The following is a 72,089-nucleotide window of genomic DNA, read 5'->3' on the forward strand; positions in this document are numbered from 1 at the left end:
CATACAAGGTTCTCCAATCGAAGCCCAGACCAAGGTAACTCCTGAGACCATGAAGAGAGGAAAAAAGCTTCTCTTTAACGAAGAGACAAAATCTCAGCCACATAGTGATGTAAGCCAAAAGAAACTTGTCGCCGCTACTGGAGGCGAAGACCTTCCTGACCGAGATCTAACGGACAAGGAATGGTGTATGCAATATGTCGACTCAAAGAAAAAAGTCGTATTGTATACAACAAAGAAGAAGGGTGAGGGGCAGCTAGGAAAAGAAACTCCATTTATGTATGGCCGAATTCTACGATTTGACTACGAAGATGCAGATTCGGCCAACATACTGGTAATGATAGAGTGCTCCAAGGGGGTACGCAAAGTGTTCCTTTCAGAAGACCTTTTAGTAAAGGAATCTTGTGGGCCTGAAGTGTTCAAAAAAGCACTTGATAACTCACAAAACCTGATTGTTACCTTGAGGCCTTATATACAAGGCCATATAACTCTAAGAGATGAAGAGCCCTCCCACTTGAAGGCCACAAAAAAGGTATCCAAAGTCCAGTCAAGACCAGCCAAGAAGAAGACAACGAAAATGTCGGATACGGATTCGACAAGTGAAAATGAAGAAGAGGATAATAAGGGGACGCCAGGAGCCGAGCTAGCCTCGGGTGTCTTGTCATCCGAGCAGAATAAAATAAGGAGAGAGTTAATGCAACGGAAGCTGGTCAGGAAAGGGCAAGTATTTAATTTGCCTATAACACACATCCATCGGCCCCCTATTGATGAAAAAACAGGTCGAAGACCACTTGAGATTAGAGAGCCTCATCGCATGCATGTTCAAAATCTCAAGAAAAAAATGAAAATTAATCCTCATGCCACAGTGGTGCCTTTTATTGTTATGGTGGATCCTGAAGAATGTGAAACCATTGAAGATTTTGATATCAGAAAGCATGATCAATATAATTATTTTGTCATTGGTGGATCGCATTCAGCAGAGGCACGTCGGCAACTTGTGAGAGAACATCCAACCACTTTCTTCTTCAAGTATGCCAAGTGCAAAATTTATGTTGGGCTCACAACCGAAGAGGCTAAGCTGTTGGCATGGGACCATAATAATGATAATGACTATAGGCAGAAAATGTCGTCTATTGAGCGTATACGGTTCTTCCACCACGAGTATTTAGATGTGAAACAAAAGTTTGGTGTGAAGTTACATCCAGGCCTTCGACGTCAATGTCTGCATGAAGTCGGCATTGTGGTAGATGATAATGTTAGGTCCGATGGTCTTCGAAAGTATGAGTCTTGGTTTCAATTGGCGTTTAGAGATGGAGAAGTATGGGACCTCCAAGATCAAATATTCTCAATGTGGGAGAATAAGGAGGTAAAGGGTCAACGACAAAAGAAATGTAGGGTTGACCCTCAACTAGAATTAAAGTCACAAGCCGCCAAGAAAATTGACTTGACAATTGAAGAAGCGGCAGACGACATGAAGCTGTCTCTATGGAGAGCGATGCAAGGTATTAAGGACGAGCAACTTCTTGTGTCGGTTTTGTCAAGGGTTGTGGCGAAAGATTTAAGCCTTGAAGAAATGGTCACTGAGTTCAATAAGTAAGTCTTTCAAATACTGAAATTGTAGTCTATCTGGTGTAATTCAAAGTTCTAATCTTGATTTCTAATTTTACAGTCATAAGGTGTACATGAAGATCCAAGAAGTAATGATGAAACAACTTGGATGTATAACTTGGGAACAAGTGACCGAGGATTATCCTCTAACGTCTTCGTATAAGGCGTTATCAGAGTATTTTATTGCATTCAAGGATTGGGTTAGTATTGATGTTTTTTCATTACCCTTTCATCATATGTAGAGCTTGTATAATAATACCTGATGTCCTATTGCTTCTATTAGAAACCGTGTCGAGGCAAGAAACAAGGAGAAGTTAAGGATATACACGATTTCCCTACATCCTTCCTTGCACATCTCGAGCGAGCCAGAAAAGAAAAGGATCGTCGCTTAGTCAAGGCGTACGAAATGGAGGAAGATGGCTCGTTTAAAAAATTTAGCCACAAAAAAGATATTACGAGAGATCTTTACTACAATGTGGTTTGCGGTGATGTCATCGACTTGATCCAGAAGGTGCCAAAGAAGGAATATACGCTAATGATTGCGGATATTCCTTACGGATTTCGAATGGCTGGGTCATCATACGACGATGAACCGTTTAGGTTTAAACAATTGGAGAAGATGGTCAAGGATTTCGCTGAGCTAACGACCGCATCCTTGTGGCGAATAATTGTCTTTCATAGTATGGACCAAGGGTACTCGGTAGCTCAAGCTTTGAGATCTCGTTGCCATGGCATCGAGAACCTTGCATGGTAAGGATTATTTATAGGTGTCTTTCATTATATTGCAATTCTTAAGGTTGTTGAATCTATTCTTAACTCGATGAATTATTTTTTATAGGATCAAGACCAATGTAAATAGAGGGCCAACTTTTCGGTTCGTTAATGCCATTGAATACATAACGGTTGGCTACTTCGATGAAATTAAAAAACAGAGAATCAAAGAGCATTCTAATGTTGTGGGAGGTTCAAATCTGTTGGTATATCCAGCAGTGACTCGGAAATTGCGACATGTCACCACGATAGAACGGGGACTTGTCAACCCATACCAAAAACCTCAACGACTTATGATGCGCTTGATCGAGATGTTTTCTGTCGAAGGAGACTGGATATTAGATCTCTTTTCTGGCACAGGTATTCCTCGAACTAGGGTAACGATCTTGAGATAACCAATCACTTTTTTTCGTTTGACAACTAAATCTTCTTGTTACTTACATCATAGGAACTACGTCAGCATGTGCATTGAAGCTGTTTAGAAATACAGTTGCATTGGAGAAGGACGAGGACCAAGTTATATTTATTAATATGCGGATTAAGGCTTTGTGGGAGTGCCCAGACCAGGATGAGGAGGTCGGTGCAAAGAACCTCGCCAATACAGAAAGGTTTCAACCTGCTTCGCGAGAGCCTATTCCTCCGTTAGCCGGCGAACCGGGGGAGCTAATAGAGCTTGATGATGAGCTTATAGAAGATATTTCGTTGGCTCGGTTAACAGGGGAAACCAATGCAAGTATAGCCGAAGACAGTTCTACACAAGATGATGAAGAAAATGACGTTGATGAATTGATTGCTATGTAATAGACTCTATAAAGAATATGACACTGACGATTTGTTAAGATTTCACATTATTAATACAGATTTTGGGTTTTACCTAGTGGATTCTATTCTTTATAATCATCTATATGTTTCAATTTTATTTTTATATACTTGATTAGTAGATTTATGATATTGGTTTCACCGCGTGCATAGCTGACTACCAAACTTATGGAGAAACATGAACTAGCTTAAATGGAGGCTGATTTTGGTCCAAGCTAACCTTAACAGAACATGGCCCTATAATTATTGCCATGACTGTCCATGTTGTTATTATGGATCTTTGTCTTATATTGTTAAAACTATTATGTTTCTATTCCATTGCTGCTTAGATTGTGTAGTGTGTTGATAATGGTTCCAGTTGCGTTATCGTTCGGAGTTTGATCTTGTGTGAATCACCTAAGCAATAGAGTAGATCAATTTTAAATACAGGTATGAAAGCCTAATAGGTTTGTTATTTCCACGACATTATCCTAAAGTTCACTGCCTTACATTGTGCACAATTATATACACATATGGTTTGATCCCATATGAACAAACTGAGGAATAGATTAGATCAACTTTTAATATAAGTATTGAATACTTTAATAAGTTAGTTATTCCAATCACTTATCCTAATGTGCACTATCCTACATTTTCGACAATTACATACATGCACGTATGGGTCAAAGTATAAATTATATCTCATTTTATTAGTATGGATACAAGTACACCTCATATTTTTGTAAAACCTACCTAATTAATTTAAGTCTTTAAGTTAGTGTTTCCCTTGTCGCACAATAGTGCCATATTGAGCCATAGTTGAACTTTATTTAGATACATTAACTTATCAACATGTCTAAACTTGCATGATTTCTAATGATCTCCACTCGTAGATCTATCATGTATTTTTATATTTGCAAATTCTTATCAAGTTGAGGAACATGTGATACTATTGCATCCAATTATTGTAGAGAGGGTGTATTTTCTTCGTTTTAAGAAGATTCTACAAGTGGAATGCGCAATCCTTCCACTTGTGAACGTGAACGTGTTTGTCTACCTAATGAACCGGTGCACAACATCTGGCGTGCACGAGGTCACTCCGCACGAAAGATTCTTCGGAAAGAAGCCGAACCTATCACATGTTCGGATATTCGGCTCCATTGCGTACGTTGTCCTGAAGAAAACCGTCCCTTAGCGCAATCGGTGCATAGCGCGCGTGAACCGGCTCTTCACGCGTGCGCGCCCTTAATGTATATAATAGGGAATTAGGTACATAGGTATATCCTAGGTAGTTAGATTCGGTAGGTAGGAAGTAAATGAGGGAGACGGCTCCCTTCTTGACGCTATAAAGGAGAGGGAGACGCAGGGAGAAGGGATCGCGCATTGAGGAGGACGAAGTGCTGTCGGACCGTAACCGAACGCTTCTCCTCTGTTTGTTCTCTATTGCTCTTCTTTGCAGGTTTTCGGGAGGCTCGCGCTGCTTCGAAGAACGCCCGTGTGCTTCCGGCAGCACCTCCATCCTATCCCCTTTCGTGCGCAGACGACCAGGCATCGACATCTGTTCGCCGGCCTGTTCGGTTGTAACCGCTCGCGTGCTCTGTTGTTTTTGTGTCACTTGTTAATATACAAACATTCGTGTCTCTCTGTCTCTGTGTCCATTCGTCTCTTCTGCGTTGACGGGTCGTGTCCCTGTGTTTCTTTGCTCATACGTAATCGGTCGTTTCTCTCTTTCTCTTTCCCTTCCTATCACCTGCGCTTCGGTTCAAGACCCCGGTGGTCCCGCCTCGTTTCTCCACGCACGCGCGTAATAACACGACATATTTGGTGAACCCAACGTGAAACAGGCGGTAGAGGAGCAGAAGATGAGGGGGTCGGATCTTGCAGAGGCCATGGCTTCGGCCGTGGACTGGATAGTGAGCGTGCGTGAGGGCACCGGCGCCCTTGACAGGGCTATTGAGGCGATCGTCGGTATGATCGGCCGGTTCAGTGGAAAGGATGCCACGAGTTATTTGGCGTCCTACCGGGCAGAGATGTTGATGAGGGATATTCCGGAAGAGAGGCGTCTTGCCGGATTCCCTCGAGTGGCGATGCCGGGCATCCATGCAGAGGCCTTCGCCGGAAGGTCGATCTACTCGGTCGGTGATCTGTACTCGGGGTACGATCAATTCCAACTAGCTGTAGAGAGCAGAGACATTACGACGATGCGGACTCCTCTCGGCCTAGTGCGGATGTGTACCCTGCCACAAGGAGGGACGAACTCGGTGGCCCACATGGTGAATGCGATGAACAACGTGCTAAGGGATTGTATCCCGGACATCACCATGCCGTTCTTGGACGATATCTCGATCAAGGGATGTCCGGTGGAAGACAAGGACGAAACGATCGGACCAGACAGATGCCGGAAATTCGTGGCGACACACGTTGACGACTGCGAGAGGGTGCTGCAGAGGCTAGAGGACGCGAGGCTCACCTTCTCCGGGGAGAAATCGGCCTTCGGGCAATCAGAGATCATGGTCGTCGGACATCTATGCGGACCGTATGGCCGGAAACCGTCTCCGGCTAAGGTGGAAGCCATCTCCACAATGGAGCCGAGGACCGGATCGGTTGGGACCGATTGGTTAGGCCGAGTGCGTAAACCGGGAGGCTGTTAGGAAAGATATTCCGTGAGGAATATATTTGGGAGTTAGTGTAGGAGCTCTTGATGAGCATTGAAGTATTGTCAGTACTTCGGTCAGTCCTTCCAAGACTTGTATAAAAGTGTTCACTGAGCACGTCTTATGTACAGACTGAGTATTATTATTGAATATAGTTTTTCGTGTTTCTCTCTCTGTCTCTCCTGCGTATACTGTGTAAGCCCAAGCTCTCCATTGAACCTGAGTTTCCTTCCTCTGTTTTGTCTTCATACTTGCTTCCGCACGCTACTTTCTACACTTCCATAGTTGGAAGGCAGTCCAACACGATTGCACCGTAAAGTACACGGACTCCGATAGGTGCATTCGAATAGTGGTTCGAACAATTCTGTCGAGCTTCTCCTATTCAAGCAGCTTGTATCCTTCTGGAGCATTTTCGTTTTCGATGGGGTCAATTTGCCCCTTGACTATTAAATAATCTTTCATCTACTCCTTCTAGAAGTTGAAGTTCGAGCCGTCAAACTTCCTTAGACTCATCTCTGATGAGTCGGATGTTGATGTCATTTGTGTCGATTTTGGGAGGCTTTGATCGGGGTTGGCTACGAACAGTGGTTGGGTGCAGCAGACTAGCTCCCCTGAATTTGTTCTAGTCGAGTTTGAACACAAGCTGAATCTTATTCAAAATTCGGGAGACTCGATCCGAAGTGACTACAGCTGACCAGCCTAGTCGAGTTGGACCCGAGTATGTCGATTCAATTTTGAATGTCGATTTCTAAACATAGAGTATGTGTCGATTATCCAAGCTGATCCTGCTTCGGGTGACTACGACAATGAGAAGAATAGATTCAGCTAAGCTTTTCGAATGTTGTCTAGCCGTCTCCACAATGAAGCCGACTGTAACTCGGTCACAGAGGTATGGAGGTTCTTGGGAGCATGCGCGTTCTACCACATATGGATCCCGCACTACGCCCATGTTGCCGAGCCGCTATACGGGTTTCTAAAAAAGGGGCGAAAATTCGAGTGGCGAGACGAGCATACGGAGTCGGTCCGAAAGATGAAGGAGGCTCTTGCTGCAAGTCCGGCGCTCTGGAAGGCTGTCTACGAGAAAGTTACTCCCATCTACTTAACGGTAGATACAAGTCCGACCGGGATGGGATGGGTCGTCAACCAAGAAGATGAGGACGGCATTCGGTTCCCAATCCGGTTCAACACGAAGGTCCTCAGCGAGCGACAGCGAGGATACGCCCAGGTTAAATGCGAACTCTGGGGTATCGTTTTGGCGGTAAAGGCCGATAAGGACTATCTGATCGGGACAGAGGTGATTATCGAGACGGACTGCCTGCCGATTCTCGGCATGGTTTCCGGATGCGCAACCCCGGACCTGGCAATGCTCAGGTGGATAGCGTACATCAAGTCCCTGGATCCGGAAATACGACACATTTCCGGGAAAGACAATGCCATGGCCGACATGATTTCGAGGGCGTGATTCGACGACGAGGGTGGCATGGTTTCGGAGGACGAGGAAGTCGGCGTGGACTTCTTCGAGGCGGCTTACGTAACAGCCGAGGGGGGGGGCACTCCGGCGCTTAACAATTTTAACGAGAGCAAGTACAATGGGGAGTGGCTGCAAATTGGGGGATTCTTAAGGACGATGACGCCGGACGCGTCATGGAAGAAGGACGAGGCCAACCGGATCCGGAAGAAAGCATACCGATTCTTTCTCCGGGACGGATACTTGTGGAAGCACCCGAAGAAGAGAAACGGCATCCCGCTCCGAGTGGTGGCGATGAAAGAGGAACAGGAGGAGTTGCTGAAGGCCTACCATGACAGCCCCTGGGCTAAACACCGTGGGACGTGGGCCACGTTCGAGAAACTAAAGGGGAAGTACTGGTGGTCGGGGCTGTACCGGGACGTGCATCGGTTCGTGACAACTTGTAAGAGCTGTCAGATGCACTCCATAGTCCGGCATCGGGACAAGCTTCACCCTACTTACCCTCCGGCCATCCATTTCAAATGGATGGTAGATTTGGTGACGATGTCGATGGGCGTAGGGCAGATGCGATATCTGGTGTTGGCCCGGGAGGACCTGACGAACCAGGTGGAAGGCCGAGCCCTGCAGAACAAAACGACCGCGGCCGTGTGTCAGTTCTTGATCGAGGACGTGATATGCCGGTACGGGTGCGTCGGGAAGATCGTGGCTGACCGCGGGGAGTTGGACGCCGAAGAGGCCGAGGAGCTGTTCGACCGGCTAGGGGTCAAGCTCTCGCTCACCACAACATACAATCCGGAGGCGAACGGGAAGGTGGAGCGCGGACACGGACCGATCGTCAAAGCGCTAGTCCGGGCGTGCGAAGGCCAGGTCGAGAACTGGCCACGACTGTTACCCTATGCCTTGTGGGTGGACCGGACAACGCACAGTTCGGTAACCGGGGTCACGCCGTCAGAGCTCATGTTCGGACAGAAGCCGATCATGCCGATGGAACGGACGATCTCCTCTTGGGCGACAGTAGACTGGAGAGACGAGATGAGTCGGGAAGAACTGCTAGCGGCGCGTATACGGCAGCTCGAGCGGAGGCCAGAGGACGTGGAACAAGCGGCGGAGAGACTTCGGACGGCGAGGAAAGCCCGGTTCGATTGAACGCACCGGCTCCAACCGAAGAAAATCGAGGAAGGCGACTGGGTGCTAGTCTACGACAGCAGCCTCGACAACCAGCACCGAGCAACACGGAAGTTTGCAAAGCGGTGGTTCGGGCCTTACGTGATAACGAGCGCCAACAACAACGGGACGTATCACCTGGCGGAACTCGACGGTACGAGGATGGCGATACCGGTGGCAGGGAAGCGGATCAAAGCGTTCAAGAAGCGCCACGATGGCGAACCGGATCTAAGAGGCCTGGACAGCAAAGACGAACAGTCTGAAACGGAGGACGAACCGATGGGCGAGGAACCGGAACCCGGACTGGTTTTCTCCAACCAGAACCCAATTTTGGCGCATACCGGTGGATGCGCGGTTAGGTGGGGGCGGATGTCGTGAAGAAAACCGTCCCTTAGCGCAATCGGTGCATAGCGCGCGTGAACCGGCTCTTCATGTGTGTGCGCCCTTAATGTATATAATAGGGAATTAGGTACATAGGTATATCCTAGGTAGTTAGATTCGGTAGGTAGGAAGTAAATGAGGGAGACGGCTCCCTTCTTGACGCTATAAAGGAGAGGGAGACGCAGGGAGAAGGGATCGCGCATTGAGGAGGACGAAGTGTTGTCGGACCGTAACCGAACGCTTCTCCTCTGTTTGTTCTCTATTGCTCTTCTTTGCAGGTTTTCGGGAGGCTCGCGCTGCTTCGAGGAATGCCTGTGTGCTTCCGGAAGCACCTCCATCCTATCCCCTTTCGTGCGCAAACGAGCAGGCATCGGCATCTGTTCGCCGACCTGTTCGGTTGTAACCGCTCACGTGCTCTGTTGTTTTTGTGTCACTTGTTAATATACAAACATTCGTGTCTCTCTGTCTCTCTGTCCATTCGTGTCTTCTGCGTTGACGGGTCGTGTCCCTGTGTTTCTTTGCTCATACGTAACCAGTCGTTTCTCTCTTTCTCTTTCCCCTCCTATCACCTGCTCTTCGGTTCAAGACCCCGGTGGTCCCGCCTCGTTTCTCCACGCACGCGCGTAACAACGCGACATATTTGGTCTCCAAATATGTCGCGTTGCTACGCGCGTGCGTGGAGAAGGGCGGGACCACGGGGGTCTTGGACTAAGGAGTAGAGGAGAAGGAATCGGACATGGAATGGAAGCTTTGCTCAAGAAGAAGAAGAATGAACAAGAGATTAGATCGAACAAGATGTATTAAAACGAAATGAACGATTACAAAATGGTGGCCACATAGGCCGCACCAAATGACTACTCAAAACACTAACCGACGAAGATGAAGATAAAGGTAAAGAAACCCTAACCCTAACCCTAACGCTCGACCTACGTGGTATACCTCGCACACTCAAAATAGGCAACCCCCACAATGGTGCCTTCCCTCTCCTTTTATAGCACAAGGAGGGAAGACCGTTCACAAAAATGAGACTAAAATATCCCCTTTCATTCAAAGGGGATATTTGCCTTGATTTGGGGAAGGGTGAGATTGATGGCCCCTTAACTCCCACCTCCTCACAAACAACTAGGTACCTATGTACTGCATAGTACCTCTCTCTCTCTCTCGCGTGGATGTGCGCACAAGACCACATCGCCTTTATACCTTAGGGATCTTATGGGCATTTCCCTTTTCCCCTATTATTATTACAAATACATTATGTACGTGTGCAACTTTGCACATCGCTCTTTGGCTCTCGTTGCTCGGGTTTCCGCTCATGGACGAAAATCTTCACGACAACGTGCACATCCCCGACGAGAAGCGTCAAAAGCTCGACCCGAAATCGGAGAAATGTATCCTCGTAGGATACTCATTGGAGCAAAAGGGGTACAAGTGCTACAACCCCTCAACTCGAAAATCTTGGGTAAGTCGAGACGTCGTCTTTGACGAATCCGCATCCTGGTACGCACCAAAGACAACTTCAACTCCGACCCTGCTCGACCCGGAATCCACCGAACAAGAGGTAGAGGATGAAGATCACCTTACGCGCATGTTCGAAGAAAGTCCGATCACGACCCGACTGAGCGAACCACAAGAGCCTTTGAGCGATCAAAGCACATCATGGCCTAGCCCGAAGATGGACAAAGGCAAGGCGAAAATGGCGGAATATGAAGACGATTGCTTCGACGACGATGAATCGACTCACTCATTTGACAGTGAGTTCGGCGGTTTCGAGGTACCAATTGGAGCTAAGAAAGCCCTCATCTCTGCAAATGAAAAACTCCGTCGATCCACCCGTGAAAAGAACCCCGTAAGCCGATTCGGCTACAACGATTATATGGCGTACCATTACGCCTTTATGATGAAGGTAGTGACAGTACGGGAGCCGGAAACCTTTTCGGAAGCCGCAAAGGACCCGCGATGGATCGAAGCAATGAACAAGGAGATGCAGGCACTACGGAAGAACAAGACGTGGGATCTCGTTCCCACCTCACCACACAAAAAGGCGATCGGATGCAGATGGATCTACAAGGTGAAGTATAACGCCGATGGCTCCGTAAACCACTACAAAGCTCGACTCGTAGTGAAAGGATACGCTTAGACACATGGCGTCGACTACGAAGAGACCTTTGCCCCGGTGGCAAAGATGACAACGGTGTGGACCGTAATTGCGCTTGCCGCGGCGAAAGGGTGGCACCTCCATCAAATGGACGTCAAGAATGCCTTTCTACAAGGTGAATTAGAAGAGGAGGTGTACATGATACAACCACCCGGCTTCAACTCGAGCACCCATCCAAAAGCTGTATGCCGACTCAAGAAGCCACTCTACGGCCTCAAGCAAGCACCGCGTGCTTGGCATTCCAAGATAACTTAATATCTTCATCAAATCGGCTTCCGTATGTCAAAATCGGACAACTCCCTCTACATACGAAGCGATTCCGCAAGTCCGATCGTCATCATTTTATATGTGGATGACCTAGTCATTGGAGGTGAGCATCTCGTCGAAATCAATAAGGTCAAATCCCTCCTTTCCGACAAGTTCGAGATGATGAACATGAAGGAGCTCCACTACTTCCTCGGCATCGAGGTAATTCGGACTCCGGCCGGAATCATGATCTCTCAACGACACTACATCCTCAACTTGTTATTCAAGTTCGGGATGGCTGAGTGCAAATCCGTGGCAACCCCGCTCGATCGTAATCTCAAACTGGATGCGAACTCCGGCACCAAAGCATGTGAGCCGACTCAGTATCGACAACTCATCGGGAGTCTCATCTACCTTACCATCACTCGACCCGATCTCAGTTATCCGGTCGGTCTCCTTAGCCAATTCATGCAAACACCGCGTGATACTCACTTGGATTGCGCTAAGCGAGTTCTACGGTACGTGAGCAGCACAATGGATTGCGGCATCCTCTACAAGACCACGATGCCAATACGACTCGAGGGGTACACAGACGCCGATTGGGCCGGCTACAAAGCCGATAGAAGATCAACCTCTGGATTTGTTTTCTCCCTTGGCAGCGGAGCAATATCCTGGAGTAGCACGAAGCAGCCCACCGTCGCTCTTTCGAGTACGGAGGCGGAATACAGGGGGCGCAGCCGTAGTTGCGTGTGAAGCGGTATGGCTCAAGAGGATTTTGAAGGATCTGGGCGTACCCATCAAGGATCCGACTTCCCTTTACTGCGACAACATGAGCAGTATCTATCTGGCTCGAAACCCGGTGTTCCACGCGAGGACAAAGCACATCAAAGTGCACTATCACTTCATCCAAGAGTGCGTTCTGGCTGGCGATGTCGACATACAACACATAAGCACCAATCTTCAAACGGCCGACATCTTCACTAAAGCCTTAGGAGCCGACAAGCTATGGCAATTCATGACCGATCTCGGATTGACGATCCTTGATCTGCCAAGCTTGAGGGGGAGTACTGAAGACACTACACAATAACGCGTAGATTCTGCAACCACACACCATAGCAGCAAAGAGCCGATCTACCGCGCAAAGCCGCGAAGAAAGACGCAAGCCGAAGCACAGACTTCGTAACTACGCACAACGCAAGCTAGAGCACGGATTCCGCAATTCCGCATAAAGCGAGTCGACGCGGACTCCCGAACGTGAATTGAAGCGGATTTCACATACCGTCTGAAACCAACCCAACTTGAGCTTGAGGGGGCGTGTTGAGAATCAAGCTCAACTTGGTCTAGTGTGTGAACTCACCTTGAGAGTGAAGAGACACCTCAACGGTCAAGAGTCACCATTATGTCACCGCTTTGTATTCTAGCATTTAGTATGAGTCATAGAATCATATTCTATGACACATAACTTATGAGCTTTCACATTCCCCATGCTCCATGAGCCTTGTAGTTAATGAAGAGAGAGGGTGACTACATAAAGCACCCTCCTCCCACCTTGTATAATGTTGAGTCTTTCTCCTTTGTCAATATACCTTTACCTTGCGTATTCCTTGTCTCTCTCACTCACTCACTCTGTCTCTCTCATATACACACACATAACTCATATCACTTCCGCTTCACAAGAATCAATCTCTTGATTCTTTACACGGACGCGTTCCCCTTACCCTTCACCGATAGTGTACTAGACGCGGTCGCGGGCCATGACATGTATAACTTTCTAGATGGTTTTAACGGATACAATCAGGTATGCATGCACCCTGACGACCAGGAGAAGACTGTGTTCGTCACAGATTGGGGTCTTTCCGTCGTTGTGGTCATGATGTTTGGGCTAAAGACGGCGCTTGCCACTTTCCATCAGACAATTACAGAGATTTTTGGGGAGTACATACCTGCCTTTATGCAAGTCTTTCTCGATGGTTTCGCGGTATATGGAACACGAAGTGAACATTTGGGCCATCTCCGAGTTTGTTTGGAGCGTTGTCGTACGTCACGCCTCAACCTTAATCCAGCCAAATGTGCATTCAGCGTCACCAGTGGGGCACTTCTCGGACACATCGTAAGCAAGGAAGGGATAGCTATGGATCTGAACAAAATCACAACAATCATTCAAGCAAAGATTCCTACTAATGCCAAAACCCTTAGCCACTTCCTAGGTCAAATACGTTGGCATAGCCGCATGTTACGGTACTTGGCGGATTTTGCGATCCCATTACACGTTGTCGTACATCAAACTTCCTTCAAGTGGACGACAATAGAAGAGAAAGCCTACGACACACTCAAGATAACGTTAACCCAAGCACCGGTCGTACAACCATCGGATTGGGCTAAATAAACCTTTTCACGTCTTTGTGGATGCCTCGGATATAGCAATAGGCAGCGCATTGATGCAACTCACATAGCCGAATTGGTACAAACCGGTCTATTACGCCAGTCATAAGTTATCAATTGTCGAGAGGAACTACTCCACAACCGAACGAGAAGCCTTGGGGATGGTATATAGCATCAAAAAATTCCGGCATTATTTACTAAGGCACAAATTTACATTTCACGTAGATCACGCGGCGTTATTGTATCAAGTTGATAAACATGCACTGACAGGGAAGCTGGCTAGATGGATGCTGCTGCTCTAGGAGTTCGATTTTGCAATTCAGCATCAGCCAGGCACGAAGCATGCCGTAGCTGATTTCTTAAGCAGAGTGGATAATGGAGATTACTGTGGTGAGGGACGATGACAACTTTCATGACGCTGACATTCTGAGGATCGCAACTATGGTGTCACAGGCATAAAAGAATTTTCTAGATCATTGGCTGGTGGAAATGACGTACTTTTTTACCACGGAACTACCACCTCCGCAACTAAAGACGAATGAAAAGAAACGATTGGTTGTCCGCAGTCGTAACTTTTGCATGGTCAAAGGAGTACTTTACCATAAGGGTAGCGATGGGATCTGGCGACGCAGGATACACCAGGATGAAAAAGAAGTCGTTCTACGCGTAGGTCATTGCGGTACGGTCGGGGGACATTACACGGGCGATGTTACGGCCCAAAAAATATGGCAAGCAGGTTTATGGTGGCCAACTACGCAAAAAGACATGTATCAATACTGTCGATAGTGTGATCTATGTCAACGGTTGGGGCAACCTGCGAAGCTCGCAAAGATGCCGCACCAACCGGTTCTACCGTTGGATCCATTCCAAAAATGGGGTCTGGATTTTGTCGGCCCCTTTACGTCGGCAGCAACACAGACTGGCAATAAGTACATTCTCGTAGCCATGGATTACTACACTAAGTGGGTAGAAGCAAAAGCGTTACGAGATAATACGACGGCATCCACAGTAAAAATTTCTTTATGAATACATTTGGTGTCGTTTTGGTTGCCCAATCGAGCTGATTAGTGATCATGGGAGCCACTTTCTGAATTCGGTCATCTATGAGCTAACACACCATTACGTCGTAGTTCATAAGAAGAGCACGCCATATTACCCGCAGCCGAATGGTTTAGCGGAGTCCACGAACAAGACATTACAGACCATAATGAAAAAGATCATGAATGAGAATAGAACAGACTGGGATACCAAGTTGCACAGCGCTTTGCGGGCATATCGGACGAGTTACAAAACCAACATATAGTCCACACCTTTCTGGCTAGTGTTTGGGTTAGAAGCCGTAATGCCCATCGAATTCCCGGTGCCCAATCTGAGGATTCAGGTATGAGACCGACTATTAGAAGGCAAGTCCGAGCAAATACAGCTACAACAACTTCTTGAATTAGGCGAGGCTCGGGTCCATAGTATGGCCACACTTGAGCAAGAGCAGTGACGACGTAAAGCGTTTGTGGATCGACATCGGGGCACACGGTGTCGTGAAGATTCCGAGCCACAGGTGGAATGAAGGTGAAACGCACGGGAGCACTGGTGTGCACGAGTGCACACCCCTAGTGAATTAAATAGTGTAATTACTAGGCATAGGTAGTTCAGGCATTAATAGGGATTCAGACATCGCGTAAGTAGGGAGAGTTACGAGGAGAGCGAATCAGGGGGGAGAATCTAGGAAGGGAAAGCGACAAGTCATGAATGCCTTGTAACGGTCGCTCCTTGTGCTATAAAAGGGGCAACCTTTGATAGTTAGAAGGGATGTCATTTTGGGGGAAGTAATTGAGAGAGGAGAAAGGGAACAGGGAGGAGACCAGATGAGGAGTCCTACGACAGATCACCGGAAGGCCCTTCCCCTGCTCGCATCAGACGGCCGAGTGCTCCCGACTAGCAATGCGCCCGGTTTCGGCTCAAACCGAACCGAACCGAAAAACCGTGGCTTAACGGTTTATAGGTTCAAAGATAACGAAACAGTTTGGTTTGGTTTCAAATGTTACTAATCGGTTTTGGTTCGGTTTTGAATTGACCGGTTTAGTGGTTTCTATTTATGTGGTTCGGTTTAAAGGTTTAAAGGTTAAAAAATACTCATAAATATTTTCTATAAGCTATAACTTTCAACTTTTAATTTTAAACTCTTGTTTTAACTTATTAAATTTTATATGTATTATATGTAGAGTCTCTTTTTCATTTATGATGATAAATTATGATAAGTATGATGATCAAATTTATGATTAGTATGATGACAAAAATTATGATAAGTATGATGACAAATTTTATAATAAGTATGATGACAAAATTTATGATGAATAAATTTATGATGATTTTCTCACACAAATTTATAATAAGTATAATGATTAATATCAATAAAAAATGGTTTGGTTTGGTTTTTATTTATGATAAACTAGTTTAGTTTGGTTTTAAATTTTTCGTAAACGGTTTGGTTTCTCCTATGCTTTAAATGGTTTGGTTTACTGGTTCGGCTCTAAACGGTTCGGTTTAAATGGCTTCATAAATTTTAAAACAGTTTGGTTCGGTTTTTTTTATTAATAAATGGTTTGGTTTGGTTTGGTTTCAAGGCCAAGAAACCGAACCGAACCGGGCCCATTGCTACTCCCAACCAGGGATCGACCTTCTGTGAGCCTACTCCACTTTGTGTCTGACTACTGTAGAGCCTACACTCGACCACCAACACTGATTTGGTTGTAATCACCCACAGCGCTACGCGCATATATCGATTAATAAAAACTTATCTGCCGAACGCAAGTTGTTCTTAGCTTCTCTGTCTACACCCGTGTCTACACACGATCCTCTTACACTATTATCTCTCTCGTTTCGTTAACCTTCTCTGTTTAAACCGCGGTCTCAGGGCTCACGTAAACCACAGACTCTTCCTCCTCATTTCTTGATTCCTTGGTTCAAGACCCCCGCGGTCCTGCCCAACTTCTACGCATACGCGAGGATTTTCTCGACATCTTTGGTGAACCCAACGTGAATAGGTGGCAAGGGAGAAAGAGGATGGAAGATGAAGACATCACGGAAGTAATGGTGAGGATGGTGAGGGATTTTGCAAGGCAAAGAGAGAGACGAGACGAGGCATACAAGTATGATCGATGTGAGTTCGGTCTATGGGTAGCATCGACGAAGGCTCCTTGGAGCGCAATGAAAGCATTCTGAGAGTTCGAGCATCGTTTTGCTCAACTCTCTGACCGGGATCGAAGATCGGTGGGGGTGGACAAGGTCTTACTATTTTTAAAGTCGGTCGATGAAAAGGGGAGAATGGCCATTTTATCCGAACTCGAAGACGATGAAGGGGTGTACGGCCTCACCGAGGATTGGAACGAGGTAGAGAGGGTATGCCAATGACACGAGGAGATGCAGTCGTCCGCAACACGGCCCGCAAGCGGCAGCGAAAGGAGGATGGTGAGTGACTACGTGTCACCGCCAACAGAGGAAAGCTCACCGCGGAATGGTTTGGTGGAGCTCGACATCGAAGCATTGGTACGGGAAGCGTACGAGATCGTGAAGGCACAAATCGAAGCCAAAGAAGGGTCTACTATGGAGACAAGCTGGAGACAATCGGAGGATGCGGAGGAAGAAACCTCCCTATGCGTGGACGACGGGCCCTATGTGGAGGCCGAAAGAGCGTACAACGGTGACATGGGAGAGGGTGCAGAGCGAGCCACCCTCTCGTCTTGCGGGAAAAGGACGACCACGGATAAGGCCGGGAACTACAGAGCAATGAACACCACTTCAAGAGTGGGCATAAGTTTCGGGACGCGATTGCCCGAAACATTCTACGAGGAGGTAGCAAGCATAATTGAGGCTTGCGGAATCGAGGAAGAGATAGCCACGGACCACGACGTCCAAACGAAGGTGGCTACGAACATGACATCGACGAACATGACTTTTCCCACACCTATTCTAGAGACTTCGACGGTCGGCCCCGAGAGCCCACGTGAGACCGGAGAGACGGAAGGTGGTGGCGGCAAAGTGGGCAACCAAGACGATGACGAGGAGAACGAGGAAGAGGAGGAGGCAAGCATAATTGAGGCTTGCGTAATCGGGGACGGGGTAGCCGCGGACAACGACGCCCGAACGGAGGTGGCTACAGACACAATGAGTGGTGGTGTCGGGACCTTACCCACACCGGTTCTAGCGACTCTGGCGGCCGGCCCGAGTGCCGGTGTGAGACCTAGAGTGACGGACAGTGGCGACGACAAGGTGGGTGACCAAAATGACGACGAGGAAGGTCATAACGGACGGAGGAGAGACCCCGACACCGAGACCGGAGACTACGGCGGTCGCGCTCGAGTGCGGACATAAGACTAGAGAGATGGGCGCTGGTCGTGATGAGGTGTGGCCCGGAGCGGGCACATACGAAGAGGATGCGAGGCCCAGGACGAGCATATCCAAAGGTACCGAAGAAGAGGCTGGGAGCGGCAACGAGGAGAGAGTCGGGAACCAACCCGACCGGAAGACGAATTGGTCAGTAATCCGACACGACCGGAAGACGACGCGGAAAAAGATTTTATTACTTGGTCAACTAGAGTAGAAACGAGCCTCTGGAAAATGATAGACAGAGACATATGTATGTAATAGATATACATATGTATAGTCTTCTTATAGATATGTATGTATATGTATGTATGTATGAGAGAGTGTGCAGTGCAATCGCAGGAGGCATATGTTTGTAAATTTGCTGAAGTTTAGGGTTTTGTATTTGTTTCGAGGGTTTTAGGGTTCTTTCATTTCAAAGAAGCTCTGCTGTTCTTTCGTATACGAAGAAGATGCGATGCGGGCGGCACTGTAGGTAGGCCTGACATGCCACTTTTCTTCCTTCCTTCCGCCATGGGATGTTATTATTATTGCACAGGGAATCTATGTGGGGCAATGGCGCTGCCTAATCTTCACTGTGGTGGAACCACTCTCTTTAAGCAAGCGATACTGAGTTCGAAACCCCTCCAAACCCTTAAGTTTCACAACAATTCATCGACAATTTCATCATTACCACCACAATCATCAGCTTTTTCTTCCTCCACTAATTTGCTGAGATGCCCGTTCGGTTTAGCACGGCGTCGCAGGTTCAACAGATATATCTTCTATTCTTCAGCGCACGGCTATTCTTCTTTCAGTGGTTTTCTTCTTGGGCAAAAAAAGGACGAATCTGGAAAGGTCTTGCATCTGAAGTCCAAGGTGAGGCCTTTTGCTTTCAACATACACTAGATTTCGCATTGGGTCATCAAGTTGTCAAGGTTTCACTCAATAATCAAGTCTTTAAGCCATGACTATGGACCCTCAGGTGTTACATTTACTCTATATCATGTACACACATGATTACATACTCTTTATTTTTTTGCAACAAAATGTAAATGAAAGGCAAAAATGCTCCTTTGAAGTGAAACTGGTTTTGATTTGCGTTCCCACTCTCTATTTCTTGTAGTTATTAATCTACACCTACCTAATGTTTATATGTGCAAACCTGGGCATTTCCTTGATTTCTATTGTTCTTTGATGCCAAAATTGGTTTTGTATGCCTTTCTTGAAGGAGTTATCAAAGTGTTAGCATTTAATCTCATCAATGAAATCAATGTAACATATAAACATTTTAATAGCCCTCTTTTGAGGGGTTGATTTTTTTATTGAATTGCATCAAGTGCATTTGATTAGTTATTATAATAAACATGTTCATCATGTTCCTTGAGAGAATAAGAGTACTTAATTATATCAAGTACTCCAATCAATTGACGTTATAAAACATAATAGTTGAGTTTTATGAGACGATAATGATCAAATTTGCATTGACCTATATTATGTACACTTAATGTGAATTGGGTTTCTTGAGTGTATAAGAACAAAATTTTCATTTAACTGTATAAACTATAATTAATCAATCGTCAATTAAACATGTGAATTGTGTCTTTCAGGGTTCAAGATGGATGCAACAGCCCTTCTGCTGCTCTCGATGGAGGCTATTCAATACATCTACTGATGTAATAAGTTATGGGTCATCAAAGTTGGATTCAGAGGAGAGTGGATTTGCACCATCAAGTGTGTCTGACAATAAGAAGTTTGTCGTTGTGGTTGAATCTGCGGTGAAAGCCAAGACTATTGAGAAATATTTAGGGTCTGATTTTATTGTTCTGCCTACTTATGGCCATGTTCGAGATTTAGCTGCAAGAGCAGGTTCTGTGAGACCCGATGATGAATATGCAATGGTGTGGGAGGTTCCAGAAGCAGCTCAGCCCCACGTTGCAAAGATAAAGAATGCTCTTAAAGGGTATGTGGTTGTTTCTCTCTTGGTACTTTTGCTTTTGATTTGTTGACAAAAGCTTTCCTTCGGTTCCTATGGTAATTTGCTATGTTGTTTTGAGTGTGATAATCAGCATTGGGAATTGCAGTTTGAATATGTGATAATTATGATTGGCCACTGTAGTTGGAATACGAAAATGGGCAATGTAGCTAGAACTTTTTTAGGTTTATCTTTCAATTAGTGTGCTGAATTTGATCATTGTTGTACCAAAAGGACTGGGCAATCGGGGTCAGTGTTGCTTGTTGCAGACCAAATGAACCTACAATCTGTGATGCTTTCTTGTTACTGTTTATCCACAACATCCTAGATTCTATTGTAGGGCAATACATTTATAACATCTTGGATGGTTTTAGTGGGCATACCTGATGGCCTCGGAAGATCGGGAGCGTTTATCACAGAATGAGGAGTGTTCCTTTTAAAGTCAAGAAGGAAAATTGTCAACATTATTCTCAGCTCTCAAGACGTCGAAACAATTCAAGCCATACAGAAACTCGAGTTTCCATCCTTGAGAAACTAATGACCTTTAGTGTTGCCACACTCCTCATTAGACAAGTTAAGTATTAACACCATGCAAACAAATGTTGAGTTGGTTCTTGGATAACCAATCCAAATCAAGTCCTTCATTTTGGTGCCTTGGGTAAAGTTCAAGATTAATCTAGTTTGCAATTTTCCTTACTCATTTTCAATGCTCTCCTAAGTCAATAGAAAAATCTTCCTAGAAGGGCCATTATTTCATTCATTATGTTTCATAGCACTTCAAAACAGGGATGGCCTCGTATAGTTTTATCATTGAAGTTTCCAAAGTAAATCTACCAAAACAAGGCATAATAAACAACTGCCAAAGTTATCAACAACAACACATTGCCATTACCAATGTTCTCCATATCAACTCAACTACATTAGGTTAGAGGCATCAAACCTTGCATCTTCTGTATACTGAATCATCTTAGTTGAACTTTCGTGGGGGCAAAAAGGAGTCCCAAAAGGTTCATGTAGTCTGCACTCCTCTACGTTTGGATATTCCAACCACTTATTGTTATTGTAAAGAGGATTAATATAGGGTGGTTGTGAAGAAATTTTGGTTAAATTTTAACATCAGCACCCCCTGCTTTCTCTCTCGGAAAGACTAGATTGATACAGGCATTCCACGCGGTCATCTAATACAGTTAGATGAACCTAGTTTGCAGGTTGTAAAATTCAGCTTATTGCTAGTGTGTATCCTCAATGAGAGAGCACAGAGTTGAAATGAATGCAGGCCAATTGGTAAGGGTGTCCAGTAAATATTAGAATGCCATGCTAACTTAGTGCATGCAGTTAGTGATAAAAACATGGAGCCAAGGTCTCTTGGCCAGACTAGACTGATATAGACATTCCACGTGGTCATCTAATACAAATAGTGAAATTTGAACCTGGCTTACAGGTGGTGAAATTCGGCTTATTGCTAGTGTGCATCCCCAATGAGAGAGAAGAGAGTTGAGATGGGTTCAGGCCAATTGGTAAGGGTTTCCAGCGAGTACTAGAATGTCATGCTAACTTAGTGCAGTTAGTGATGAAAACATGGAATCCAGGTGTATGGACTAATAAAAACATGGCTTACTACTCTGGAACATGCGAGTATTAGAATGTCATGCTAACTTAGTGCAGTTAGTGATGAAAACATGGAATCCAGGTGTATGGACTAATAAAAAGACTGCTTACGACTCTGGAACATCTCAATAAAAAAAATGAAAAAAATAGATAGAGAGAGAGCCCGTTTGTTGATTTTATATTTTACATAATGTAATACAATGCCCTTTACTGTATATATATAGAGAAAGAGGACATCTTATGTAGGGCGAAATCTTTGGTGCTTGCATCGGATCCTGACAGAGAAGGTGAAGCAATTGCATGGCATGTGTCAGAGCTGATGAAGGCTGAGGGTCTTTTGAAGAGCAAGAAACTCAAGGTTTCAAGGGTGACATTCAATGAGATCACACGAACTTCTGTTCTGCAGGCCATGCAACTTCCAAGAGATATATCGTTGACACTTGTGAATGCATACCTTGCACGGCGTGCTCTTGATCATCTGATAGGTTTTGCTCTTTCGCCTGTTCTATGGAGAAAGCTTCCTGGAAGCCGGTCAGCTGGTCGGGTACAATCTGCTGCACTTAGATTGGTATGTGAAAGAGAGAATGAAATCGAAGAGTTTACATCGCATGAATATTGGACGATGGAGGCTTTTGCTTGCTGTGAGGGGCAAATGGGTCTCTCCAACTTGTTTCGAATACGTCCTACTTATTATGACGGGAAAAAGATTGAACAATTTTCTCTATCTTCTGATTCTGCCAAGCTGTTATCTGATCAGCTCATGGGTGCTAAACTCAAAGTTTCGAATGTGAAAAAGAGTATAAGAAGGAGAAATCCACTTCCACCTTACATGACCTCAACACTTCAACAGGATGCACAAACCAAGTTGGGGTTTGGAGCTGTTCGGACAATGACTGTATGTGTTTTATTCCATTTATCACAAATACTTGAGCACCTTTTGACTGTTTTATCTGACATTTTACATCAATTCATTTAGAGTTTATATACCCTAGTAATTCTTTAATGGTTGTTAGGTGAACAGTTGGCCCAAAAGCTTTATGAGGGTGTCAAATTGGGCACCGAAGAGCTAACGGGATTGATAACTTACATGAGAACTGATGGGTTAGATGTATACATTTCGAAATCCTATTACATGTCTACATTTGATTCCTTCATTGATTTGATTTGTTTATCTAGTCTTTACTGCTGATTTTGTACAAACAGCTATCAAAAGAGGCAGTGCAGAATGTCCGTGCTCTTATTGCTGAAAGGTACATAATTTCTGTGTCTTTTATCAGTTCTTTTTGGTCTACAAATACTTAAGGAATAATTAACGTAAATAAATGTGATAGTATATTCTTGTAGGTACGGAGACAAGTATGTCCCTGCAGAACCTAGGAAATTCACCTCAAAAGTGAAGAATGCCCAGGAGGCTCATGAAGCAATAAGGGCAACGGACATTTACCGATTTCCTTGTATGTATCATAACATGTAGCTTCTCCAAATAATCAGTGCAATTTCTATTCTTGGCTTGAAGATTCTAATGCTATAATAAATAGCTTCTCTAAATAATCAGTGCTATTTCTATCCTTGGGTTGAAGACTTTAATGGTATTCTCAACCTATTTTCATTGTAGCAAGATTGATACATGTATTGGAAAAAGATGCTCTGTCCTTATACACATTAATCTGGAGGCGTACAATGGCATGTCAAATGGAGCAGGCTGTGTATGATGAGGTCCTTACATTCTACTTATACATATATGGATAATGAAAGAAAATCTTCTAGTTTTGGGTACAAAGGGCTTAAAAAACGGAATGATTCATTGAGCAATTTCTTACAAAGAATTGGCACAAAACTATATCTGATATATACATGTGTGTGTGTGTGTGTATCTATATATATACATACGCACATACATTTACATGCATACACATACATACATATGTATGTATGTATGTACGTATGCATGCATGTATGTATGTATGTATGTACGTATGCATGCATGTATGTATGTATGTATGTATGTATGTATGTATGTATGTATGTATGTATGTATGTATGTATGTATGCATGCATGCATGTATGTATGCATGCATGCATGCATGTATGTATGTATGTATGTATTATATGATAAATAGATAGAGATGCCAAAATTTGATATAGAAGTTTGTAATAAACAGGTTTTGGTAGACTTTATAACTGAAGATGAAGCTATATGTGCACGGGCCAGCAGCAGTTATGTTTCATTTTCTGGGTTTTTAGCAGTCATAGAGGTACACTTCCCCTCCTTCTGCGTGGATGTGTTTGTATTGAAATGTTGAGCCCTTTGTGGGTCTATTTAACTACATCTGTATGATGTAACTGATTATATGATGTCTATTTACCTGCACATCTGTCAATACACATGCATGGAAATGACCTATAAAATGTAGAACTGATACAATCTGCAATTGAAGTGTTTTGCAAAAAAGCATTGGGTTGTCTCTTGTAACCTGTTTGGGTTTCTAGATTTCACTCAACTTGCAAAGCAATTTCTTTCTATTTTAAAGGTTTGGAAAAGGATTTTGGATCTTTGGACTAGTATAGTATCACTATGATAAGAAATTCGTGTGTTTGGTGATCTATTACTTTCCAAAGGCTGTTTTTGAATGTGATAAACACTTTCATATTTCACCTTTTGTAAACCTACACTAAAACTTAGAGATCGACCTTTAGAGCACTTATTTGATTGTTGTATGCTAATTAACATTGATAAAATATCAGTAAAAGTATGTTTACAGTCGTTATCATTCCTCTTCATGTATGGTGTATATAGCTATTCAAAATGTGTCACACAAAGATACCAGGAATGATGGCTTATTCTAATCAGGGGTGCAGCATGTAGAAGATTCGACCATTCCTTACATTCCTTGCATGTGTTCAGATTGCATGCCGGAAATGATGACAACCACTAAATTATGCTGATTGCTTTCTCATTGAAAGATGGATTTATATATTATTTGTGTTACTGCAGGATAAACAATGTACTCTGGATTCTGGAGATGAACAGATGGTGGAACAGGTTGGGGATGACGATGTCACAATCAATGAGGGCAATGATTTACCCTCATTTGAGGTAATATCTGATACCCAGTCTGTTAAACTTTCTGAAATATACCCTTTTAATTGACTTTCTTAATGTTAAGTTTCATTTATGAAAAAGGGTTTAGGGTAATTTCTGATACCCAAGCAGTTAAGATGATTTGAAATATACCCTTCTAAACTACACTTTCTTAATGTTGATTTTTCAATTTCAAGAAAGGGGATGCCATAGTGGTGAAAAAGGTTGACCCACAGCAGCATTTCACTCGCCCACCTCCGCGATATTCTGAAGGACTTTTGGTGAGTCATGAACAACTGATTGCTGTTTCCTTTTAGTTGTTAATGTACTGTTTTGAATAAAATTTGAAGTTGTTGCCACAATATTTGCTATTAACTTATAGTTTCCTTGGCTAATTGCTAATCGATTTCTTATCTTTGTTCATACTATGCTCATTAAAGGTGAAGGCAATGGAGGAGCATGGTATTGGAAGACCATCCACATACGCACCCACATTGCGAACATTACAGGTGCCTGACCATGTGCTAACAGTATAATATCTTTTTGTCCTGGCTTGATTGGACTTGAAACCATTCTATGAATTTGATTCGATCTCTTCTGTTTGCAGTCGAGAAAGTATGTCAAAATTGAGCATCATCGTATCATTCCAGAATTTCGTGGTCGGATGGTAAGAGAGCTGAAACTAACTGAATATCCAATCCCTAATGGCAATTTGAGCTGATTATGCATAAATATTGAATGCAGGTTATAGCTTTCCTTTCTCACTATTTCCCTAAATTTATAGATTATTCATTCACTGCAGATCTTGAAGAGCAGGTAATGTAATTTCTTGTACATCACATATTTTGAATCTCTCAAAAATATTTTACTTTGATATGACATTAGTGTTCTAAATAAGGGATTGCGAAATCTGGAAGTAATACAATGAATATTATCTTTTTAGTTGGATGAAGTCTCTGGGGGAAATCTGGAGTGGAAGGAAGTTTTGACAGAATTTTGGCCTCCATTTCATGAGGATATTTCGACAGTGATGAAGATTCCAATTCAAACGGCAAGTGTCAATGTCTTTTTCATTTATGTTTTATAGAACTATATGAATGATATCATTTGTACTGGGTTTTTGGGCAGGTTGTTGAAATGATGCAGGAAACATTTGCTACTCAATGGTTTAAAGGACTTGGAACTAATGGATGTGTTTGTCCAAAGTAATACTTTGTTGCATCTTTGTGCCAACTATTTATATGGCCATATATCAATTTGGATTTTTACTGGAGCTTTTTGTACTTCTAGTTGTGGATTGGGAAAGCTTACTCTCAAACTGAGTCGGTATGGATCAGGTTACTTTTTTGGTTGTGACAGTTATCCAGATTGCAGGTTTATATCTCATGCTGGGGACTATGTTATCAATGTTCAAGACATTTATAAGAATGAAATGTCGAAATCTTGCTCTATTTATGTTGATCTTCATCTTGATCAAATTTGAGTCATATATTTACCTATTAATCTTCATTCTTCGTTGTTTCTTTCAGCTTCAAAGCAGAGGTTCTTTCAACTGAGGATATTGACTCAACTGAAGATCAGAGGGACACTCAGATGATCTTCAAGCAAATCGAACATGTAGATATTTTTATTGGTTTAGATCCCAGTACAAACTTGGAGGTACGTGGGTGTAATGAGGTTTTCTTGGAAAAGGATAAACATGAAGGATAAGATTAGTTGTAAGACATCAGAGTAGTTATTTGCAACAGTACCGACGAACACATCTAATATAGGAGTTATGGGCTGAAAACTATATTTATCTTAGGGTATCTTCAGTTTGAGTTCTCATCTTGAGTATTACAGATGGTGATAAACTTGTCTTGATCTTTGACGTGCAGGTTCGTGCGAAAAAAGGACCATTTGGATATTACATACAGCTTGGACAAGATGGCAAGAGAAAGCAATTCTTCAAGATTCCTGTGGTATGATAGGTTGAATCTTGTGAAACATTTACATCGTATTCTTGAATAGTGAATCTTTTTTCCCCTAAGTTAAAAGTTGTTCCTCCCTGTAAATGTGTTATGCAGGGAGTTAATCCTGCTGAGATTACACTGGAAAATGCCATTCAATTAATGAAATATCCTTTGACACTGGTATGATGAAGTGAATTCAAGTATATTATCTGGATTGATGTTAACACATTCTCTGGCTCTGAAGTGAATTCAAATATACGCTCACCTGGATTGAGTTGTATGCAGGGAAAGCACCCAGATGATGGAGATGCAGTTGTTCTTGGCATCGGAAAAAAATCATATTTCATCAGACACCGTAGTGCTACAGTTCTTGTTCCAAAGGTATTTGGTTGTCATTTCATTTCGTTACACCACATATGAATAACAATTCTTTTCATTCTTCCAATATAGTAAAATGCTTTTACAGGATGAAAATATTGAAGAAATGAATTTAGAGAAAGCTGTGGAACTGCTAAAGGGGAAGGATGTGAAACGAAGAGGTCGGAAGAGCCTGTTAGTGTTGGCAGCTGAAGAAAAGGAAAGGAAGCTTGCTCAACTTAAAAGGACTGCAAAATACTTGAAGCAGACGAATGTGGTGAAAGATAAATGTTCTGACATGTCTGATGAAAAAAATATGGCAAAAGCAAAAACTGCCATGAAGCCAGAAGCTGATACTGAAGGTTCTCTGCAGAAGGCAAAAGGTTAGATTGATAATGGTAGTATTTTAGGTCTTATTATTATTTTGATGCATTGATTATGTGTGGTTTGTGTATATCTGCATCCTATTCACAGGCACATCTAGAACATCAACAAGCCTGAAAGGTGTGAAAGTATTGAATTTGGAAGTAAATATGGAATCAGATGATATGAGATCAACACCTAAAAAGTTGAGGCCGAAAAAGGTGAAGGAACCAGATATCATAGATGCCGACAAGTCTTCAGAGATGATCGATTCAAACCCAAAGGCACAATTAAAAAGAATTGTATCACAGGAAAATAAAACATCCGAATTAGAGTCATCTGGTGAAAGTCGGATAGAAGAGTCAAAGTCCAAAACACTGAAAAAATCATCTAAGATGAAAAAAGCAGAGACTGAGTCAAATGAACATATTAAATCAGAGATACCGAAAAAATTAAGTGTGAAAAAATCAAAATCAGAGCGAGAGGAAGGTACTGGATTGGAGACACCGCAAGCATCATCAAGAGTGAAAAGGGAAAAGGTAGAGTCAGAGGAAAGTAGTATATCAGAGCCAAAAAAATTGTCAAGGGTGAAGAAGGAAAAAGCACATTCAGAGAAAACGGGTATATCAGAGACACCAAAAAAATCATCTAGGGTGAAAAAGGAAAAGGTAGAATCAGATGACAGTGGTATATTAAAGACACTGGAAAATTCATCAAAGACTAAAAAGGAAAAAGTAGGATCAACAGAAATTTGTATATCAGAGACACCAAAGAAGTCAACGGTGAAAAAGGAAAGGAAGTCAGAGGAAAGTGATGCCTGAGACACCCAAAAAACCATGAAATCAGAGGAAAGTGATGTGCTGGAGGCACTGAACAGAATATCAGGACATAAAATGACCAAGGTGGAGGATAAGGTTGTACAATGATTTCAGAACCAGTGATTATTTAGAAATGTACTGAGAAAATCTCAACATGATCAAGATGATTCTGAGAGCCAACATTAGAAAATTCTTGAACCCAGAAAACCAGCAAAGAATTGTGTTGGTACCTTGTATAGAAAAAGCTAACCCCATTTTTGTAATACATAGGTTCTTTCGTTCCAGCACGGCATTCTTGCTAATACTGAGGTTTATATATTCACAATCACAATACATTGCTGTGCTTTTGGATTTTAGGGAAATTTTCTATTTACTTGGGTTATGAGAAGATTTAAGCAAATTGTTTAAAACTCCTAACATATATCTAGAAGAGTACTACCACATGCCCCGAAGAATATGAGAAACGTAACAGTAGTGGGCATCTGTGCGAATTGTTGATGCTAGAATATAGTAGCAGCAAGACGTTTTGTATATGTTGTTATGCTTTGTTTTGCTTATATTTCAAACTGATGGAAGAAGTCCAATGTTTTCTTTGTCAAGTAGAGAATTTGTCATGTGCCATCCTGTATTATCAGTCTTGATACTAGGTTGGATTATCAGTGGCTGAATTCTCTATATGGGTGGAAGAATGCAGTGTTAATCATTATCTTGAAGTTACGCCATCTAGGTTGATGACAAAATTTGAACTGATACTAGAGATTGCCAATTTGCAATCAAGTGGCACCTTGGTTGAGATTAACATCGAGGCCCAATGATGGTCCTAGAGGAGGACGTCCAACCGGGTGTAACTGTGCAAGTATCAAATTGTTGCTTGAATGGCAGGATCTAGAATGTTAATGTAGTTTTGAGCAAAAATCTTCATGACCCTTAGCATATGTTTTTAAGAAAGAGTGATGGTTAAAAAGTTGTACATATGTAGCTAGGTATATATACAAGTTTGCATAAGATTTTGCTCCAATTTATCAATAAAACCCAAACAAGTGCGTGAGAAGGGGAGTGTGGACAAGCTAAAAAATCTAGGGAAGTAGAGCCACATGGCGATTGTAAAATCAATCGTATGGCTTTTCTTCAGCTTTGATTTGATTGATATCCTCTTAGCTCCACACCCTTCTTCTCGTAGACCTTTTTTGCAATATATTTTTCTAAATCGCAATTATAACCCTTTTCATCAACAACTTCATAGTCCACTCCTTCCATGCTTCTGTCACTAGCCTATGTGGTTAAGTGCACAATAAAGGCTTAAACACTAACCACGAGGGCAAGGGGCCCTTGTACTCCAAAACCATGGAAAGCAATAAAGCACAAAAAGGGGTAAATGATGTTGAAACTAACTCTAATATTAATAAAAGCTAACATTTTAGGTAGCATTATCTTAAAAAGACGTGACTGTTACAATTGTAACAATCACATTTCAAATGCATTTAAAGGCTAGAGCAACACATATTTCTGTATGAGTACATCTAAGCACATATGCACAAGTTCATAGTTTAATTCCAATATCCATCTAGTACCTTCTTACATGTGTCGTCATCTCCATTGAAGTTATAATCACTACATTGTATCACAACAGAGTTTCGATAAAAACTTGAGCACTATCCTCTTTAGCTAAATATCTTTGAACCTCTAGTCGTAATCCAATCAATATGACTACATCTACCAAGAAATATGTATTAGAGAATTCAGGTGTGCTCAAAGAGAAATTTGATGTGTGTATCTTGAAATTCATGTGTGCATGAAGAGAAATTCAATGTTATCTTGAAATTTCAATGTGTCCCCCCGTACAATACACTATAACAAATCTATTTTCAAGTTTGGTTATTTATTCATTGCGTTTGACATTTAAGAATGCAAATGATGCTTGGACAAAGCAAGCGCATGCCGTGGGCTATATTGCATTGTCTAGGGATACACTCGGTGGCTGATTGGCTGCGGTTGTCCGGCAATAATCGTGATCAATTATATGAAGACATGGGAAAGGTCAGAAATGGCAGAAAGATGCTTGACGTAGTCAATACAGCTGTCTCCTCGCTTCCTATTGGTAATGAGGAAGAGGGTGAATGGTCTGGACAATGTGATGGTACCGGAAATATTATCAATGTCAAGGGTCTAGGAAAGAGTGGGAAGACCGTCCTGATGGGATTATTAGATGAAAGTGCATGCTGGTACCCTATTAGAATTGTGGCAAGACATGGAAAGAAATGGAAGGTGAATCCACCAGTCGAAGAGGTCGAGGAGGATTGGATCTTGTATGTGGTTGAAGGCAAGCCTCTCGAGCGCGTAGAATGGGATCCCGCTGAATATAGGTGGAAGGGAGAACAAGCTAAATCACTAGGTTTCTTCGAATACTCGACGTGCTTGGGGAGAAAGTTAGGTTCGTATCGTGTGAAATGTGCTAGCAAGTGGACCTATGCAACTATCGATTCAGTCTTTGTGGATAGAACCAGGAGCAGGATATGGAACTCATCCCTTCCCGAGCGGATCAAAGTGTTTTTCTGGTTAATCACCCATCGGGTTGTTCCAACGGGAGAGTGGCTTGGGAATAGAGGCGGCATGAGTGGTTGCAAGGCGTGTAGTGCGAGCTTGGAGGACATTGCTCACTGTTTGTGGTGCTGCCCACGAGCGCAAGAAATCTGGCTGAGGAGCTTAAGAATCTTGGCTCGTTTTGGGGTTGAGGTTCATGTATCGAGCGCAACAATCACTTGGCTGGCCACTGAATCGGCCTCGAGGTTTCAAGGGTGGAATGGAAACAGTCCTTCTTTAATGGTGAAGCAAGGATCTGTGCAACCAGCAACGCAAGGAGGTTTATTCTTCTTACAGGAACGCTATGTGGACATATGGGTATTAGTGATCGGCCTTACGGTCTGGCAAGTGTGGGTATCTCGGTGCAAGGAGACCCTCGCAGGTAAACGAACCCCACCGGCTGAGAATTTAATGATGATCTGGTTTAATCTTATTTCTACGTTGCGAGGTGAGTTTGAAAGTCTTCAAGGGCCATCTGATGCAAGTGAAGAAGCTAGAGCTCGATTCCTTCAGAAATGGAGCGGTTCGTCGATGCTGCAGTTAATGGATGGTAAAGTGAAGTGGAATTATCAACCACCGCGGTGGCTGTTCCCTCCAAGTGTTCCTAACATCTAGATGGGTGCTACCATGAGGAGCGAATGGAGGACATCTATGCTGAATTCTGTTTTGTATGAGGCTCACGTGGAGAATATGTGTTCGAGTAATGCTATACACATAGAATGATGTGGTGTTTTGGAGTTGTTTTTTTATGTTGTTTCATCTACACATTGTTTTCCTTTGACATGCAAGATGTCTTGTAAGATATGAGTTGTAAATGATTCCTTTGTACATTCTTAACTAATGGAAGTAGATGTTTTTAGAAAAAAAAAGAATGCAAAATTTGAGCAAAAAAACATAGTTTGTGTTGAAGTTGACAATATCATCATTCAAGTGAGTGGAGACTCGAGAGTGCATGCATGTCTCTCTCACGTCTCACTTTTGTTGAAGCTTTTAATGTTGCACTCACTCAATGAGTTTTCTATTTTAGATTAACTTTCGTAAGTATAACCATTTAAAAGGTATTGTTAGTGTATATTGGCCTAATATCCATAATCTGATCATCTATGTATTCGGAGATATGTAATTCTTACCTTCCCTATGTGAATTAAGACTTATATAAATTCTTATGTAATAAGTGGTGAATTATAAATGAGTATGAGTAGTATGTATACAAATATACATTTTTAGTGATGAAAACTCAGTTTTTTCAGCCACCAATTTCTAAAACCTATTCTAGCAAGAAGTAATAGAACAAAGCAAATTATTTTTTGTGATATGATTTTCTCATATTTAGTGTAAACATTTTGGATAGTAAAACCCCTTTTGTGTAGCACATCATCTACTCAAGGTTATATTGTTCTCATCTACTAATGGGTGAACACCCAATTTGGAATACAACTTATTTGAATGCATTAGTAAATAAAAGTGTTGTTGCCTCAAAGTTGTTGATTGTATCATCATTGTTGTTTTTCTTAATATCAATGAGTTGTACAAAAAGAGTAATTTGAGATCTTATCAAAGTTTAGTTATGAAAAAAATGGTCATCTACCATTTATCCTTGGCCACGTCTAAGTAGTTGCATGAAACAATCATAAAATCATGGGTAGGGTGTCTCGAATTTTTTTATCTTCTTTTAGCATGAATAGCAACATTTCATTAGCAAATGAATGAATGATACAAGTGTGATTGGCGAGCCACCATGTCTACGTCTTTCATACATCAAAAGGATATCTACTTCGTCTCCAAAGTGAGGAATGACCACTATATCAAATCAATAAAATAAAAAAAGAACAATATTTTGAAGATCTTCAAGTACCTCATCCAAGTGACTTTACATTTTTCCATTTGGCTTTCAATATTATGTGGACAGAAGTCATTAAAATCAAAGTTAAAAATCAATTCACGCTCACATGTTGTCTCTTTCAAGGAGGGTGCTAAGTTTGAGATGGTATCAATTTACTTTTGCTTGCTAAGAATGCAAACCAATATGCACTTTATTTCCAAAAGTACAACGTGTATCTTGTTAGAGGTAAATGCTTTTGTATAAGTAATTTTTTTTTATAACTTTTTTCGACAAGTACATTGAGCAATGTAAAGTTCCTCTGTGATGGTCATGTGCCTCAAAAGCATGACGTTTATCCATCCAAATGCCTAGTTCCACCATAACTATTACATCCAAGGAATCATCAAAACTCCTATGCTTGCATGTTACATTCTTCTTATTTTTTCCAAAAAAAAACTCCTTCCATTAGTTATAAAATGTTACAAATGAGACTATTATGTACAAATCCCTAGAGGGACGCGATAGTTCCACCTTATATCTTATGTGGATGCCCATTGACTCAAGAAAGGGAGAGGACGACCATTGTTGGATGAAGGCTATTCGGTGTCTTTCAACTCCATCGGAGTCGCCCTTGAGGCCATCATATTGGCTCTTTAGAGTGGCTACAATTTCACTCCATATCTCTTGTAGTAACCTTGTTGGTTGGAGAAGACTCGTCTACACCGTTGTTTCCATAGAATCCAAAGAGTTATTGGGCTGACCAATTCCAACACAACTTGAGATTTGTCATTAAGAGGAGTTGAGTGGACATTGCCGCTGGTGGAGAAACAAACCTCTTGTGCTTTTATCACTAGAGTCATCCCCTCCTCCTGATGCTTGTATCTCCCAACCGGGGTTTGCCATGATAGCCAACATATATTTCCCCACTTGATTGAGCCTTGCACCTGGCATAATTGCAACAAGCGGCCAACCCCCCACCATATTCGATGGGACGTTGGGCAGTCCCACAGAGCGCGTCGTATTGATTCTACTGCATTTGGGCACTCTACACAATTAGGTGAACCAGCTAAGGTTCCCACGTTGTCATGCTCCCATCGGTAGTGACTTATGTATTAATTAATAGCCATTGGAACGTGGTAATTCGCCTCGCGTGTTGTTGTTTCCAGATTTTCTGCCAAAACTTGGTGATAATTGTGTGAGGAACTTGAAATGTGTGCCAAACCTTTGTAGCAGCCGGCTCTTGTCAAAACCAAGGATAAAAGATAGAGTGATGGAAGAAGGATATTAGAGAACACGAGAAGAAAGGAACGAAATACTAAGAGAAGAATGGATGTATAAGATAGAGAAAGAAAGAGAATGAATACAATATATGTAATGAGAGCTAAAGACTGGTGTTGATTCGAATTGATTTGAGAATACATGTATGCCCTTATTTATAGGTTCCTATAGAATAGCTTAGAGATTTCTAGAATGTTCTAGAGTGTTCTAGACCTAGAATGCTCTAGGACATTCTAGAATAATCTAGAGGTTTTACAATAATCAATGTAATACAAGAAGTAGCTTTTACTGTTTCATATAACAATAAGCTATCTTAATGGTTGAGGTTTTCAAGTATAGATTACAAGGTTCGAGGTTCAAGTCCGGGTGACGCCATAATGGTCATGTGTTCATGACACTATGATTCCCTCCTTCGAGAACGTCGAGTGGAAGTCGACGTTAACATTGTTGGGCTAAGCTTGTTTGGATAGTGACGATGGAAGTCATTGACCAGAGCTTCAACATTACAAACGTTATCAATGGGTTCCCAAGTGCGATCACTCGGAGGATAGCCAAGTCAATCAACTAGATAATAAAGCTTATTGCGCACAATCTTAGAATCGAGAATAGCAACTACCTCGTATTCGGGGCCGTCCACAAGTTGTACAGAAGGCGGTGGTGGCACGACACGATTAGGAATTAAAGAGGTGCGGCAAGGTTCCAAAAGAGAGCAATGAAAGATAGGGTGAAGCCGCATATGTGCAGGAAGGTTAAGACGAAATGTTGCATCATTAATCTGCGCCGTGATGACAAAAGGACCTAAGCGTTGATAGTCAAGAGTTGTTTTTATCTTGCATTTTTCCGTTATCGATCGAGGGGCATGTTTGTGTTATGTGTTCGATAGTGGCGATGTTCGAAGTTTCCATGATTGACAGAGTCTTCCAATGTGTTTGGGGGGGTAGTAGTCAGACTTTTTTCTTTCTTTTTTGGTTTACAGGGGTGGGGGCTCGACTACTCGAACTGTGGTTGGGGGGTTCTCACTTTTTGAACTAGGGGGGGGGGGGGGGGGGGAGGAGAGAGAGAGAGAGAGACCTAAATGAGCAACGTGAGGTGGTGGCGACGGGGAGGTTGTGACGACACTAACTGTGGGTTGTCTGTAGAAATGGGTAGAGAGGGGCTTCTGTGCCTCACGTTTGCAGACCTCCGCCCTGCACTGGCGCGTCGTTTCCGGTTCACCTCCTGCTCCGCTCCGTCTACTTACGCTTCCCCCGAAATATATCCTCTTTTACAATCTTGCATGTTACCTTAACAATGGAATAAAAGTGGTTTAAAAATAATAATTTCACCAATGCTCTTTTGACATATACCAAAATAGGAAATGGTGTTTTGGTCTCACAAATAAACCAATATTGACACACACAAAAAGAGAGAGAATTTAGTAAATGCTCCTCCAAAGGTACCTTTGGTATATACTGAAAGAATGTGCCTCTCTAATTCATGGCGTGAGCTAAAAGACCATAAGAAAGTATACAAATGTTTTTTTGTATCTACTAAAGCTATGAGAAGTTTTAGTCTCGTGTTAGGCATGTCATGTGACTTAATATAGATAGTAACGAGGATTATATTGTTTCTCCAAATAGTCATTCAACGTCAAGTACGGGGAAACAAAATCGTAAAATCTCTAAACCTACTAAGTTAGATATGTTACATTTTTTTTCTAAACCCATACGAATGTTCAACTATGAATGTTGGGTTACCTTCTTTTGGTCAAATTCTCATTTATAGTGTACCAAAAAGAAGGTTATCAAAATCATTTGATGTTCTATTTCCATGCTTATTGGTATCTCCAATAGTTCTCTGAAGGTAGCATTATATTGTTTGTTTTAACACATTTGTGAAGTGTAAAATGTAAAGCATGTGGATTTTATAGGGAAAGCATTGATTCAAGGACTTGAACACAAATTCCCCACATATGTATAAATATATCATACTTGTATTTTGTTCACTTAATCATCAAAGTTGCAAGAAATCAACGTCACATGTGCTAGTAGATTTACATTATTTGTAGATAGTACAAGGACATTGGAGTGGATATTGTCGATGGTGGGAAAAAGAATCTCTTGTGCTTTTATCACCAAAGTCCTCCCCTCCTGATGTTTGTACCAGTCAACTGGGGGCTTGTTATGATGACCAACATACATTTCCCCACTTGATTATGCCTTGCACCTGGCATAATTGCAATAGGCAGCCAACCCCCCCGCCATAATCGATGGGTCTCTGGCTAGTCCCACAAGGTATGTCGGATTGATTCTGATGCATTTAGGCACGCTACACAATTAGGAGTGCTAAGGGTTGCCCTTCTCCAACCAGTAGTGACTTATGTATTCATAGCCATTGGAATGTGGTAATTCACCTAGCATGTTATTGTTTCCAGAGTTTCTACCAAAAAGTAGTAATAGTTGTATGAGGAACATGATATGTGTCCATACCTTTGCAGCAATCGGCTCTAAGGCGGTTTGAGCAGCTAGAATATGGTGACCCAATCTAGTCGTGAATTGGAAGAAAGGGATGACTTTGCTTCCTTGACCCACATAAGGATCGCGCCACGCCCCTTACAAAGGGTCCCAACTGATATTACATAACCAATTTTGAATCTTTCTATCGGAGGTCATTCAACTCAAAAAAGATGTATTGCAAGGCCACATCATTTTCAATTTGCATTTCATATGAAATGAGTTTGGATGGGGGGTTTCTTCCTCATCATTACATTGTAACTATAGTATGACAAGGTGTAACAATCCTCCTCTTATAGCATTCTTTGAGGACCATGCAAAGATAGTCATACATTATTTAAGACTATGTAAAGGCAACTAAGCCCGTTGTAGTGGCTTGTAAAGAGAAAAAACAAAACATGTTGTGCTTATAGATTGATAGAGATAAATACATTATATTATCATCTTCGGATGTCAAATATGACATACGAGACAAAAAATACTACATTTAACATAATAAATGTAGAAGTGAGTAGAGACTCTCGATGTTTAAGAACTTTACCAATGGATGTTACGATCGACAATGCACATTGTGATTGGGAAAAAAAATCACGCAAGGATTGGGTTCGGCCGAATATGTGTGTAAAGCATCGTCAAATATGATCAAATGTAGAGCATTGTGTCAAAGTGTGATACTTAGACTCCCAAACTTGTTCCAGGCAAAGTGTGCATAGGTGACTACTCTCATCACTTGTGTCCAAACGCCCCATCTCACATCACAATGCGTGTGAGCTAAGTCATATGGAAGCAATTGTTCAGGTGGCATACAATAGGATGGGCTCTAACATGCATCGATGTGTATGGGTTTCCTAATACGATGAAGAATATGGTTCTGTAGCTTGATGCAACATATTTGGTATAATGTGTGAAGCGTGAGCCACCACATTTTTCCCACGTCATGATACATTGACATTGCAAAAAGACCTCATTTATAGAGGAATATTATGTTGTATCATGAAGCAAATGTGTTGCATCCCATCTTGCAAACCATTTTTCCATATCTTGCATTTATGCGTCCACCCCATTGAGAAGCTCTGGCGTCACCAAAGTGTTGAAAATTATTTCCCGAAGACCCAACACGTAAATTCTCCATCATTGTTTGTGTTCTGAAATGTATAATATGCTCTCTTCCCCGCCTTTAAGGAATGGACAACACATACATTCCATCTATGCTTCGAAGGAATTTCAAGACCAAAATAAGTTTTCCGCACATTCAAGTCGCTCATTATGGTGATGATGCATGGTTTATCTTTTTTTTGGCCCTTCACAAGCATAAACTTTGCTTTAGAGTTGTTGACCGTGACACTTAATTTAGTATGCAAGAAAACTTTTCCATTGCCCTAATAAGCTTTTACGCATCTTTTGAAGTATTTGCAAAAACACTATATCATCCACATACAACAAAAAGCATGATGGCTACATTTCCAATGATGACTTATTCAACGCCTTCTTCATTTATAAACTTGGCAACCATTTGTTCAAATTCATTAATGCATAGAACAAATAGAGTTGGTGAGAGTTGGTATCCTTGCTTAACACCAATAGAGGGAGGGGGAGGGGGAGAGATATTTCTAACATCCATGGGAGACTAATTATGATCCACTTGCCCATTGTGAGGATCAAACTTGGGGTCTCAATTTTTTGATTTTGATGTTCTTGTGTAAACCACCAAGTCAACGACCAAAGAGAGATATGACTTATGGGGCCAAAAGTGAAACAATTTGATGTAGTATGTATGAGAATTCTACTAATGGAATGTTGAATTGGGAGTGCCCACTGAAATTGCGAGAGGAATGTGGCTCCGATTGAATGTGCTCTCCTCTCCTTATATATTGTGATTTGTGGGTTTCTCCATTTCCATTTGGAGTAGAAGATAGGTATGAAGTTTGGCGCGACATACACAAGGCAGTGCGTGAAACATTGAGCTTCTTCCGAATCTTTCCAAAGCCATTGTCTCATCGGCATTGTAAAACGAACTACCTCAACTCTCACTTCAGGATGTGTATCAGTATGGATGCATCCCAACTTCCAAGGGAAGTGTGATTCATAAATCCCATCTTTCAAAGCATTTCTTCCCTACAATTGTAGAGAGAGATAGAGAGGAGAGTAGTTACTAGTACACACACATGTTGGGGCTTAGCTTTGCTGTCTCCCACCCTTCTCTTTTTATTTATCTCTCGCTCACTGACACACACACACACACACACACACACACACACATTTTGTTTAAAATACGTGCTCTTCTTTAAATCCAAAATACACGTCTCTCCCTCCTCATTGAGCTGGCATGCACACACACACACATATATACATGTATATATATATGTATGTACACATGAGGAATGAATGTATAGGGTATAGCTATAGCTAGCTTCATCCTTATTTCTGGCTGCAGCAGTACAAAAACTACACACACTCATCACTCACACACATACATACATTCTGATACAACAACAAGGTTCCCCCCCCCCCTCACTCCACACCTCTCTCTCTCTCTCTCAGTACATTATTAGCTCCACACAGAGAGAGAGAGAGAGAGAGCCTAGAAGAAAGAAGTGTCTCCACTCCACTCCACTCCACCATGGCGGCGGCCTCCATTCCTCATGTCACGCTCTTCGTCGTCGTCTTCTTCTTTCTCTGCTTCTTACCACATCCACATGATGATCAGCAGGTCTCCCTCTCCCTTTTTCCTACCCTCCTCAGAACAAGATATGCGTAAATCATGTGATGTGTCATCAAAATTCCTCTATAATCATACTGCCTTCCTTCTTCTAATCATAATGATAACGTGTACAACTCTTGTTACATTTTTTTCAGGTTCAACAAGTCAAAGCTGATATTTCCACCAGTACCCCAGGGGTTTCATCAGCAGCACCATCACCACCACTGTTTACGGTCCCCCCTAGTACTCCTGCTGCACCTCTAAGTATGTAACTCCTGCTGCATACACATTTATGTGTGTAGTAGACATATAATATATATATGCACACACACACACAAACTAAAAATATGTATGCATGTGATATAGATAAACTCTGGAATTCATTATGATCGAAATGCATGTGTGTGATGATAATGATAAAATAAATAAATTAAAAAATAAAAAATAAAAAAATAAAAAAAATAAAAAAATAAAAGTGTGGACACTGTATGTATGTATGTATGTGTGTAGATTGCACATCTGCGTGCTTGTTCCGGTGTAGCAAAGCGGGGAGGCCCAATGTGTGCATGAGGGCGTGCTCCACCTGTTGTTTCCGCTGCAACTGCGTGCCCCCCGGGACGTCCGGCAACCAGCTCATGTGCGGTGTCTGTTACGCCCAAACAACCCACAATGGAAGACCCAAGTGCCCCTAACTCCTTCTTTCATCATCATCATCAGTAAGTAGCAGCAAATGAATCTGATGTTGATCCACCCATCTCTATCTATCCCTCGCATGTTTTTTTGTATCAATTAATTGGTTGATCCTACTTAACACACTTTGAACACTATCCCATCATCGATCGTTCCCCTTCTTGTATGAACGGGTAGGGTGGGTGGGGTTTAATCAATGTTTCTGCAATGACTCTACTCTCTCTCCTCTCCGCTGCCCACCAATGTATCATCATCAATTGGGTTGTTTTCTTCATTCTCTACGCTCCTTGTCTTTCATGTATCAATTCAGTTGTTTGAACTTATCTTCTATCAAGGCAATTACATATTATAAGAAGCTACAGTCAGTGCAACAACACTAGATTATGTCGCGACCTTCAGGATTTATGTATTATGTAGGTGCGATATCATGGTCATTGGTTACATCGCCCCTGAGAACCTTCCACAATAACATGATTCCCCTTCCCCATAGATAATGAATTCATCGAACATGGTAAGTAGTTTCAGAATATGTGAGTGATGACCACGGAACATGAATGAATGCATAATATGGTTGGTTAAACTAACTTCTTGCAAACGAAAGAGTGAAAAAGATTTACCAGCACAAACGAGTAAAACAAAATTACGCAACCAGGGGAAGTATGTATGAGACTAACTTTACAAAAAGAAAAGGCAGCTCAACCATCATCACTAGGTAGTCCAAAAGCACTTGAATAAAGATAGATAGAGAATTTGTATTTGCAAAAAGACAAACATTTGTCAGACCAAAACATTCAATCCCCCACTCCCATTTCTATTGATGAAATCCCTCTTGTGAATGAATAAATATGAAAACTCAATTTTCTAATCTTCTTTCTAAAATTTACTCTTCATTAGTAGAATTTTTTTGTATACATGGGCTGAAAACATTACAATGGTTCTAGTGAAAATCACAAAGAAGGATAACGAAAGACAAAAAGAATGACATGAGACATTGTATATGTAGTGAACATAGATAGAAGAACGTAGTGGGCCATCATGATTATTAGTCCACACCAGTTGCTCTTATGCTGTCATCTGTTCAAATGTGACCATGTCCTCCAGCTCCATAATGATAACAGTTATCCTTTCCTTCTTTTCCTGTCACCTATTCTCCAACTTGCAACTCTTGTAATGCCACATGAGGTGTAATGAACCATGTTGAAGTAGAACACAGTGAGCCACCTTGATTAGCCCACAACTATCCCTCATGTCGAGTCATCCGTATGAATCGAATCTGACTATCTCCTTGATCTTCATCTGAAAAGAAATAATGACTATCTGTTCAAGGGAAGATATATCCAATAATTCGATCAAGTACAACACATCTCGACCCTCAAGAATATGCTACTAACCTCCACACCATTAACAAATATGAAAGCTCAATTAGAAATTATTGGATCAATTAGGGTATAATGACATTTCATTTAAAGTTTATGGTTGTTGATCATGGATTACAATAAAATAAACTTTTTTTTGGAAGAATAAGCTTTTTATTTCCCTCATTAATAATTCACCAAGGCATGGCTTTTACTGAAAGGGGGTGACGTATGTGAAGAGGAAGTTTTTGGCATGATACATTATCCCACAATTGATGAAAACATTCGACATGTATTAATGTAAGCCATTAATTTATGGCATTAGATGTACAATCTACTTTTCTTTAAATATTGAATTTGCAAGGATAATGGCCTTCTAGCCAACAGCTCTTCATTGTTTCTTTTTGGCTCCTACACATAAAACTCTAAAGCTTAAACATGGGACATGTTCTTCGCCTATGACGACTCGGTTTCTTGACAAGATTACCTATAAGATTTCCAATGGCTTGTACTTCAAATGGATAAAAGGCAAAACCCTAATGTTGTGCCACTGTCCACAGCCACAATTGTGGGTTACCATTTGTTTCAAAATTTGATATAATATAAGTGTGTGTGTTATGGACCTCAAGATTAAGAAGTGGCTTCAGATTACCTACTAATACTAAGCCTTCAATGGCTTGTACTTCATATGGACACAAGGAAAAATAGTAATTTTGTGCCACTACCACAATTGAGGATTACCATTTGTTTTTAACTTTATATATATATATACTTTTTTATGCACCTCAAGATTATGAAATGGCTTGAGATTACCTACTTCACATCCTATGGCCTTTACTTCGTATGGATGAAAGGCAAAATACTACTGTAATGCCACAGCTACAATTGAGGATTACCATTTTTTAAAAAAAATTACATACAGTATACAAAGGGATTTCTTTATCACTTTGTACATGCCACTGTCCAACAGTTTTCAAGATAAGAGGAATATTGACAATGTCCTAGGATACACCTTCCCTCTCAAAAAATAAACAGCTTGACTGTCCCTCACAGAACCCGCAACCAACCTGAAGGGTGGTTTTCTCCTTTTGTTGATTATGCCAGTATAGTTAGTTTCCTTTTGATACAATTTTTATAATTTAGACCTAGGCTGAATCCTGCATGGAAGCATTTTGCAAACAAATATCCATCGTTATCTTTAACCTTAAATATTAGTTCTTATCCTTTCATCATGAAGGGCCAAAACAAAGAACAAAAGAACCCTACTCACAAAAGTGCTAACTGTCTGTTTGTTTGGTAATGAAATGTACAGCACGTCCAAACATATAGAAAATAATATCAACTAGCTCGTATCAAGGCTAGGCATGATCAAATAACGCAACATTCTATTAACCAGATTTCCAATGTCTACACTAGGTAGTACAGCTTAACACTAGAGTGCCAATCCATAATGGATGGGAAGTGACCAGAATAAATATGTTAAAAACTCATGGATTTGTGCTTCTGTCGTGCAGCTCAAAATTTTCATCTTTCCCTGTTGGATGGAGTCTTTGAAGACATGAAAGTCCACATCCAACTCGTACTGTTAGCCTTCCCTGTACATATTGGTAGAAATGAATTGACAACCCCATATCAAGCTTATCTGTAACTTGAGCTCCTTCTACCTACTGCCTCTGCAGCACCCGATTTTCCTCCGTCAGCACCAGAATGCTTTTCTTCTTTACTAGAAACTGGTTTTAATTTGCGTTGCATATCATCGGCATATCTACGCCACCAGGCTTCTCTATCTCTTCTTGGCATTTTACTGTATCTTGGATCAGCTTTTACCAGCTTCTTCACTTCAGACCAAGAATTTAATATGGTTTTCCCATCTTCATTCTGCTTCTTTGCAGCATCTATAGTCATTACTTCAGCCAGCAAAATCCGATAATCCCGTTCACACCGCTGCCAGATCATGCATAGGATTTGAACGCATTATTCAATAGCTTAAATAGAAAACCATGGATGTGTCTAAGTAGAATACCTCATAGAGGGATTTCACATGATCGCGGAACAACTTTTCACGCTCGGATAGATCAAGTTCAGGATTTGTTGCTCGTCCCAATGAATCTTTCTCTAATTTGGGTTTAGATTCTGTCCACGATGCCTACCAAGAACCACACAGAATTAAGTCGAATCAAATGCAATTATGAAATAGTTAAGCCTGTTTAAATAACCCTTGAAAATCAATAAAGCAAGCTTTCACCTCAGGGTCTTTTATCTTTTCCATTAATAAAGCTTGATATGCAGTAACAGCTTCTCTTTTCCGCACTTTAGCTCGAACCTTCTCAAGTTCTTGTTCTTCTCTCTCCTTCCGCTTGCGCATTTCTCGTTCCCTCTCCCTCAGTTTGTCCTGTAGAATTAAGAGACCTGTAAGTTGATGGTATAGCTTATCAAACTCCCTTTGAGCCAATGTGGACAGATGACATAGAGGAGTGTAAACAATCATACACATAGAGTGTCATCCACTTGAAGCTAGAAAAATAAACCTCTTCTTCTCTTTTTGCCTTAGCCTTGCGTTCTGCCTCTTGTTCCACAGCTTGCAGCTCCGCCACATAAGAATTGAAAAGGGCTTCTCTATCTTCTCGTCTTACAGTCCTATAGCGAGGATCATTCCTCAACTTGTCTTTAATCTGCAAGCACAAAAGGTCACATTAGAATTCCCCTTTAACAAAAAACCATTAGCTAATGACAAGCAAATTAGCAATGACAGTCCTAATCCTATGAAGAGAAAATATAAGATAATTGCTACATATACATATTCTAACTCCTCACACAGGGTATACAAAAAGGCTCCATTGTCCATGTACTATGTCGCATAAACAAATTAAACAGCATATCAAAATATTTGTGCAGAAGTGCGCTCCAAAATATTATACCCTGGACCAGCGACTTGTACTTGTTACTTCTCCCATCTCTTTCAGCATATCATTGAAGCCTGAAGCTGCAGCATCACGAATGGCACGAATCCTCTCCTCTTCTGCTTTTTTTAATGGTAAAATCCTGGTAAAAGTTTATATGAATTTAAGCCAAGTGCAATCAAGATGAGTTTAAAAAGAAGCCAACCAGATGTCGAATTTGTGCCTCCACAAGAGTAAACAATGATAACTTTTAACCATAGTGTGGTCAACATTATCATGCAATGCAAAATTTACAATGCAGTATAGGTTATTAGATACAAAAAAAGGTAATGCAACACGCGGATCGTTCGCTTGGTCTTTAAATCCAAATATTAAGACATGAAAAAAAACTGTATTTCCAATCAGGGGAATAACTATAGACCACAAAGTTTGCTTCTGTCAAAAGATATAAAGCTACAATGGGGGATTCTTTAGTATCAGTTACTAGTAACACAATTTTAGAATGAGCGCACATAATAAACATACAGAAAATATAACCCTAATTTTCAATTTATGAGGCAGAATGAATCTACCTTTCGTTCAATAATATTTCTCTATCCTTCCGTTCTAATGTGTCAAATCTTGGATCAGCACTCCATGCCTTAGCCAGCTTTTCGTAATCAAAATCGTGACTGAAATCCTGAATTGCATATCAATGAAAGGTTGATCAATATTAGATTTCTAGAATTAAATTGGTTTGCATAAATCGGATAATACCCTCAGTTTTAGGGTGGCATATTAAATCGACTACTAGTACACTGGGCGTATTTAGGGGTGAGAATTGTACAATTTTCTGTATGATTGACATAGAATAACGTGGGAACAAGTAAACCCAAGCTAACTATGAAAATGAAAGAAATGTTGCAGGTCTCTCAGCTATATGTGACTAGCCTTGAATGTGTGCATGCACAAACTTGGCGATTGTTGTCAGTGATATGGTTTGGCGGGTGCCTGAAGGCAAGGCCTTGCCAAGGAATGCCAAACGACATTCACAATTTGATTGTTTCATTATTTTGTACCTGCACCCACATAACCACCACTTTGCCTCCGTGAACACAGCCTAATCTAGCTGTCACCAATAAATCTGTGTCTTTTAAAGAATTAATGGCAAGATCTTACGCACGCAAAAGTGTAGGAGAATTCAATGAAGTCTCCAAACTTGGGAATGATACAATTCCAATGGCTTGATAATTTCTGGACAAGACAAAGAGATCCATTTTATTCAATATGATGGTCATCTTGAGATGCTTGCCATGCAGTCTCACATATCTGGATGGAGAGCTTACTCAAACACAAGTGGAGTAAGGTTCTCCATTTGGAAGACATGCTACAAAGATTATTGCCTGACAAACATGGGAACTCCACCAATGCCCAATTACAGAAGTCTACATACAATTTCCCAGGAAGCCAAAAAAATATGAAAGAAATTACAATCAAAGTCGAACCTTAGATGCCTCCTCTAAAAGCTGTTTAAAACCTTCAATGGCAGCCCTCTGAGCAGCTCTCTTCTCTTTCCGTTCTTCTTCGGCACGTGTACGAACATAGTGGTAAAAAATAGATCGTCTTTCTGTGTGACTTGGAACAGCCTACAAAAATAGTCATGACCAATAAATTCAACGATCAATTCTAAGAAAGATGAGTGTTTGTTTGAGAGAAAGCACTATCTATTGCATGCACTTAAAACATTTCCCTCTATTTTCTGCACACCGAATAAACATATTGAAACATGTCCAGCTGGTTACACAAACAAATCATCAATCAACCATCACATTACAATGAGATACACTTGTGCAGCAGTTATGTTTATGTGAAGCTTAATGAATCTTATGAAGTTAGTGAGCACAAACAGTTTGCTTGGCTACTTTATCTCAGGTATCAACTTATTTTGTGACACATATAATTTTTATTACAGTCCCCAGTCCCCAATCTACGTCCATAATTTTGATCTACATATTTTTCTGCACACACCATGATAGACAGACATTCTTCGGGTCAGAATGCATGGGTCAACGAATGATTCAGGGCATTTCCCCTTTAGTTCATGCATTCATATACCCTGAAATCCTCTTTCATTATGCAAATCATTTGATAACATTTCCTTTGAGGCTACAATATGTAGGGCAATAAACTTTATATCAAATTACTCTTTCATGTTATGTGATTAGCTGAGAGGTGGAAGTGTTCATAAACCCATGTTTCAACACCCTTTTTAACTAGCATCATACAAAATGTATCATGTTCTTATCCCCAAAAAAATAGTGGGGCCTGCACAGGGATATCATATAATACCTTTGCATATTCATGCCACACCTGAGGTGAGCGCAGTTGTGTGGTTGGTTGCCTTCACTAAACATTTTCCATGCTCTTTTACTTTCTTGTCCTAGGAACAAGCAATTCACGTATGCTTCAATATTAGCCCAATGTGATCTCTTCTTCTTCCATACACCGTGTTGGAAGGTTGCTCTTGCTTGTTTGTGTGTACAAATCCCCCTGAATTACTTCGTGTTGCAAGCATCTCCTTGTATCACGACATTCTTCAGCATACCAACTATTTTGTAGGCCTCTATCAGGTTTGGGTGCATTGCCTATTTTGAGGGGAATGGCATTTGTGGCTACTTTGAGCAATGACTTTGACAATCCTTGTGTGAGTTCCTCTAGGGCTGCACAAAGGATTCATATCTCACATGCCATTGTATAATGCCATTGATATTACACCAGCCCACCTCCTTAGCATCCTTGTGCATCCATCCTCCACCTAAAAAGCGCTGCCAAGCCAATAGATCTACTAGAGATAACTACCTCTGTTATTTCAAGCACAAGAGATGAAGATCCCATCAGGTAATCGAATGTGCTAACAACTCCTTCTGGGTTCCAACATGTCAAAGCATCTGATCCGGGTCATTAGGAAACATTTATATCTCACCAATCCATGTGTACTTCCCAACCCAAGAGTGTTGCCATCACTTCACTCATATCTTGAGCTTGTCGCTTTAGACCAACTTCTTTTGCCATAACTTCTTCATATATAGCTTGCTTGTGTCAAATGTAGTTGTTTGTTCATCCTTAGTTTGTGCACTTAAGTCTAAAGTTCTCTAATAGTACTATATACACAATAGTAGTAAATCTTATGTTATTATATAATTGTAGATACGGTGATTCTTCAAGAGGTTCAAACCTCAAATAGGAAAGTGGAAAGTAGCAAATTGCAATTTAAAGTTCTCTAAGATCCCATCTTTTGATTCATATCAACATATATTGTGCATCTGCATCCTTATGCACAACCTGCAATCTATCATGGAGCTCCTTTTTGTACAACACAATCACTTCTCCGGAGCCTCTAGTGCTTCTTAGTATTCGTGGTTAAGGATGACATGCGGACTCCCATCTATATCCTTTTACATTGGGGAGTTTACTAGCAATGCATTGATGGGTCTCTATATACATAGCAATATTTGTGTTCTTGAAGATATCTTCACAATATTTGTGTTCTTGAAGATATCTTGTAGATCAACTTTAATTGTAATTAGTTCAACCTTATTTGAGGATTTTCATCCTTTAGATATTGCACCATCTCATCCTTGAGTTCCAAGTTTTGCATTTCCTATTTCAAAGCTCTTTCTACATCATGTCTCAAATGATTGACCTTTCCCCACTTCAAAATCCTATGGAAGGTGCATTTTGTGTGCCTTTTGCACCTTTTGAGCACTACCTAAGGTGTTCCCATCCCGTCCTTATCTTCTACCTAGAGTGTTCCATAACTTGGACAGCAAGTATAAGGATTAGGTTAACAGCACAAAGGTCAACGGGCAAGAATACAAAGGTTAAGCCAACTTTGTAAAAATGCAGCGATCAACTCAAAGATTAGACAGATATTGTAGAAAACAGAAAGGTCAAGAACACAAAGATTAGACACACATTGCAGAAAACACAATGGATAGGAACACAAAGGTTATGCAAACATTGGAGAAAACACAGAGGGCAAGAAAACAAAGATTAGGCAAACATTGCAGAAAATGCAGAGGACAAAAAGTAAAATGGGACATAGTATAATTCCTTAACAAACATAGAATATTAGCAAGCAGCACTTACAACATTCCATTATTACATTAATTAAGAGAAAGATAGAAAACAATGCAGTCATCTAAATGAAGAAATAAATAGACCCAACAACAAATAAGTTAAAACCAAACCTTGAACCGAGGATCAAAAAGGATTTTTGGAAGCTCTTTCTCCCATTTTGAGAAGGGGACAATTCCTTTCTCTTTCAGCATTTCCTATCAAAAAACAAAAATTAGAAGCAAACTCTGTAAATTTTAGTACAGGTTACTGCAAATACAGATAAACTTTACCTTGAATTGAGACACACGCTCATCCTTTGTAGGGCCTTGCTCTTCTTCATCACTATCAGATGAAGACTCTGAAGAATTGTCTGTATTATTATCTTTCAACTTCTCTTTAGTACCTTCAATATCAACCAATCTGTTGGAATTTCCATCTATGTTGTCACTTCCACCAGAATCTTGCAATTTCTTTTTTATCAAGTCTAACGCAGAAGAAGTTGCAATTTGACCAACTTTCTGTCCTTCACGTACCATAGATGCCCCTTCAGGTGCATTCAGACTGAAAGAGACAGCCCCTTTATCAGAATTACCCTTAGAAACACTTAATTTCTCCTCGGATTGTCTCTTGCGATATTCTACAACTTCAGCAGGCACTTGCCAGCTCGTAGCCTAAAATCAAAGAGTAGAAATTTGAGCTTGGCAATAATCCAATCTAGACAGTAAGATTTCTTGATGAATACCACAATTGAATGGGAATGAATGATAAACACCTGAGTTACTGTATGGTAGTAATATTTCTTGGCATCATTCGTAGTCACCAAAGCCCAACCTGTTCCACCAATCATTTCCCTATAATAATAAGTGTTCAAAGCTGATTAGAGCCGAAACCTGACTCCAGACAGACATTTATACCACAAAAATACCAAGGACTTACAAATTTTGCATACAATTGAGAAAATTGTGAGTGAATGAGAAAGAAAAGAAAGATAAGTTACTATCTTTTAAGATGAAGCCTATAATACCAAACAAGAGATTACATCTCTAAACAGAGAGGGCAAGATGAAAGATTATGAAATAATGGAAGGTGAATACCTGAAATAAATGTGTTATACACTACAAGCAACTATTTCATACATCGCAGACTAGAAAAGGAGAATGTTTTGGTCATTTGTAAGTGATAGCAAGAGGATATTGAAGAATGTTTTGGTCTTTCATCTTGCCCTCTCTAAACAGAGAGGGCAAGATGAAAGATTATGAAATAATGGAAGGTGAATACCTGAAATAAATGTGTTATACACTACAAGCAACTATTTCATACATCGCAGACTAGAAAAGGAGAATGTTTCGGTCATTTGTAAGTGATAACAAGAGGATATTAAAGATAGTATAGCTCCCCAAATTTCTTATATGATAAGTCATTTCCAGAGATAGGACACCATCGAACATCTGCACATACCACAGCCAAATGTGGGAAGGTTTGATCAAACATACCCATCCAAAGCAGGCATATATTAGCAATCATTTGCTAAAACATATACACAGTTCATGAGATATGGGAGAATCCGAAAGATACTTTCAGGATCATGGACGATTGTAGTGAGGCTTCCAATTTGGTAGCAATAAGGGTGACTCTTGAAATAAGGGATACCTAAACAACGAGACATTCATATATCACATGGTGAAGACGGCACAAAATGAGAATAGTAAAGTTCTGCATTAGTGGGAAATATCACGTTAGATGTATTCCTAATGATAGATCAAGTTCATTCTCCATCACATCCTCCTCTACTCAACCTTCTTCAATTCCTTCAAATACAAGAAGTACGAAGTGCTTCATATATAGACCTAGATATCATTGCCATCCTCTTCTATTCTCATTTACTTTTCTTTAGATCAATAACGTGTGTAAGTGGTTCATATATATAACAATCTTGAGTATCTTAAAGAAACTCAAAGTGCTGTTTGGAATTTATTGACCAATGCATGCACAAATGCACCAATCTAAAGGTCTTAAAATCTCTTAAAAATGACAGTTCAACAATAAAAATTTAGGACCAATTACAAAATTTCAATATCTTTCTTGCACAAGATCACCAGGGGGGCAGGGGTCAAAGAGCAGGGCACACACCAATTTAATGTTTGATGTCATAGCAAAGCACTAGTTTCTACCACCCAATATCCAAAAAAACATATTTTTCTTGTTGGTTAGATGGCAGCTATCAAGAGTTATTTCTGCTTGAATCTTTGGCTGATGAGTTACTTGGTGGCTATCAAGGGTTCTTTTTGCTGCAACAAGGGTCAGCACGATGATGAGAGATCCCTATGAGGTGGTGGTTGTAACTTTGGAAAGTTACAGTAATAACCTCTGTAAAAGTTTCAAGAATTGCTGAGCAGTTCTTAAGCACACCAACCAGATATTTATGCATACATTCTGGTATCATTGTATGTTACCAAGTAACGTAGATATGAAGTAACTAAGGCCTTCTTGGTCCTTTATCTACAATATGGAATGACTGGAATATTCCTGTTCTCATTTAAAATAATGAATTTCAACCGATTCTTTTTAAAATGTTCTTTAAGACTTAAGTCATGCTTCAAAGCCATAGTATATGAACTCTACAATGCAAGGAAGTGCAATAAAAACCCTAGGAATATACACACACGCTTATACTAGTATGTGCATAGTATATATGTGTCAATGTTTGTGTATGCACATACAGACAATGCACACACTATATGTAGGTACATACAGACACACATCTTTGTATACATATTATGCAAATGTTGATCTGCTTGTTTAAACCTCTATGGATGTCCTTGCATGATACCTTGGCTTTAAAAAAAAATCACAAGTTCCATACATAGATACGCACAAGGCAGCAGAACATCATTAACTGTGATATAAGAGAGTTCATAAAACCATTCGGAATTATGAGCAAGCAATTACTCTATCCTGACTTTGAATAGAAATTTGTTTAACTAATAAAAAGCAGCAACAGAAGTTACGGACATTTATCTTCATCTGCTCTTTGAAGTTTATATAAATGTCATTAGCCATACCAGGAGATGGGGGTTGGCTGAGCAGTCACCCGGTCCACCTGCAGACAATAAACTTATATTGAATGATTTGAGTAATAAGCATACAATAAACCTCACAAAGACATTGTGTGATAACTTCACAATATGACCTCACCTCTCCATGAAATCCAAGGGGTTTCTCATAGGTAGATTCACCAGAGATAGAGTTGTAATAATAAACAACCCCATCTGGGGTCTTATGAGCCGTCCACACATCAACAATATCCTCCTTCAGAAGTTCGGTCTTAGAGGTAGAATCAGGCATGTTTTTTTCTGACGCAATGGTAGATGACAATGCCAAATGACCATTTACATCTTGGTCTGCTACCAAAGATACAGATGATATCTTACCTACTTCGGAGCTTACTGATTTCGAAGGGAACCCCTGCTCCCCAGGAGGGGCCAACGGTACTGTGTTGTCAGATGTTTTATTCATAATGCTAGCTTGTAAAGGAACTATAGGACGAATTGATGGAAGATACGGATTTGCGATTGGGAAAGTCGGAATGGGCCGAGGATTCATCTGGATAGGTGGAAACATCCATGGTGCCACTGGAGCAGGAACTGGAGGAACATTTATGTAAGGTGTATACTGGGAAGGGTGAAACGTGGAATTGATTGTTGGTGCATTTTCTGAGGCAGAAGTTGGTGATGGAATTGGTATTGATCTAGGACCTTGTATAATGGCCTCACCTGGTGGCCTTTGCCCATATTGCAAAGGAGAAGCAACAGAGGAGACTGAAGCACCTACAATTGTTGATACATGTGAGCTTGTTGATCCTTGAATTGCCATAGCTGAAATTCCAGGAGGGACAGGAGGCACAGATGGTGACTCTGAGCTTCTAGAGGGTGTAGAATGCCCAGGCAGATCCTGTGCAAATGGTTCCAAATTCACTGAATTTCCTGTATTGCCTGGAGTTAAAGCTGGTTTAGAATTTCCCACTGCTGTTGCCAATGGGGAATTCTCTGATGATGTCAGTGGACCAGTAGATGTGTTTCCACTTGGTGAATTCTGAGAGACTGGAGCTCCAGACGGTACTGGGCGGATGGATATCCATGGGCCTGATGGAACTGGTAGACCAGGTGGTCCAGGGGAAGGAGGTAAACCTGAAGATGGTTGCCACCTCAAACCAACATATGAGGGTATCTGAGACATGTATCCTCCTGGAGGTGTTGTATTTGTGGGTCCTGTCTGTAATATATTAGCTGGAGCTGACTGCAAAAAACATACAACTCCAAATATTTTGTTAGTACTTAGATATGGTCAAGCTGATTCGGATATATGACAAGTGCTTGACTCATTTGGTTCACTATGAAATTCTAATATTTTAAGTACCAGTCTCCAAAAGTATGGCAATAAAAATATGCAAAAACTGTGAAATTCCCAACTTTCTTTATTTCTTCACATGTCCCTGATCAACCCCCAAAAGAGCCTTTTTTGAACAATAAAATGTGCTATTTTGACACCTTTTTCTCTCTTTTTGGGGTTCAACCAGGGGTATTTGGGAAAATAGCAAACGTACGGGCATAGGGGGGAACTAAAGAGAAATTCCAATATTTCAATATTTGCCCTTTAATTATTCACATCAATAATAGAGACCATTTCCAAAGTTTAACAGCCACATTAATATTTTACCACCAGAGTGCAACACATCTTACCAGTATACAAAACAATCTGACTCTGATTATATAAACAGTATTCTTTTACCTCCTTCAGACCTTACCGTTGAAGACTCTCCAGACACACCAGGTTGCATTGATTGAGGCTGCCTAGCAGAAGCTGCCATTTCCTCCGACAAAGCCACACTCATAGCAATCAGAACATAGACAAGCTATACAACCTGAAAGACAGCATGAAACATGTTTTTCCAAGGTTCCATATCTTTTTTCTTTTACATCCTCTCTGTTCTCTCTCACAATTAGCATCCATAAATATCCAGGAAAGAGATCAAATATTAAAGTCAAACCATTGGTGAGAAAACTCAAACAGAGGTGAACGTTCACAAAAATGTATAGAGCCACCAGATTTGTCACACAAAGGGAAAACAAGCATAGGTAAACTCCAATCTCCCAAAAATACACAATCACTTCCACAACATTGGCAATGAAAATAGTAGTAAAATCAATGAAATTTCACCACAGAAAATTTAGTTTCAAGCTAAAAGAATTTTGTCTTACAATGCATCCCTGATTCTACAGCATCACTACTCAAAGAGCAAATATATTCTCTTGGTGAATCTTTCATATTGTTTTGGGAGGGCAAAAGTGTAATAAACATGTGAATTATCTATAGAAACATGTCCTGATTCAAAACTAATTGAACAGCACAATTTGATCTTAATAAAAACAAACTTGTAATCGTCAGTCTTAAGAGTCAAGATTGAAGCTGAACTAAATCATTTATAGCTTGATGATTGCAGCTCACACAATACATCAAAAAGACAAGGTTGGCCAATGCATAGATAAAATACATTTTAAGAGGGCTATTTATACAGAGAAAAACAAACAAAAAATGCAGCAAGCAGCGATCACATTCGCAATGTGGCATAGTGATCATCACCTAGCAAAACTATTATGCGCAACTTTGCGGATATTAACCAATGTAACCTTATTTATCTAAATCTATACTCAGAAGTGGAGGACACAACATATATAAGCAAATACATGTCCATATAACTGTACCCGAAAAACCAAGAGTTTGAACTTATGCAACAAACATACATATGGGCTTATGTATATACAAATATACATGCATAGTGAAATACTCTTGTACATAATCCTTTACGTGTATATATGTATATGCTTGCATAGGTATGTGATGCATCTGTACATGCAAATACAATGGTATGCCTGCAATATATACACAATGTGCATACCCTTCTTTACAAATTACAGGTGTACATATTATGTGTATATGGAATTTTTTGCAATACGTATGTACATTTTACACAAGCATACATACATGGATGCATATATAATCACACATACACATGTAATATATACATGTGTATGTATGTGTATACACTGTCTGTATATTTGCATTCATATACATACATGAATGTATGTATATTGTGTATACTTCTTTACACATAATATGTATATGCATGTGACATATAAATGCTATGTGCCAGCATCTGAGGAATGTTTCTGCTAATCTCCCTAGTTTCCTTTCCGTGCACAAGATACCCTTCTTTACAAATTACAGGTGTACATATTATGTGTATATGGAAATTTTTGCAATATGTATGTACATTTTACACTAGCATACATACATGATACATAGATGCATATATAATCACACATACACATGTAAATATATACATGTGTATGTATGTGTATACACTGTCTGTATATTTGCATCCACATACATATATGAATGTATGTATATTGTGTATACTTCTTTACACATAATATGTGTCTAATGTTTGCTACCTTTACACATAATTCTACCCCAAAACTTGAGAAACTTGAGTGGTGTTCGAACGAATGAGAAAATTTACCCCCAAACCCTAGATAAGGTTCAAATGCAAGCAAACAAGCAGGGGGGGCTGTTGCAAGGTCGTGTAATGACAGGCATTACACCACCAGGTAAAAAGCTAAGCCAAGCTATTTGAATTCTTCTGTCTTTTGCAAATTTGCAGTCTTTAACATTCCTTAGAAGAAAAAACCCCAGGAAAACTATTTTCCTACTAAATTAAGATCCATAGTTTCTGACCTTAAGAACTCCTCAACATAATTAACTGTAGAAATCTAAGATACCAAGACTCTGACAATTAATAAAAAATGGTGTACATCAGAGCTACCCTAAAACACTAGCATTTTGGTACTTACAATTAATAAGTATCTCTAGGCTAACCTAAAATGCTAGCATTCTGGTACTTACAAACCTAGATAACTCTGTATCTATATGCTAGTCATAGGTACTGGGATTATGTCCTAAAAAGAACTTGTACAAAACTAACTCTGTGTAAGTCTCATATACACGTCTTATGACTTTTAAAAAACCTAGATAGATCTAGCTCTGTCTTAACATAATATACTAATATGAAATTCGTCACTTAAATGCATCAAAAAAAAGAAACTAAATGATCTTCCTACAGAAATAATAGTAGATTATTATTTCCCGTCCTCTTCTTCTCCTCCTCCTCCTCCTTCTTCTTCTTCAACGGAAAGCATTCAATTTCTCAAAGGAAGGTACGGGAAGTACTTACTCACGCTTCTTCAACATGAAATTCCTTCGGAAAGACCATGGTGGAAGTAAGTAGGAACAGTAGCTTACCTGACTACGGGGAGCGGGAGGTATTCTCTGTGTCTTCTTCTTCTTCTGCGAAGAAAGGCCACACATGTACAGAAAGAAAGAGAAAAACTCAACTGTGAAGACACAGAGAGAGAGAGAGAGAGAGAGAGAGAGAGAAGGAATTATTTGTACACGCACCACATGTCCTCCCTCCTACATACATACATACATACATACATACATACATATTCACAGAGAGAGAGAGAGAGTGTGTGTGTGTGTGTGTGTGTGTTATACTTATTACCCACCGAGCGACCACACACACGTTGTATAAAAATTATAAGCAAGCAGCCCTCTCCATTTCTCATTACATCATCAAGAAAAAAGGGACCGACCACCGGATTGTCACATCTAATTTGCTCGAGCCTTGGTTGGCCATTACTTAACATTTGGAGAATTTCAGGGTATTCCACAGTTAATTTTCCCTAGTTTGTTACATTAGACTTGAGAGTAAGTTTGTTTGTGTTGAGAAAAATTGTTAGGCAAGCTCAAAGGTAGTCTTCGTTGTTGAGCATCACAACTGGTTCACATATATCCTTGGTTTCTCGTGTTTAGAGGTCACTCAGAGAAGTCCACAACACAATCACTCGAAACAATCGATGCAATGTGACTTGCAAGACAATTTCAACTTCAACACTCCCACAAGACTCATGATTACTCAACACCAAAGACAAAAATGCACAAGTGATAAACCAACCCAAAACACTTTAAGGGTGTATTGTTAAGTACTCACCATCCATAACATGACCCACGAAGACATAGACACCAAAATAGGCATCGAGCTCCAATGAACACTAAGAAGAGGGGGATAGAACTAAGAGTCTGGAATGGCTTGGTTCAAGCCTAAAACAAGTTGTTAACCCGTTTTTAAATGGTTTGGCAATTTGTCAGTTCAGTTTGGCTTGGTTCATGCTTGAGCTTCGTAAATAAGTTTGACCTCTGTTTGGCAAGGCTTGAGCCAAACCAAACCCAAATTGTGCCAATACGGTTTACAAACTGATTAAGACTTAACTAGTTTGGTTTGGACAAGGCCAAAATGGTTAAGCCAAAACTGAACCGTCGACAATTCCTATATAGAATAAGACTTACCTCAAAGTTGTAGGCCAAATGGCAACACTAATTTGAAAGAGGTCAAACCTCATATTAAAAAGTTATAGTGACGTTTGTAACTCTTATTCCTTCTTGAGTTTTCCCTCTTCATATAACTTAAACAAGAGCTCTCTACCCCCAATTTCTTATTCTTTAACTTCAGTGAGTAAAGTGATTAAGGTTAAGTGCTAATTTGTTACACACTAAACCTCTCCTCTTCTTGTATGTGTGTCGCATAGTCTTATACTAATCAAGACAGGTTTGACATTAATACATATAATGTTTTCCTTTATGGATATGTATGCTTAACCTTGAAATTCTCATTAAGACCTACCTAACTAGTCCCTTAATTAAGAGTTAAAGCGAGAGTTCTTGGTTATCCATTGGGATGGAATGCAACAGGCAAAGGAAAGGTTGAATGGGTTTTGCAAAAAGTGTGACAAAAGCTAAGCTATTGGAAGATTGCAACATGGCCTCTCCATGTCAGATTGAGGACAATGCAATCTATATTCATGGCTTACATGCAATATTGCTTAATTATGATTGATTGGCTGAAACACATGATACAAAATATTAACTTAGAAATCATAAGCAACTTTTGGTGCTCTAAGCAGTTGTGTAGAGGTATACGACTCCTATCACCAAAGACGATATGCACTCCACGATTGTCTGGAGGTTTAAATATTCTTAATTTGTAGTTGCATATGTTGGCTAAAAAAGCAACTTTACTACCCAATTTTGTTGAACAAACATTGCCTTGGGCAAGAATGCTATCATATATGTTTGATAATTTGAAAACCAAGTCATTTGGCTCATGGGATACTAACCATTGGGATGTAGTGATTGGAAAGCTTGATGAGCACATCAAAGGTTGTCCATTTAGCTCAACGCTTCTAAAGCATTGGAATGAAGTATTGCACCACATAAAATGGAGAGGTAGGAATTCAAAATTAGGGAAGTCTTTACACCTCGAAATCTTACATTGGAGTGTTATATTCCCACGGTCACTAGCTGAACAAGAGCCTAGGAAAGCTTATTTTTTAGCAAAGAAGGGGTTGAAATCAATTGCAAATGTGGTAAATGACCAAAGTCACCTATTAGGCTTCAATGACATGACATGTCATTATAGTATTGGGCCACATCATCGTGTTATTTGGAATCAAGTCACAAGATTGATACTTTCTTTAGTACCCCGTGCCACCTATAGATGGAGATCACAGTATTCAAGACTGGATATTACAAAAAGGCAACATTGTTATTCCAATGAATAAGATTACAACACATTATGTGGTTTCACGAACACACAAATGCATTGTGGCACCTACACAAAACCCAATCCTAGTGGAAAAACCAACTTACAAGCTTATGGATCTCTAGTCTTCCACTTAAGCAATGAGTATTCCTATGGAGATGCCTATTGGGTGTGATCCTGACTAGGTCAAATCTTCAAAAGAGATTGATAGCCTCACCGCATTGTGCAAGATGTGATGGACGATTGGAAACAGTCCTACACTTATTATGGACTTGCTCATTCACTACAACATTTGTACAATGACTAAGTGGATCGCTTTCTCATAGATTTCCTAGCCGAAGGTTTGGGAAACATTTTTGACTATTTGGATAAATTTTGTGTGCCTTATCTAGAAAGACCTATTTTCTCCAATGGACAAGATTTTGGGCACTTTGGACCATTTGGATAGCCCACAATACTAATGTCTTTGATCGAAACCAATTGCATGAAGTTAACTTCTTTAAGCAATCCCTCGGGCAATCTCTATTTGATTGTTTACAACTTAGAGACATCACACTGCAAATTTACACTCTTTACTTTGACTGATTTTAAGCTCCTTAGTGTCTAATCGACACTTGTACATTTCTCTTTATTCTTTGTGGGGTTTCACCTCACTTTGAGGTTTCCCACTAGTAATAAAAGTGTTACTGGAAAAAAAAAGTTCACAAAGTTAGGGTTGTGACACTAGAGGCTCACGAGTGATTGATAGTCACTATCTCTTGGTTTTCTAATGATAGAGTATATGATGGTTCGAATCCATCAACTAACAATATCTGCCTAGACTAAGACTGATGTTGGAAGCTACCAATGAGCTTTTCATATGTTTCTAAAGCAAGTTCACTAATGTTGAGAATCAAACTCAACTTCCCTAGTGTGGGAACACACCTTAGGAGCATCCAAAACACCCCACCACTTTGTATAATAACTGTAAAGAGTTGCGTATGCAAAAGCTTGAGCACAAAAGACACAACTAGCTCAGACGAACAACAGAAGACAATTAGGAATACACAGAGTGAGTGAGAGATAGAGATACTGAGTGAGCAGACAACAAGAAAAACTCGGTGCAAAACAATGTGCTCATAAAGCACTTATATACAAGCCTCTAACATAGGCTGACTCAAGTACTTGAATGCTCACACGTGAGCTCTGACACTAAATGCCTATAATATTCCTATTTACTACGGCTTCTTCAACCGATCTTCCTCAATCGACTTGGTTGTCAGCTTATTCATTCGATCCGGCTCATGTTGAGCTTGTCTCTCAACGCACCCCCTCAACACACCCCCTCAAGCTCAACTTGAGGTTCCTCCGTTTGCTTTGCCGGTTCTTTGCCTCATCTCCTTTTGCCAGCTTGTCTTCTGGGTTGTGTTCCACGACCCGTCCAATCCCGCGCTCCTTTACCCGTTCTATCAGTTTGTCTGCTCCTAAGGCCCTTGATGGCCTTCTCCTTGCCTCAGTAGAGTAGATGCCCTTCTAATCACCGATTCCTTCGTATCAGCGTCGACTTCAGTTTCTAAAAATCTCTTAATTTGGAGATCGGATGAGGGAGATATGACGATTAGAAGGTCGATGTGTCATAGCTAAAAATAGGGAGATAAAAAGCTTCTAAAAATAGCATGAACGAGGAAGAAGAGGAAGGTTATAAAATGTTGAGTGGCAAGCTCAACTGGAGCCGGATCGGTTGGATAAGCCTGAGCCGGCAAGCGAGATGGATTGGTAAGCCGTGAGCAACCGAGCCGGCAAGCAACAGAGCCGGTGAGCTGGGGAGCTGGTTAGCCGGATCCAATCGGTAACCGGTAGCCTAGTATTAGTTTAGACTACTAGGCAATTATAGTCTCGTAGTAAGTGTCAGAAGCTCATGTGAGCATTAAAGTACGTGGTACTTGTGTCAGTCCTACGAGGACTTGTATAAATAGTGCTACTGAGCATAGTTGTAAGATACAGGGTGATTATATTGTTTTTGAATATAGCTTTTACGTTCTGCTCTCTCTGTGTCTCCCGTGTACTCTGTGTGTTCCCTAATTTCTCTGTTTTCTAACGCTTTCGCAAGTAATCGTTTACATGGTATCAGAGCGTGAGGGTTGAGAACCTCCTCTGCAGCTGACAAACGCTTGAAAGCAAAGCCTAACAGGTCATAAAACAACAGATAGAGAAGTGATGGATAGAGGAATGGCTAGCTCGCTCCATGTGGAGAAACTCGATAGATCCAACTATGCATCTTGGTCGTATAAGATGCACTAGTACCTGCTTGGGCATGGCTACTGGAGTTTCGTCGAAGGAGCCAATGAAACAACACCTGATGTGGCACATAAGGACTTCCCAGTGTGGGAACAATCGGCAAGCAGAGTGATGTACTGCTTCGCGTCCAGTGTCGGAGACTAGCTGCTGAGCCACATCCGAGACGCCAAGACGCCGAAGGAGTCTTGGGGGAACCTGAAGAAGGTTTTCGCCGCGAGCACTACAACCCGAAAGCTGCAACTCCGACAGGAGTTGAGCAATGTCCGATAGAAGGACATGTTGGTGGCGGATTACACGGCACGGATCAAAGAGATTTGTGACTCCTTGCCTCTATCAACGTTACCGTAGAGGAAGACGAGATGGTACAGGTCTGTCTTGGGGGCCTGACGTCTAAGTTCAAAGCGTTTCGAACGGCGGTGTGTACAAGGGAGAATACGCCATCATTTTTTGACTTACAGTCGATGCTCCTTGTAGAGGAGAACCACGCCGGTGCGTCAACTAGCGCACCCACTGACAGCCGGATGTTGTACACGGAGGCGGATCGGTCCCGTGGGCGTGGTGGACGAGACGGGTCGGCACGCAATGGAGGCGGCCGGCAAGAACAAGAACGAAGGCACAGAGAACATGCCGACAATAGTTCCGGGAGTCCGACAAGTAGGGGGAGTCATGGCGACACCGGAAGACGGCAAGAGAAGGCAGCAACGGAATGCTGGTACTGTGGCAAAAAAGGCCACAGAGAAAGCGAGTGCTGGAGAAAACGAGCCGATTCGGACAAATCCGGATACAGAAAGGCTGGCAAAGCTCGCACTACGCGAAGGGATCGGGAGGATCCAAGAACAGTAAAGGGCCAACCTTGGTAATGAAGCATGAGGCGAACTCGATGAAGAAGACCACTGTCATAACTAGACTCGAACCCATAACCTTTTGTTACACGGGTCGAGACTTTACCATTAGGTTATGAATTGTAATTTGAAGGATATTATTTTCATTTAGGTTTTATTGGGAAATTGATGTATATTCCAGATTTCTCTAGAACATTCTAGAAACTTCAGGAGTATTCCTGAAGACACTATAAAAGGAGGCGCAAGGCATTAGTTCGAACCAAATCGGTTCAACGCCAGTCTTAAGCCTTCTAACTACTGTTGTATATCTTCCTTCATATAATACATATATCTTTCGCATCATCATTCTCTCTCTCTCTCTCTCTCTCTCTCTCTCACTCACTCATTCCTTCTCTCAAAGTTCGACACCTCTCATAGTACTAATCCTTCTCTGTCTTAGTACTATTCCCCAACAATAGTACTAATCCTTCTTTTAGTACTAATTCCTTCTCTGCCTTAATAGAGTTCCTGACAGTTTGAACCGATTTTTGGGTGCCTGTCTGGTCTTTTCTCTCCCTCTTCCTTCTGTCTCCCTCCTTTCCTACTAGTCTCTTATTTCCCTTTTCCTTCATCCCATGGCCACCGTTAGCGCTGAAGAGTATCAATCCGTTTTCTCGGAATTTCAATGCTTGAAAGAGAAGTTTCATGCTTTGGAACAAGAAAATCAACGCTTGTTGGGGGATCTTCAGCAAATTTCCTTAGAAAAGCAGCAAACGCAACAACAGCATGGGGAACTTGCGTTACGCGTGCAACAACTCGAAGCAACCATCGTAGCAATGCAACAACAAGGGCACGGAGCACAAGGGATTCATAAAGAACCCAAGATTGGCCTTCCCACGAAGTTCGATGGAACGCGATCGCAGTTTAGAGGGTTTCTTAACCAGGTACAGTTAGTTATTCAAATGCATCCGTCCCGATATCCCACCGATGCATCACGAGTGGGTTTAGTAGGCACGTTGTTAAATGGCTCAGCATTAGCATGGTTCGCTCCGCTACTAGAAAAGGAATCTCCAGTACTAAATAATTTTGAAGAATTCATAAGTGAGTTTAAAGCATGTTTTGGAGATACTGACAGCATAAGGACTGCAATCAACAAAATCCGGCGATTACGCCAAGGTGACCGTCCAGCCTCCGCATATGCTGCAGATTTCCGTCTACTCGCCGCCGATATCCCCTGGGATGATCAAGCGTTGATGGAGCAGTTCCGCTATGGTCTACGCAACGATGTCAAGGATTTACTCTTGACTTTCCCTGAAGAGCCAAAATCATTAACAGAAGCAATCAGTCGAGCGGTCAGATGTGACAACCGCCTCTTCGAGCGACGTTCGGAACGACAATTTCAGATGCCGAGGGCAAGATCCGAGCCTACCTATGCCTCAGTGGTAGCGAAACCTTTTCAAAGGGAGTCACATAATGCGCCTCCAGTAAGTACTCCAACTCCAATGGAAATTGACACTACACGTCGTCGTGGGCCGCTATCGGAGGAGGAAAAGCAACGACGCCGAACAAACCGATTATGCCTTTATTGCGGTGGACCAGGGCATATCGCGATAAACTGTCCCCATAGACCAAGAAGGCAGGTAAACCAAGTCGTTGTTAGTTCTGACTATACTAAACCCGAGTCTATTTCAGTAGGAATCTCTGATAGTCCTCATAGTCATAATAGTCCTAATAGTAGTCCGAATCTCGCAAACAAATTTGATGTCCTTAGCCAATTAGAAGAAGAGTTAAACGACTAAGTCCAGCCAAAATAGGAGCCGTTTGGTTGGACAGCCCTAGATCTGTGCAGCCCATTAGTGGTTCCATTCCCTCTAAGCAAGTTAGTGATGTGTTCGTAGCCCAAGTAGCAGTTAGTACTAAAAGTACCCCTCCAGTACATACCTTAGCCCTTCTAGATTCCGGAGCTAATTCTTGCTTCATGGATAGGAATTTTGCCCGAGCTCATCAGATATCTCTCAGAAAGCTCCCATGTCCAGCCTCAGTAATAGTCATTGATGGTCGTCCCATTGCTTCTGGTAATATCATAGAAGAGTCGGAACCCATTAATATTGTCCTAGATAACTTAACATGTGTAGTATCATTTAATATTATTAGTATTCCAGAACATCCCATAGTTTTAGGATTACCATGGTTCGAGTTACATAACCCAGACATAGATTGGAGGACAAGGGAAATCCGGTTGCGACAAACCCGAGGATCTACCCAGAAGGTTGCAACCATTTCGCTACGTCAGTTGCGTGAGGAAGGGCGCAAGGAGGAAATGTTTCTCTTCGCAATATCAGTACAACCCTCCAGCACCACCAAAGAGGAGTCCACCGTTCAACTTCCCGAGAAGTATCGTCAGTATGCTGATGTGTTCGATAAAGTACAAGCCAACACACTTCCTCATCATCGGCCGTACGATTGCGCCATCGACTTACAACCGGGAAAAGAGCCGCCATGGGGGCCGATCTACAATTTGTCACCAACCGAGCTAGAAGTCCTTCGAGCCTATATAGAGGAGAATTTGGAGAACGGTTTCATTCGGCATTCGAAATCTCCAGCCGGCGCACCCATTTTCTTCGTCAAGAAAAAAGATGGCTCGCTTCGATTCGTTGTAGATTACCGTGGCTTGAATAAGGTCACAGTAAGAAATAGGTATGCTCTTCCCCTTATCTCAAGTCTTTTAGAACGGATCAACGGTGCCAGGTTCTTCACGAAGATCGACTTACGAGGAGCCTATAACCTCGTACGGATCCGACCAGGAGATGAATGGAAGACCGCGTTTCGCACCAGATATGGGCACTTCGAGTATACGGTCATGCCGTTCGGACTCACTAATGCGCCGGCAGTCTTCCAGCACATGGCGAATGATATATTTCGAGATCTCTTGGATGATTTTTTGATCATCTATTTGGATGATCTACTGGTTTATTCAAAGACCCAAGAAGAACATGATTCTCATGTACTATTAGTACTAAAACGACTTCGAGAACATGGTCTGTATGCAAAGTTAGAGAAATGTAGTTTCGGGTGCAACCAAGTGGAATTTCTCGGCTATGTCATCTCCTCAGAAGGCATATCCATGGACCCAGCCAAGGTCAAAACGGTGATAGAATGGCACACTCCGCGTTCGGTGCGGGATGTGCAATGCTTCCTAGGCTTTGCAAATTTTTACCGGAAGTTCATACAAAATTACTCAAAAATTGTGCTGCCTCTCACACAGCTCACCAGGAAGGGACAATCATTCATTTGGTCTAAAGAGACGGACATGGCTTTCGAGAGTCTTAAGAAGGCGTTTACATCAGCTCCAATTTTAGGTCATGTGGATCCGGAAAAACCATTCATTATCGAAGCTGACGCATCGGATTTCGCATTGGGGAGCATTCTGTCACAACAGGGTAACGACAAGAAGCTACATCCTGTGGCTTTCCACTCCCGTAAGTTTGACGCCACCGAAATCAACTACGAAATTCATGATAAAGAGCTATTAGCAATAGTTGATTCTTTTATGCAATGGAGGCATTTCCTGGAGGGATCTCCTCATCAGGTCACTGTATTCAGTGACCACAAGAACCTTGCCTACTTTCAAGATGCTCGTGTACTGAATCGACGTCAAGCTCGGTGGGCCCACTTCCTCACACGCTTCGACTTCAAAATTACATATCGTCCGGGAAAGCACCAAGGGAAGGCAGATGCGTTATCACGGCGTTCGTATCTAACACCACGTCCCGGTGAGCCAGCCTTCGATAACCAGAAGCAAGTAATCTTGGGTCCAGCACGACTGCAAGCAGCACAGGTCTTTGACATGCCCGTGGATTCCGACATTACCAATACTATACGTGAGGACTTGAAGACTGACGCTTTCGCCCAAGCTATACTAGCACAAATTGACCCCTCTCGAGCGTCATGTTCACAATCACAATCACCAGGTACGGATTATCGGCAATTCAAATACTGTGATGGATTACTCTTCTTTAAAGAACTTTTGTATGTTCCTAATGGTTCTTGCCGCCTTCGAGTAGCACAAAACTGCCATGACACATATACAGCAGGACATTTTGGTAGTACTAAAACATTAGATTTAGTACAACGATCATTCTGGTGGCCCCGTATGCGACAATTTGTCGAAGATTTTGTTCGGACTTGCGATACATGCTGCAGAGCGAAAATGCCAAGACATCATCCATATGGTTTATTAGAACCATTACCAATTCCAAGCAAGCCATGGCAATCCATTGCTCTTGACTTCATTACAGATCTTCCAGTCTCTAAGGGATTCAGTGCGATTCTCACAGTGGTGGATCGATATACGAAGATGGCTCATTTCTTACCATGTACTAAAGAAATATCTAGTGAAGACACCGCCGAAATTGTCATGCGGGAAGTATGTCGGCATCACGGACTCCCTGATAATATCATCAACGATCGTGGACCCCAGTTTGTGTCAAAATTCTGGAAGCACCTTTTTAAAATGCTGAAGGTCACTTGTAACCTCTCCTCCGGCTACCACCCACAAACCGACGGTCAAGCCGAACGAACAAATCAAACACTGGAGCAGTATCTGCGGTGCTTTCTCAACTATCATCAGAATGATTGGGCAGATATTCTTTAGTTCGCCGAATTTGCCTATAATAACGCTATCCACGCATCGACTAAAGTCACGCCATTCTACGCTTATACGGGATATCATCCCCGGTGGTGTGTCCTTGAAACCCCAGAAGTGTCCACAAATCCTTGCGCGGAGGATCGTTTGGAGCGGTTACGCAAGATACAAGCGGATTTATCCACTCAACTCCAGCAAGCTCAACAATCACACAAGGACTACGCAGATCGTCATCGACTTCCATCCAGTTTTAACATTGGAGATCGGGTGTGGCTGCTACGACGACACATCAAGACTACTCGCCCATGTGAGAAGTTGGATTATCGGCGATTAGGTCCTTTCCGTATTATCGGGAAGATTAATGATGTCGCTTTTCGTCTCGAGCTACCTCCGCAACTTCGGATACATCCGGTGTTTCATAGTTCTCTCCTCGAACCCTATCACGAGAGCACTATCCCAGGACGTACTATACAACCACCACCTCCTATCGAGCTCGAAGATGGACCTGAGTATGAGGTCGCTGCCATCCTCGATTCCAAGATTGTTCGCAACAAGCTCTACTATCTAGTCGATTGGCTAGGATATAGTCCCAGCGAGCGTACTTGGGAACCGATCGAGAATGTGACCAATGCTCGTGCTCTTCTAGAAGACTTCCATCGACGATACCCCGAGAAACCGGGTCCTCAATCTAAAACGACTCGTGGAACTCGTCGTTTTAAAGGGGGGATAGTGTCATAACTAGACTCGAACCCATAACCTTTTGTTACACGGGTCGAGACTTTACCATTAGGTTATGAATTGTAATTTGAAGGATATTATTTTCATTTAGGTTTTATTGGGAAATTGATGTATATTCCAGATTTCTCTAGAACATTCTAGAAACTTCAGGAGTATTCCTGAAGACACTATAAAAGGAGGCGCAAGGCATTAGTTCGAACCAAATCGGTTCAACGCCAGTCTTAAGCCTTCTAACTACTGTTGTATATCTTCCTTCATATAATACATATATCTTTCGCATCATCATTCTCTCTCTCTCTCTCTCTCTCTCTCTCTCACTCACTCATTCCTTCTCTCAAAGTTCGACACCTCTCATAGTACTAATCCTTCTCTGTCTTAGTACTATTCCCCAACAATAGTACTAATCCTTCTTTTAGTACTAATTCCTTCTCTGCCTTAATAGAGTTCCTGACAACCACTTCCAAATCGGAGGAAGTGTGGTATGTTGATTCTGGTGTGTTGAACCACATGACGAGCCACAAAGAGTGGTTCTCCTTTTTGGAGAAACCGGACCAACCAGGAGTAGTCAAAACCGGAGACGACACTCCTCACCCAATCGTGCACGTCGGTGAAGTCCCTTTGAGCCACGTCGGACAGAAGGGGAAGCTAATGAACGTATTACACGTTCCGACAATCACGAAGAACCTGGTGTCGGTTGGACAGATCGTCGACCAAGGGATGCAGGTGCGGTTCACGCACCTTGGGTGCTTCATCGAGGAAGAGGGCCAGATTATTGCGCAAGGGCATAGAGACGGGAGGATGTATATTCTCAACACCAATGACGTTGGCACCTCTCTGTTTGCAAAAGGATAGAAGGTCGAATCGGACATCGACCTGTGGCACAAGCGGATAGGCCACGTCAATTACCGGAGGCTTCAAGACCTGCAAACAAAACAAGTTGTTTTTGGTTTGCCGAAGTTCAGCGGCCGGAAGGCCCAAGTATGTGAAGCCTGCCAACTCGGGAAGCAACACCGGCTTCCATTCCCTACCGAACGTAACCGGAGCCGTAACAAGCTCGACCTAATCCATTCAGATGTGTGGGAATCGACACAGAATGTTAGTCTTGGTGGGAGTCGATATTTCGTCTCCTTCATCGACGACTATACGCGACACCCATGGATCTACCTCATTGAGCGGAAAAGTGAAGTCTTTGAGTGTTTCCGGAGTCTCCAAAGCATGGTGGAACGGGAATCGAAGAGGAAGATCAATTGCCTGCGGTCGGATGGCGGGAAAGAATACTTTTCCGGCCAATTCAACAGTTATCTGCAACAAACAGGAATTTAGCGAGAGTTCAGTTGCAGATACACACCACAACAGAATGGTGTAGCCGAGAGGAAGAACCGGTCGCTCATTGATGCGGCAAGGGCAATGCTAGAGGAGAAGAGCATGCCCAAATTCTACTGGGTGGAGGCAGTCCAAACGACAGTCTACATCCAGAACCGGATCGGTGACAAGGTGTCAGCTCACGAGCTGTATTTCGGGTGCAAGTCGAATTTGAAACACCTTAAGATCTTCGGTAGCATTGCATATGTGCATGTACCAGATGAGAAGCGGAGGAAACTAGATGCAAAATCGGAAAAATGCATCCTAGTCGGCTATGCTCAAGAGCAAAAGGGTTATTTATAAGTGTTATAACCCCTGGACAAAGCAGGTCCGAGTTAGTCGAGATGTCGAGTTCGATGAATCGGCATCGTGGTACTCCTTACCGACTCCGACCTCTGAATCTGACCTGATGCCGGAGGATGAGGCTAATGAGCCTGAATTGGCCTAGGTAGAGGATGATGAAGTGGGGACTTAGGATGAGAGTCCGGAATCGTTTCGGTTGAGTGGGCCGAACGAGAGATTGAGTCAATCTGACCAGTCCGATCAGGAACCGGTGAGTAGTGGAGACTTTGCCGTGCACTCCCCACGCAAGGAACCTAGGAGACGGTTCACGCGCAAAGAGAAGGGGAAGAAGAAGATGCCGGAATTCGAAACCGGCAACGATGAGTCGGATCGGTGTGCATCCAACTCCAGCAAGGAGAAAGGCGGATCTTCGGCAACAAAGACCGAACCAGCCAAGAAGGGCCTCAAACCGGGTAACAGTGAGTTACGTCGGTCCACCCGCCAGAAGGATCTCGTCAAGCGGTACGGGTACAATGAGTACATGGCGCATCACTATGCGTACATGACTAAGGTGGCGGAGGTGCGTGAGCCGGAGAGCTACGTAGAAGCGGCCAAGGACGCAAATTGGCGTGTCGCTATGGAGGAAGAAATGTGGGCACTTGATGTCAATGCGACATGGGAACTGGTTGACCCTCCTCGTCACTGTAAACCGATCGGATGCAAGTGGATATACAAGGTAAAGTACAACGCCGACGGTTCTGTTAACCGGCATAAAGCCCAGTTAGTGGCGAAGGGATACGCGTAGACCCACAAAATCGACTACGATGAGACCTTCGCTCCTGTAACGAAGATGACAATGGTTCGAGTGCTGTTGGCGGTTGCTGCGGCAAGGGGGTGGCATCTTCATCAGATGGATGTGAAGAATGCATTTCTTCAAGGTGATCTTGAAGAATAAGTCTTTATGACTCAGCCTCTCAGTTTTCAATCGGAGATGAACAAGTCGGCAGTATGCCGGCTGAAGAAGTCATTGTACGGCCTGAAGCAAGCCCCTCGAGCTTGGAATGCGAAGATCACGCACCGGTTGCGTAAGATGGGGTTTGTGGCCTCCAAATCGGACTTTTCATTGTTCATTCGACAAGGCTCAGTTGGTCCGGTATGTATACTGTTGTATGTTGATGATCTAGTCATCACCGGTCCGGGTGTTCCAGAAATCAACCGCGTCAAGTCCCAGTTGTCGGACGCATTTGAGATGAAGGATCTGGGGGACCTTCATTATTTTCTCAGGATCGAGGTGATCCGAACCCCGGACGACATATTGCTCTCACAACGACATTACGTCTTGAATATGCTATACAAGTTCGGCATGACAGAATGCTGACCTATATCCACACCCTTAGACCGGAACCAGAAGCTTTGTCCCAAGTCCGGACCGGCCTGCAACGAGCAACGGTTTCGACAAATTGTTGGAAGCCTTATTTACTTGACTATCACGCGACTCGACATCAACTATCCGGTCGGAATGATAAGTCAGTTCATGCAGAAGCTGACCGTGGAGCACCTTAAGTGCGCGCAATGGATACTATGATATGTAAGCGGCACGAAGGACCGGGGACTGTTATACTGGCGAGGTATAACCGAAGAGCTCGTCGGTTACACGGATGCCGACTGGGCCGGCGATGCATCAGATCGCCGATCAACCTCCGGTTATATGTTTTCCCTAGGGAGCGTAGTTGTTGCGTGGAGCAGCAAAAAGCAGCCAACAGTGGCTCTATCAAGCACTGAGGCTGAGTACTAGGGCGCTACCATTGCCACCTGCGAAGCCATTTGGCTTCGACGACTACTGCGAGACTTGCGGATCGAGGTACCAACCCCGATCCCGATTTATTGTGATAACATCAACAGTATGCAGCTCGCCAAGAACCTTGTGTTCCATGCTCGCATGAAGCACATAGAAGTGCATTATCACTTTGTGCGTGAGCGGGTCTTGAGCGGTGAAATTGAACTACGGTATGTTCACACGGATCAGCAGGTTGCCGACATCTTCACCAAGCCGCTCGGATCAGACAAGTTGCAACACTTCACCGAAATGCTTGGTGTTCATCATCTCGACATGCCACACTTGAGGGGGAGAACGGGCAAAGGCAAAGAGACTGCCGATTGCGCCGGTGAGGGAAGAACAAAAGGTGGTAGAGTCAACAAGGACAGAGCCGACAGAGCCGACCGAAGGAAGAAGGCCAAGACCCGGACATGGTCCGATGTGGTGAAGGGCTTGGAATCAGAAGACGAATCGGGAGCAATCGATTCAGACAAGAGCTAGAACGAATCGGAGACAGTCGATCGACGTGCCACACTTGAGGAGGAGAACGGGCAAAGGCAAAGAGACTGCCGATTGTGCCGGTGAGGGAAGAACAGAAGGTGGTAGAGTCAACAAGGACAGAGCCGACAGAGCCGACCGAAGGAAGAAGGCCAAGACCCGGACATGGTCCGATGTGGTGAAGGGCTTGGAATCAGAAGAGGAATCGGGAGCAATCGATTCAGACAAGAGCTAGAACGAATCGGAGACAGTCGATTCGGTTCAACAGACAGATGACAAGGAAGATCCGACTGTTCAGAAAGCCGACAGTCGAAGAGTCGAAAACAGTGAGTCAATTGTTTGAAGATTCGACTATTATTATTATAGTAATAATAATAATGATGATGTGTGGAAACAAGTCCCTTCAGATGGGAAAGAGAGAGGAGCCAAGTTGATGAGTGACGGCCTTGGCTGAAACCAGAATCGTGTAAATAGCCAACTCGGGTGACTATACTTGTAAATAGTCTAAGTGTGCGCCCCATGAGGGCTATGTATGTAAATAGCCAGAATGTTGTGTAAGTATATATATACAACTAGGGAAAACTTTGTGTATGCGTAGAATAGTAGAACACAAGAGAGCGTGAGAGAGAGAGAGGAGAGCCGCACCATAGTTGTTTGTGTAACAATAGACGCGAAGAGCCCTGTGCGGCTGATACACTCGTGAGTGTTGTAATCATCTCTGTATTGTATATCCACTATATTATAGTGAAGAATCTGTTCACCCGTGGTTTTTCCCTGTTTTAGGGTTTCCACGTAAATCTCTGTGTACATCTGTTTATCTTGTCTTTCTGGCATTTCTTGTGATTTGTATTTCAGCGCGTAGTTCGTTTATTGTGATCAATTTTGCATCGATTTCTCAACACCTTTGCTAGATACTTTTGAGCTCTTGTCGGAGCTGCAACTTCCATGCCGTGGTACTTGCGGTGAAAATCTTCTAGAGATTTTCCCAGGCCTCCTTCGGCGACTTTGCGTCTCTGATGTAGCCGAGCATCTGATCGTGCACACAAGACATGAGGCAGTACAATACTCTGTTCGCTCCTTGCTCCCACACCAGGAAGTCCTTGTGTGCCGGCTCCGATGCTAGTTCGTTTGCTCCTTCCACATAGTTCCAATATTCGTGCCCCAGTAGGTACTGGTGCATTTTATATGACTAGGACGCACAATTGCTCTAGTCGAGCTTTTCTGTGGGAAACGAGCTCGCCATGCTTTTGTCATATCTTTCTTCTTTCTTCTGGTCTTTATCGGGTTTGTCTGTTTCGAGCAGTTGTCGGCAGCAGAGGTTCTCAACCCTCGCGCTTTGATACCATGTAAAGAATAGTGTGCGAAATCTTGTAGACAAACCGGCTTAGCCGGATAACAACAGTAAAAACAGAAAATGAAGGTTTAATGGAAGCTTGATAATACACAGTACGTGGGAGAGACAAAGAGAGCAAAACAATAAAACTCAATTCAAAATCACAACACTTTGTGTACATACAATGTGCTTAGTGAGCACTTTTATACAAGTCCTTAAAAGGACTGACAGAAGTACTGACAAGTACTTCAATGCTCATACAAGCGATTGACAGGACTCCCAAAAATATGCCTACGTACTAGGCTAGATTCGTAGGCCTCTAACAACCAACCGGTTCATACCGATTGTTACCGGCCGGGAAAGGAGTCCAGAGTGTGAAACGGGGAGTTATGTAATTATTAGGAATGGTTGTAAGTAAGCTATGAGTGTGGACGGACGGACCGGAATCGGTATGCCGTTCTGGATCCGGACCGATCCCGAATAGGTGTGGATAGCACCGTTTTGTACTACAGACCGGAAACCTATTTAAAGGCCCGGATACAATG

At 42.0% G+C, this 72,089-nt stretch overlaps 3 protein-coding genes across 6 annotated transcripts; 2 read left to right on the forward strand and 1 right to left on the reverse strand.

Moving 5' to 3' along the window:
- The first annotated feature begins 18,487 nt into the window (after positions 1-18,487).
- On the forward strand, positions 18,488-28,422 carry LOC147867357 (uncharacterized). Its single transcript, XM_087315145.1, has 22 exons — positions 18,488-18,862; positions 19,594-19,946; positions 21,813-22,461; positions 22,588-22,674; positions 22,770-22,816; positions 22,911-23,020; positions 23,182-23,282; positions 23,729-23,821; positions 24,562-24,663; positions 24,846-24,929; positions 25,089-25,157; positions 25,256-25,315; positions 25,393-25,464; positions 25,592-25,699; positions 25,777-25,853; positions 25,939-26,022; positions 26,178-26,307; positions 26,526-26,609; positions 26,715-26,780; positions 26,886-26,981; positions 27,067-27,340; positions 27,432-28,422. The coding sequence occupies exons 1-22, from the start codon at positions 18,491-18,493 to the stop codon at positions 28,139-28,141; spliced, it is 3,828 nt and encodes a 1,275-aa protein (XP_087171271.1). The 5' UTR covers positions 18,488-18,490; the 3' UTR covers positions 28,142-28,422.
- A 10,301-nt stretch (positions 28,423-38,723) lies between these two features.
- On the forward strand, positions 38,724-39,877 carry LOC147867358 (uncharacterized). The gene is made up of 3 exons (XM_087339599.1): positions 38,724-39,020; positions 39,167-39,275; positions 39,522-39,877. Exons 1-3 carry the CDS (start codon positions 38,931-38,933, stop codon positions 39,701-39,703), a joined length of 381 nt encoding a protein of 126 aa, XP_087195725.1. The 5' UTR covers positions 38,724-38,930; the 3' UTR covers positions 39,704-39,877.
- Positions 39,878-42,421: 2,544 nt separating this feature from the next.
- PRP40C (pre-mRNA-processing protein 40C) lies at positions 42,422-55,543 on the reverse strand. 4 transcript variants are annotated; one of them, XM_087315146.1, is made up of 14 exons: positions 55,414-55,543; positions 52,859-52,975; positions 51,250-52,350; positions 51,117-51,154; positions 48,827-48,905; positions 48,345-48,725; positions 48,186-48,269; positions 45,441-45,581; positions 44,529-44,635; positions 43,975-44,098; positions 43,585-43,728; positions 43,302-43,448; positions 43,080-43,202; positions 42,422-43,000 (listed from the first exon to the last, which is right to left on the reverse strand). In XM_087315146.1, the coding sequence occupies exons 2-14, from the start codon at positions 52,943-52,945 to the stop codon at positions 42,695-42,697; spliced, it is 2,862 nt and encodes a 953-aa protein (XP_087171272.1). In that variant the 5' UTR covers positions 52,946-52,975; positions 55,414-55,543; the 3' UTR covers positions 42,422-42,694. The 4 variants fall into 4 exon arrangements, 3 of the variants coding, with proteins under 3 accessions (XP_087171272.1, XP_087171273.1, XP_087171274.1); XM_087315147.1 differs by lacking the exon at positions 55,414-55,543 and having other exon boundaries at positions 52,843-52,975; XR_015529343.1 differs by lacking the exon at positions 42,422-43,000 and having other exon boundaries at positions 43,302-43,465; positions 43,547-43,728.
- Between the last annotated feature and the right edge of the window lie 16,546 nt (positions 55,544-72,089).

The sequence above is a fragment of the Azolla caroliniana genome, unplaced genomic scaffold (genome assembly GCF_043228905.1).
Source record: "Azolla caroliniana isolate FFs.n. ecotype wild unplaced genomic scaffold, voAzoCaro1.0.p SCAF_2, whole genome shotgun sequence".
In the NCBI taxonomy this organism is placed as follows: domain Eukaryota; kingdom Viridiplantae; phylum Streptophyta; class Polypodiopsida; order Salviniales; family Salviniaceae; genus Azolla; species Azolla caroliniana.

Coding starts and splice junctions, on each gene's coding strand:
- PRP40C (XM_087315146.1), bottom strand. CDS start 52,945: ATGAGTGTGGCTTTGTCGGAGGAAATGGCAGCTTCTGCTAGGCAGCCT. Junction 48,726..48,826: donor ACTACCATACAGTAACTCAG/GTGTTTATCATT, acceptor CTTTGATTTTAG/GCTACGAGCTGGCAAGTGCC. Junction 44,099..44,528: donor GAAATATTATTGAACGAAAG/GTAGATTCATTC, acceptor AACTTTTACCAG/GATTTTACCATTAAAAAAAG.
- LOC147867357 (XM_087315145.1), top strand. CDS start 18,491: ATGCCACTTTTCTTCCTTCCTTCCGCCATGGGATGTTATTATTATTGC. Junction 23,283..23,728: donor AGCAGGCTGTGTATGATGAG/GTCCTTACATTC, acceptor TGTAATAAACAG/GTTTTGGTAGACTTTATAAC. Junction 24,664..24,845: donor ATGATTTACCCTCATTTGAG/GTAATATCTGAT, acceptor TTCAATTTCAAG/AAAGGGGATGCCATAGTGGT.
- LOC147867358 (XM_087339599.1), top strand. CDS start 38,931: ATGGCGGCGGCCTCCATTCCTCATGTCACGCTCTTCGTCGTCGTCTTC. Junction 39,021..39,166: donor ATCCACATGATGATCAGCAG/GTCTCCCTCTCC, acceptor CATTTTTTTCAG/GTTCAACAAGTCAAAGCTGA. Junction 39,276..39,521: donor TACTCCTGCTGCACCTCTAA/GTATGTAACTCC, acceptor GTATGTGTGTAG/ATTGCACATCTGCGTGCTTG.